This window comes from Akebia trifoliata, chromosome 3 (genome assembly GCF_017979445.1).
Source record: "Akebia trifoliata isolate Shusen 1 chromosome 3, ASM1797944v1, whole genome shotgun sequence".
Taxonomy (NCBI): Eukaryota; Viridiplantae; Streptophyta; class Magnoliopsida; order Ranunculales; family Lardizabalaceae; genus Akebia; species Akebia trifoliata.
The window spans coordinates 36874240-36935187 of record NC_141377.1 but is presented as its reverse complement, the minus strand read 5'-3'; the positions used below and the strand labels follow the sequence as shown (position 1 = coordinate 36935187).

Genomic DNA, 60948 nt, shown 5'->3' with positions numbered 1-60948 from the left:
ACTCCCTCTGTGAAATTTCAAGAATACCCTTTTTTTAAAAGTGCAGTCAAACAAAGAATGTACTCTGGTCTTTAGTAAAAAAAATAAAAAGTTGAGAGAACTTCCAATCCTACTCTTGAAAGGTAGGAATCTTTAAGTACATATATGGAACTTTTCTATTATTTCATTTTAAAAATATACATCTACCCTTATTTTATGAGTTATTTACAAATGAACCAATGTCAACTTTTTATCTACCATTTCACCTTTACACATGGTACTCCCCTACTCACTATCCTAAAAGTACTTTTGTTATCTCACCTCTATTTACTAAAAAATAAAGATAAAAAATGCTTTTAAGGTTTCATTTCACAAATTTCACTTTTACCCTGAGAAAAATGAAAAATTTAAAAAGAAATAATTTAAAACTTATGTATTTTTTATTTGGTTTTAGGGTTGGACCACTTTATCCCTAATTTTTTTTCAATTTTTTATTATAAATAGCCATATTTTCTAGGAGTAATTCACATCTCTTAACCCCAAACTTTACCAAAATCCTTTATCAACTCCTTCAACCATTTCTCAACCTTTAAGCTTTTAAACAAAAAAATCATCACTCATCTCTTACCTTAAACACTTAGTCAAAACTTTCAACATCGAGCTTTTGACTTTAGACAACCTCATTCAAGACTATCGAGGGACAAATGGGTTAGGATGTAGTTTATTTTTAAGCTTGTATCTTATTTTTTAATTCCTTTTTATTTTTCTTTTTTTAGAAACCTTTGGGATGTAATAGAGAACTTTCCTTCATCCCGAGTAGGTTGAACTTCAATTTTGGGCATGGAATACTTGAGGCGATTTGACTGAAAAGATGGAGTTGAAGTCTTTCTTAACCCATTAATTTTTTATGCATCATCGTGTACACTTTGCACATACACCATACATGTTTGACCATGATGAAGAAATCTACAACTCTCATGATAAGGTTGGAGAACAAAATTTTTAGCTAAGCATGCATGGTTCAAGGTTATGGATCTAAAGAAATTCCATCAATGAAATTTCTCTAAAATCTTAAACCAACATTTTAACTCATGTAAAATGTGACGACTCCATGGGATATCCTCTTCCATAGGATATTCCATATGTTAATACTAACTTTAAATCCTCTTTAAAAAAGGTACATATCCACCATGTTCACACACTCACTTCATGCATCTTATGCATTTATATTATTTTGTTAACTATTCAAAATGACTGAGTTTAAAAATGTAACCACCCTAGGCGGAGAGAATGAGTGCTTAACACTTTTTCCATTCTTTAATCGAATTCTCTTACCTAGATCTTAGGCAGATTATATTTTTTTCATGAATGAGAGTCATTATAATGCCATAAAAATGATTTTTTCTAAAAATTTGATTCGGGTGCTCATTCACACCAATTTTAAAAAAAGAATGGCGGGTACTCCAAACAATGAGCATTGGGGTTCAAAGATGAACATCTCAGGTCTACATAAACTTAAAAGATGAAATATAACTTAATTTTTTTTTTTTCAAATTCTTAAAATCTTGTCCTCCAGATCCCTATGATAATAGATCATGTTTTTAATGCCATAATACGTGGTCATGACCCTTAGTAAGGTTGAAATCTTACTAAATTAGTGACTCGTCAAAATTTCACACTAATCCATTTAAAATATTATTTTTTTTTTTAAATCGTCGGGAACATGTTTACTTGAGTTTCTTTCTTAGTTTCACTTGTGATTTATTATTATTAGATAAACAACATGCAAACTGAACCCATAACATAATCAAAATATCAAACAAATATCTGAAAGTTAATCTTATTAAAGATTTCTATCACGTGATAAAAAAAATTCCTATTCAAGGTATGTAAAATAATTTTTATTGTGAGAAAGAGACTGCTAAGTTGTGTCTCGCGCTACTCATGTCTCGCACTACTCAATACTCCCGAAGTGTTAATAAGGGCATCCTGATAACTATCTACAAAAGACGGTTGAGGGCTTTTTTTGTTTTTTACAAAATTTCTTGGACGCTCTCAAAGAAAGACAACCAATTTTACACCTTTGGATGCACCTAAAGATCCACACACTGCAAAAGGATGACAAGGGAAGGATCCCTAGGAAAGATTCAGATCCTCTGATTCCTCGAGTTGAGTCAAATCCATCTCGTTCAGACACTTCAAGGCCACGTGTCGCATTCATTGATACCCTCATCACTTTCGCCAAGTCAAAGGGATTGAATCTACATTTTATAGTGAAATCCTCACTCAGTACGCTCCGATTCCGATCTGACTTATCCGAGTGAAAAGGGACCGAAAAGGGCGCCACACGAGGCTCTGGAGCGGAGATTTTAGTAGAACAAACAAGCCAAAGAGAGTGAACGAGTGGGGTTTCAGACTTCAGAGACAAATATACCTTCGCTGCAACTCGTCCAGATACAATCGGTAACCACCAAATTCCTAACCCTAATTTTTTTTAAATTGGTTTTCGCTCATCTCTGAAATTTTTGCTGTCGATTTTCTCTCGTTCGTTGTTTTTGTTGATTCAGATTTGGTTTTTAAGCTCGAGCTTTGTTTCTTCTAGGTTTTCAAGGTTTTGTTGATTTATTTAAATTTTTTGGTTGGGTTTTATTTCTGGATGTAATCAATCTCTGTGATTTGATGTTTTTTCTTGATTTTGTTCCTGATTGTTGTGTGGTTTTGCTTTTGGGGATATCAGATGGATCGGTACCAAAGAGTGGAGAAGCCGAGGGCTGAAACGCCAATTAATGAGAACGAGATGCGAATAACCGCTCAAGGGCGGATGAGAAACTACATTTCTTACGCCATTAGTCTGCTCCAGGTTCTTTTTTTTTTTTTGGTTCCTATCTCATTATATTGACTTCTGTTTCTCCACACTATCTATTTTCAGACAAAAGAAGTAATTTTAGATGCAAGCTCCCTTCACGTTATTCGAAGGAGATTCATTGGATCAGTATTTTAGATTTGTTATACATGTTAGATTTGAGAAGTGGACATGATTTATTACATTACCACATTGTGGATGGTTTGGTGTGTGTGGTATAGGTCTTGGTTTGTCGTTTGTCTTATATTTGCTTCTTGTTTTTTTTTTCTTTCAAAGATTTAACTATGATTTTCTGGAAGAATTTTTAATAGAAGGAAAGTTGGTGGAAGAAAAGGAAGATTTAGACAAAGAACTTTTTATTAGAGAAATTATATTTTTCTTAGCATCAAGCATGGTGTAACAGAGGGGGATTTAATTTGAATTGTTTTCATCTAAACCACGTAAGAGCAATATTTGTGAGGAAGAAATATTTGTTTGATCTAATATTTGGGAATACTTGATAAAACATGGAAATGTTAGTTATAATGTTATATATTCTCTGGTACTAATTCATCTTCTAAGTTTATCAAACAAAAAAGAAGAAGAAGGGAGAATTACTAAAAAATGGTTAATTTTTTAACTAATTATAAAGTTTTTATTGGGACAGTGACCGGAAAGACCTATTTTTTGAAAATATATACCAGAAAGTCCCTTCTAAAGACATATGGATTCATTAGTACCCAATTTATCAAGCATTAGTCTAAAAAAAGATTTTTGAAGTGACAATACCATAATTACTCTTTCAATGATTTTTGAAGTTTAAAGAAACATGTTTATTTGAGAATATTTGAGCCACTCCTATGTTTTATAATTAATGACATGCCCCTTAACTATGGTCATCTCTTATAAGTCAATAAAAAAAAATTGTTTTTCTTTATGAAATTAGTAATCTTTAAATCACATAGATGATGATGATGATGACTCCAACAATGATGATGATGGAGATGAGTATGATCATCATCAAACTGATTTGGTTTACGTACATTAGATTTATTAAAATATTTAAGTAATTAAAACATAATTTTAAAACTCGACTTGAATGTTCTTCGAATTGATTCAACTCAAAAATTAGCAAGCTGACACAAATGAATCAAATAAAATTATTTTGAATTTATGAGTAGTTTTTAATAAATAAAATATTTATTTTTTATTTTTCATAGAAATATTAATAACTAAATAATTGGTCAAGTTTTTTATTTGACTCCCTAAATTTTTAGATCAAACACTTTGTAAAGTTATTAAAAGGGTATTACAGGTATTTTTCTTAAAAAAATCTTCAAAAGATCCTTGAGAGACTAATATTTTATTAAGTGGGACTTAAATCGTCTGTATCCTTTACTAGGAGACCATTCGGTACATATTCTCAATAAAAAGTCCTCCATTTTTTATTTTAATTTTAGAAATCACGAAAACCAATTTAACGCGTTGGACTTTCCAACGTTTTTAGAAATTGCTGGACTGTCAAGTGTTTTGCTCTTCCTAAGTCTCATGGGCTAGTTTATGTGAATTGTAGAATAACACTTTCCTCACAAAATAACTAAGATTTGAAATCTTACTAATAGTCGTTGAACTCAGTTGGATTGTTAAATTGCCAATTCAATTAAAAAATCTCAGATCCAAAATATATATATATATATATATATATATATATATATATATATATATATATATATATGTTTTTGGGCTTGATCCAAGGTTTTTGAAGAAGGACGGTTACTGAACTTCCACCGAATTCTCAACTTTAAAAGTAAAATTCTTCTACATCCCTATGGAATCAGATCAATGTTTTTGGATGCCACAAGGTGAACTCATTGACCTTAGTAAGATTGAAATCTTATAAGTTAGTAAGGCTAGCCGTACGTTTTCTAATGCTCGATATGAAATAAGCCTAAATCGCTGGACAATCCAACGATTTGAAAACACGATGGACAGTTCAGTGTATTATATCGTTTTCGGTAATTTCTTAAAAAATATTACTTTTTTAATAATTAATTAAAAAATCAACTCTTTTTAGTAATTTTCCTCCCCAAAATCTTCTTCTTAAGTTTAATTAATTAATGTAACATGCCTAGAGAGGCTGTAGGATGTTTTTTTTCTTTCTTCTTTCGTTTTGAATAAATACAACTGCTGGTTTTCACATAGTAATAATTACCCTTTCACACCCCCATCTGCCACAAACGTGGTAAGTTCTTGCTCCTTCAGCCTCTGATTGCGTCATCAATGACTAATCTCATGGTACAACAGTTCACTTATTTCTCATTAATGTTACTCTTTTGGGTATATTTATTAGTGTCTATTTCCATTTAGTCTACTATACGATGGCTGTGAGTAAAATTAGAATATCATTTTTATCTCATTAATTTTTCTTTATTTGTAGGAGAAAGGATCCAACGAAATTGTCCTTAAAGCCATGGGACGAGCTATCAACAAGACTGTGATGATTGCTGAATTAATTAAGGTGATTTACTGGTGAAATGTGTTCACGATACCCTGATTGCTATTCCAGTGTTTTAGTTTGTGTTGTCTATTATAGTGTTGTCCCACACCATCACGATACTTTGATATCTTCCTTGAAGAATAACTCCTTTCTTGTTATACGTATATTGAATTGGATCTCCCTTTTCAGAGAAGGATTGTTGGTCTTCATCAGAACACATCGATTGGATCTGCTGATATAACCGACATGTGGGAGCCACTAGAAGAAGGCCTTCTTCCGTAAGGCTAGAGATTAGATTTTGTGCTTTATGCACACATTGGTAAAATTGTGTGGCTGACTAGTTTCTTTTTTCCCATTTGCAGCCTGGAAACTACCCGCCATGTTTCAATGATCACAATTACATTGTCTAAGAATGAGCTGGATATGTCTTCCACTGGGTAAATTGGTTACTGGAATTTCTATTTTATTTTAGATGCAATCTTTTTTTTTCTTCTCCTTTTCCTAATGGTTGATATGGCTTATAGATTTATGATGTAAATTTTGTGGTTATTTTTCATTGACAAATGTTAACATCTTATTATATATTTAGAGGGTACCACACAAGTATTTTTTTTTGCTGAATCACATTGCTATTTACTTAAAATATGTAGTTAGAGCATTAAGTTTTGACATATTTCCACAAACTATACTGAATTATTTTGATTCCACAAGATCCCAAAAAGATACATTAGTGGCATGTTTCCATATACACATTTTAAAGATTTTTGCTTTGTGAAATTTATAAAAGTCAATCTATAATAACTAACTTAGCTGTTAGATACATAGCACTGGGCAGGGAGAGCAATGGAGAACTAAAGAGTGGTGGTAGAACGAAAAGTTTTTGATTTTGAAAAGGTTAAGAGAACCCATGTGGATCTGTTTTTATTACAAAAATGGGAATTGGTTGGATTTAGGGTTCTTGTTCTTTTATCAGCGACGAGGGTCGATCAGAGCTTTGTCTGATTCTGTTTCCAACGTGTTAGTGCTTGTCTTCATGATAGGATTCAGGGGTGCTACTTCAGTGATGCTTCTGGATTGCATTTTATATTTATAACTATATCATCACATTTAGATATAATATATAAGTAGTTTAGTTATAATTATAATTCATAAGTGCCATGGATTTTTCTATCTTCCCAAATATTTATTTGCATTAAATGCATATAGTTTCACAGAAGGTAGCGTGACCATTTGACGGGCAACCTTTTTTTTTGGCACGTGGGTATCCAGACTTATTCCAACTAATGCCATGGACACGCCCGCCACCACTTCCAGCACCTGCCTTGTGTACTTGGCCTTTTAAAGCACCGGGGTGGCGGCCGACAAGTGGTGAAGTGATTCGAACTCGTGACCTCTGCTTCCTGAGGCATGATCCTGGCCATCTCACCAACCCCTTGTTGGTTATTTGACGGGCAACCTTTCACAAAAGTATTTGATGTTTTACTTTCCCAAAAGAGCTACCCCTGCCTATGATCATAGCAATGCCCTTTAATGGTGAACCTTGCATTGAAGGATGTGATTTTTTTATTTTCTAATGGACTTACCCCACCTGCGCTTAAGTTAGTAGGACTGTTTAATGAAGTATCTAGCACATAAAGATTTGATGTGGAACTTACTGAATGACTTAACCTCACCCATGATCCGGTTAGGATGGCCATTTAATGGGGTGGCTTGCACAAAAGGATCTGATAGCAAACTCCTTGAAGGACTAACTGCCACCTGTGACCAAGTTAGCATGACCAACTAAAGGGGAACCTTGCACATGAGAGCTTGATGTTTGACAATAGCTTGCTGAGAGCATTGTGGTAATTGAGTAGGGGTTCGACTTGTGCGAGCCCAACCTGAGCCCTATGGACTCAACCCAATTTGAATTGGGCTTGGGATGACATATTTCTAGCTTGGTTGGGTTTGTATTGAGTTTTTATAGCCCAACTAATGTTCTGCTGGGGCTAGGACTTGGGCCTTGACCAATCCTTGTTGTCACTACGTACATGATATATAATACATTTCACATTTTTTAGTATTTTGATTTTTTGTTTTTACAAAACCCTTATTACCTATTTAGACCCATTTAACAATATTATGCAATGCAAAATGATTGGGTTGGGATTACTAGTAGCATATATTAATTTCTATGAATAATGTTGATCATATTGAGCGAAACATACATAGTGAAACTTGCAACCAATCTAACCCAATAAAATTTGACTCAATCTTGGGTTGAGTAGTGACTATCTCGGCTTGGGCATCGCAAGTCAGGTGTTAGGTTGTGCTGGGTTTGTGTTGGTTGTTTTTAAGGTTTTAGATTGTAGCCTAGTATAGGATGGGTTCAACAGTACTTTCCTGGGTTTGCTATCCCTCTTGCATGGATAAATATCAACAGCTCCCTCTCCTGCTTCCTCTTACCTGGGGAAGTTGTCAATTGCCCTTTGTTACAATCAACACCTCATTGCTTGGGGTAAGGGGTCAACAATCTCCCCCCTCCCAACAAAGGATCGATAACCCCTTTGCATTGGATGGGATGCTTTGAGTTCCCCTCATAGGTGGGTCCCCTCTTTGCATGAAGTAAGGTGTTATGCTTGTAAGCTCCTTTGCCAGCTGTGAAGAACATTTCCAATACACTGATGCAGTTCCACCCCGCTTTCAATCGACCTCCTTTGAGCTTTGCATACTTCTTTCCTTTACATTCAGATTGCTTAACCAAGTCAGCCTTGTCTTCAAAAGTAATTCATTTGGAAGAAGTGCATTTTGGTAAGCGAAGATGGCCTACTCATTGAATGGCCCATTTGATGATGACGCTATGTTTGAGAATCTCTTCGTGAAGTTCTTATTGTTTTTATTGGAACTTGCATTAAAGGAGGGTTTTGGCGCTTCTTTTGATTGCACACACACTGTGTCAAAAAGAAGTCATCCAGTTGCCCCAAGCTCGCAATATTTCCTTGTCAAAATAGGGTGATCTCATGAAGATTGTTGGTGAGCAATCAACACTTGATACCTTCATGCGGAGCGGTCATTTGCTTGCAGTGCAACTGGTGTTTCAGAGCGTTGGTTGATCCGTTGAACATTACAAACTTGAGAATTTGAAGATCTTAAAAGTAGCTCTACTGTAGTGATAGCTGGGAGCCCATACCCTCCTTGTAGATAGTCTATCAAACTGAGAATTCCCATGTGGGCTAAATCATCTTTCTGATGTTTAGCCAAGTTGCAGAAATTGGCTTTCCGTTGTTTGGGATATTCTGCTGCTTGAGGCGAGCCATCTTGACTGAAGTAATTGATTGACCTGGGCTGCGTAGCTGACTTGACCTTTATGGTCAGCCTGGGTAGTCTGACTGAACCCCCGCCCCACTTTCTAATCTATGGTTAGTTCTCCACTTGCACGTGTCGGATTGGGGTTTGCTACCTCTGGCACCTCAGGAAAGTGCTCTCCTTGTTCATCAGGTTGATCTCTGTTGTTGCCCTCCAGTGGGCTTAGCAATCATAATACCCCTCTCTTTGGTGCTGTAGGCTTCTAGGAGAACTCCTATACAGGCTGGTTTTCCACAACGTTATTGTCCTATTCTCGGTTCTCCCATTGCAAGTTATCCATTTCTTGGGCTTTCTGTTGTTATGTCTTTTGCATTTCCTCTAGTTGCCTTGCATGGAAGGCAATCTGGTCCAGATTGGTGTGCCTCTTTGTCACTGAGATGCTTGTGACTTGTAGTTCTTGTCACCTTCTCTTCTGGTTCGAATTTTGGATGACTTTTACTGCTTATTCCTACTGATGATGCTAGAAAAATGTTGGTGGATTGAAGAGATCCATTACCTTGGAGATCTTGTAAGGATTGTTTGTTGACATTGAAAATCACCTGATGGTTTTGGATAGCTATGATATGTTAATGGTTGGTGTTTTTTGCAAATCATTATTTCCTATTAAAGAATGCTAATGTTTTTTAATGGATTTCTGTCATTGATGTGGGTGTCTGCACACTTTGGGAAGTGTTCCCTATGTGCAACAGGGCTGAGGGGCATAAGCAGACTCGAACTCACGATGTAGGCATTTAGCCCCATTGTCCGTTATCATCTACGCTACCCGCTCGTGGGTTGATACCTGGTGCTTCTGGAGAGCTATGACATCTTAGTGGCATGCATTTTTGGCAAATCTCTACCGTTGTTTAATTAAGAATGCAAACTTTATTTAATGAGCTTCTATAGAGTTGGAAATAGTATAGCACATCTGAGCTACTGTTTCCTTGACCCTACTTTCATTCTTTTAATTTATGATGATTCTTAATTCTATTTAAACTTCTTGTATCAAGAGGAAGAGAATTGCGTTAATAACTCAAAAAGCTTTTGTTGATTAAGGATTTGGATTTGGGGAATGAATGGTTCATTTTTCCATCATGTACTTTATGAAATGACTGTCTGTTATGCTTTCATTAGTTCTCTTTCTTGTCTGTAATTGTGTCTGATGGATTCTACCTACCATTATGCAGATATCAGTCGCCTATTCCAGTTGACCAAGTTAAACCGTGGGTCGAAATTGATTATGAAGGAGGTAAAGCATTAGTTTCATGGTGTCTTTTGAATATTTGTTTCCCATGTTTTTTTGATAGGTATGTGTTTGTTTCCCAAATACGTTGATACCTTTCTACTGTGATCTCATGAAATTCAGAGGGCTTTCCTGGAATGCGAGGTAGGGGGCGTGGTGGTCGAGGAAGGGGTAGGGGTCGAGGTAATACTCTTCTTCAAAATAATGCTTGAATCCTTCTTGTTGACTTACTGAAATTGCTAACCTTTTAGTAATGATTTGAAATTCTTTGCAAAACATTTAATAATGTTTTGAAATTCTTTGTAGTGTTGCAAAGTTTAGGAGAATAAATATAGACTAACTCATTGAAAAACGACCAGATTGGTGAATGTTGAAACAAAATTCAAATCTCTTTTACTCATTATGAAATCTTTTAAAGTTTAACTTCTATAATATAAATTACTACCGCATTCACATGTGTTGAGATAAAACACATTAAAAGCACAACAGAAAAAATGCTTTGTTGGGTCTTCTTGTAGGAATTCAATGACTAGATTTTGTTGATCCTTTTGTTATTTTGCAGAAACTCACAATAAAACTAATTTTTAGATGGCTTTAAATTTCACAAAACTACCTTCATCCCAAGAACGCAATTCTTTATTTTTTATTTTGGGGACAAACAGGTGGTGATTTCATCGTGGAATGAAAAAAAGCATGGTGAGGCTTTGACCTCTCTAACTGCGTATAAGATCATGCTTTGACTCTTTCTTTTTCTTTTTAGAGCATTGTACTTTAGTTTATACTATTTTTACCATTCTAGTGAGTAGAACTTCATTAACTAGTTATCTACATGTTTGAAAAGAGAACAATAAACTGGTATCCCTTTTACGCTCCAGATTTTTTAATAGCCACTAAATTTACCCACTTTGGCATGTTGCCAATTTTGTATTTGCTGTCTTGTTCCCTGCCATGTAGTGCACTCTTATGTGAGTGATGCAGCTATATTGTCTCATGTTCCAGGAAATGTCAATGGGGTTGGACAGTACAATGGAGATGAAGGTTGGGATGGTGGACGTGGGTATGGTGGCAGAGGTAGAGGCCGTGGAAGAGGCCGGGTTTTCCGTGGGCGTGGAAGAGATTTTAATGGTGGAGATGGGCAACAAGAATCAGGTGATTACAATGACTATGGTGGGTCAGAAGTGCCTCGGATCCAAGGCGGCCGTGGTAAGCTCATATAGTCTTTTCCCACTAAAAATGCTAAAAGCTTGCTTACTCAAATAGGTGCTTTTTGGTAAAAATTTTCCAGTTTAACCTTCATCTCTTATGAAAACATAATAAATTAATGTTATTTTTATCTCTTCTATTTCAAATATTATTCTACCACTACATTGACATGACTTCAACTCCGTGCTCCCCAGATATCCTCTCCTGAACCCCTTACTAAAGAAATGTGTAAAAGTTTACGTCCTACTCCCATATTCTCTTTGGTTTAAGAACAGCATTTTCATCAACTATTTTTCTCTTACGAAAATCTCATAATCACATCTTTTAATCCATAGTTTGTTTTACTCTGTTAATTATTTTTGTGTAGCTATATAATTTATAATTTGAATTGCCGATAATACCATAAACAATGTGATTTATTATGGCTAACAATGAAGTTCGAAAAAATTTAAATAAAAAATGAAAGTTATTCTATATATTTCTTAATTGCAATTGTAGTAGCGAGCATCTCGTGCTTTTGAAATCAAGCAAGAGACCCAATATCAATGCGGGATGCAAATCAAGCCAATAGTCACATGTCTCGTAAAGGAATGTCTTATTTTCATGGGTCAAAACTTATCCTGTTAAGTAGATTTTTGTCTTCTTTGAAAGGTTATTCAATTACCTTTACAACAAATCAAGGATTTTGTGAATCCGATGTGCTTTGAGAAAGTTATGGCCAAAATATGGGTAGGGTATCTATTTGTGGTGCGATCTGTATATTAGAGGCAGGAATTTCAAAGTACAAGTCATGTTAAGATCAGGTTTGGAGTCTCAAATAGGAGAGCCTATTACCTATGTATTGGTTATTGTATATTTGTATTTGATTTCTCAGTTTTATAGAATATGATTTACAGATTTCTTTTGGGTAGTCTATTGATTGGTGCTCTCCTCTTCTTGGTGTGATTTGAATTTCCAAGAGATTGGGGTGAAGCCATCCTTCTTGGTGGGATTCTGGTGGGATTCCACGTATATTCTTCTATTTCTCTCTTAAGACACCTTTTATAGTTCTTCTTCACCTAATTAACTTTTCCTCCCCTCTTCCTGAAACTTAGGTTGTCCTATGTGAAATATTTATTAAGTAATAGTCGCTAGAAGTTGTTCATGAATACATCCTTAAGAAACATCATCATGTACTCATGAATTTGTGGGATTGCCACATCCTCTGCAAAATGAATTCTGAAGCAACCTTCAGTTCCATCGTATTGAATGCAGTTACTCACCATGATTTCCTATGCAAAATGATTTCACTTTGTCGATTAATTATTCGTGTCACACAGTTTTCATTTAAATTATTTGAAGTACTTTCATGCTAGTTGCACCTTTTTATTTTTGCTATTATAACTCCCTACTATTTCATTCACCTTTTTATTAATAGTGGCTTCTTCCCATACCTGAAAATCTTACATCATATCACATGTCATCTCTGAATGAGTGGTCAATCTAGAATTCAGATGGGAAAATGTGTCCAATGCCACTCATTTCACAGATAATTGGGTGTTTTTTTAGCCAATTTCAGTGTCCTCGTGGGATTTGATCTGCAAATACATTTTATGGCTTTTCTGCTGTGACATCTGGAAAATTATGTTAAACTGATACAGGAGTCAGAAGTCTGGCATGCATGCAAGCATTTTAGCGAAGCCTATAGATAGAATTCATGCAATAAGCATAATATTTTAGATATTGCAGTGGGATTTCTTATGATCATATGGAATGCATATCATCATCTATTGCAAATATTGCTAAATGGACGATTGATTTGAAAAAGGTGGACAAACCTCATCATATATAGTAAATACATGTTAATCTGAAAAATAGCATGGAAAGAAGCAAAGAGTGCCACACCAGTATTTAGTAAGGAAAACCTATCTTTGATATTCTTTGGGGGGGGGGGGAGGAACTATTATTATTTTTACTTAAAAAAGAGTAGAGATTTGAAAATTAATGTTGTGGAGTTGTGCAGGCCGTGGGCGAGGAAGGGGAAGAGGCCGTGGGCGTGGTCGGGATCATAGATCAGATGGGTGGGTTCACGCAGCTGCTTGAGCCCTTTCCTATAGAAGTCTTGTCTGCATATTGTGTTTGGTCTGAAAGAATGGATTTAAAACTGCTATATTCCTTGGCACTGTAAGTTGGTTATTATTAGTAGTTGGCCGGCTGCTGTGATGATCATGCCTGGCCACTCTGTTTTTGTAGCTAGGTTTGTAGGATTATTTTCTAATTTATTTGGTTGAAAAAGTTCATGGTGTCTGTTCTCTATACCCAGCAAATACTGTATAATGTTATCCCATGTTTTTCTTTATTTCTGTATGAATAATAATAATAGAGCAGAGCAGTACATTCTTTCCTTCTTAAATTCTGATTACTCCTCTTTCAACTCATGCTGGAGACTAACACTGCGTTTGGATAGAGCTTCTTGACGACTTCTGCTCTTGCGGGGAGCTAGCAAACGTTTGGATAGATTTTTGCTTTGGCGTGGAGAGGTTTTTGCTCTTGCGGGGAGAGGTTTTTTGCTCTTTGTGGAGAAGCTTCAAAGACCTGTTCTTCCGCGGAGAGATTTTTTGCTCTTGCGGGGAGTGATTGAGCTTTTGCTCTTGCACGGAGAGGTGTATCCACACAGGCCCTAACTATCTCAGGCGCTCCTTGTTTGCACCACAAAAACCCGTGAATGTGCAACTTTGCATTTTCGGTGATCTACAGTTACGGGTTTCTATGGTGTTTTGCAGGTGGAATTCAAAAAGTCCGTCAAAACTTTCCAGGTGGTTGGTTGTCAACTTTCTGCAAATCTGCTTTTCACTTAAATTTTTGGTAGTGTTGGAGGAGAAAAGGTGCTAACTTGCAAAGTTAAAAGTCCATGCCAAGACTTGGGTTCATACCCTGCATTCACCCACTCATTGCTGACCATTAATCTCTTGCCTAGGCAAAAAAAAAGAAGAAAATCTACTAGAACTGCCTTGATGGCATTTTAATAGTAAGTTCGATACAAACGTCACAAAATGATTGCCATTCAATACCAAGAACAGTCGAATGCATGCGCTCCCCTTTGGACCTACGATGGGAGGGAGGGGAGGGGGGAGTTGGCCTGTTTGATTTCTCAATTGAATTTTGAGCGTGCTTAGGGCTTAAAACTCTAATTAAAAAATCTCGAGTCAAATTAAAATCCAATCAATCGAGTTATGCAGTAATATTTAGTAATTTGTTTTCCAGAGAAGGGCCGAGTTGGTTTGATCCTTTATGGAATGGTCTCCTATCGTGGCCTGGTCCATTAAAAGCCCTACCATGCTTCATGGTCACCAAGGAAAAATATTAGTTTGATGGCCTATAACAAGTGAATCAACTAAATTATCTACAAGTAGTTATTTTCTAGTTTGATGGGATTAGAGGTTTTGTGTCAACAATACTTATCCCTCTCATTATAATATAATAATAGTAAAGGATATTTATTCGAATTGATTTGATGTCATTTAGGTCTATCCATTCCATTTCCATATTGACCACATCCCATCATTTATATTCTTAATCAAATCAAATACTAAATCAACCCTATTGAATACGTTGAGAGTCAATGGAAGACGCCTCTTGCTCAACATGCCAAGTGACTCTTCGTCGACTTCATTAACCCATGATATTCATACCATGTTTTGTTAGGTTTATAAAATGAAATGTTTGATTAATGATTTAAATAACTTAGAATTGAATAACCAAGATAATTATAGGAAGATCATGAGATCTACTAATTTAAATCATTGATTAATTTGAGTGTTTGTGTTGTAGGGTGAACATAAACTGGTTAATAGATTCAAAAAGATTTGGCATTAAAAGTTTAATATTGTGGCACCTATGATGATGTCTTATTTTATGGTGGATTAGTAGATATTCAGTCTTAAAATCTTATTTTTATATGAATGTATTTAATTTAGAGTAAACTCTCAAATAATTACAAAAGTTTTCGAAAATTCTAAAGTGTTGTTAACGTTGACAAAATTATCATGTATTGTTAACAATTTGATAACATTTTGTCAGTTTTATGTGGTAGTTGTCTCAATGCATGTAACACTTTCGATATTTCTGAAAATTTTGATAATTATTTGGGAATGTATCATTTAATTTACAAAAAATTAATTATTTTCCATCCAAAGACCCAACCTGAATGATTTGGTCGAGTTAGTGAAAGCTTGGCTGACATTTACAATAAGTCATCTAGCTCCGAGTCATCTTGATCTAGGACGAGTTTCTAAACCTTTCAAGGGTCACTCCAAAGAGGATTTCAAATCTAGGGGTGGCAATCTCAACACAACTCGTGAACACGACTAGAAAACAATATGAAGTTAGTGGGTTTGGGTCAAGCCGAATTGGATTTGGGTCATAATAGTGTCAATTCGTCTAACATGATTATTAAATGGGTTAGGTTTGGGTTTTAAGCGTTGACCCGTTAAATTATTCTCTCATTAATGTACAATTTTAAATATATAATCAATTATTTAAGAATTTTTTAAATTACTCATTTTTTTTTCTATAATTTTTTAGAATTTTTTCATAATTCTTTTTTTTTTTAATATCAAATTCTATAAAATATAAATGATCCTTTAAGATATTTTTAAATTAATAAATGGTTAAGCTTTAGTTTGTGAAAGAAAAAACACTTTTCTTAATAAGTTATTTATTTATATTTATATTTTTCATTAAAATCTAGAGGTATGTAGTGTTTGATTCCTAATATTGATAAAATGACCCTAGTAAGATTTAAGATCTTACCCAGTATGTCAATTATATCTCATGTGATAATGAAACACAATTTGCTTAACCAATAATAATAATAATAATGAAAAATACTTTCTTTTCTAAGTTAGTAAGAAAAGTTTTTTTTTTTACCACATGACCTTTATGATTTTAAAAAACATGATCTGATGCCTCATGATTGTAAAAAACAAAATTCTACAAACTTTGAAAATAAGAATTCCAAAGAAAATTATTTTTCACCATTGAACTTAGTTTATGATAAAAAAAGAACTCATTTTTTCAATAAATATTAGAATTTTTTAAATAGGTTATAAATGGGTAGGGTTTGCTAAATTTTCATAATACCCTTACCTCAACCCTTGTTAGCAATTCAGAATGCAACAAAAATCCGATTCGTGAAAAATTCGAGTTATATTCGATTTTAAATTGCAAAAATTCAGTCAAAAATTCAATAAATGAAAAAATATGTAGCTTATGCTTCATACGTGTATTATCCGTTTCATTTCAAAGTTCAAAAATAAAAAACCCAGCCATATGATAGTGATGGGGATGATGAAATTGGTGATGGTGGTGATAATGAGGACATTAAGGTTATTGTTCTATTAATTTTTAAAAGAAGATCAAGGTCAAGGGATAAATCATCAATTTGAAAAATTAAGGTGTAATCTCAAATAAATGTAGATGGTCATGTTATTATTTTTTTATAAATAAAAATGACATTTGTCAGTTAAGTGTGAATTCTTCCAAAATTTTGAAGCATGATAGTTTTAAAATTGACTTGTGTCACATAGTACAACTAACAAGTTTACATTTTGCAACATACAACAAGTTATAAGAGCATTTTTTTTCCCACCAAGATCTATAAAAATCCATAAAATTCATTAAAATTGTGTTTTATTCTTTTCAAACTTAAAATCTATGAATTATTCAGAATAATTTGATAATTCGGAGAATAATAATTTCATGAAAAAAAATAAAAAATTCGTGAATTTTTCAATAATTAAACGGGAGACTAAGGTGTTGTTTGTTAAACTGAAAAAAATAAGTGCTGAATAGCATTAAACGCTGAAACTTATAAGCGCTGAATTTAAGTATTGAAAAAGTTATTTGTTTAGATGTTGAATCATGTTTGTTAAACATTGCTGAAGTTGTAAATTGTTTTTGTTACCCTTACAATCATATTATACATTGTTTGCATGTTTCAAATGCCTATTTCTTATCAAACACAATAAAATATATTATTTTTTATAAAATTAAAATACAATTTATTTTTAAATAATAAATAATACTCAAATCTTCAATTTATAAATAATAATTTCTATTTATAAAAGCCCACAAATTTCAAATTAAAAATAATAATGTCATACAAGTTACCAAAATTTGAAATCAACATTAAAAGAACTTAATTTTGGATGAATAATTTTCGATGGAAATAAAATATGTATAATTATAAAAGCACCCTATGAATTAATAAGGGCAACCCATACCATAGCCAATTTTTTTTGTTTTATATAGGTTAAAGTTTTTTGAATGAGCAAATTTTTAGTGAGGATGGTCTATATGGTCTAGAGATCATTCTCACAAAAAATCAATCCATTTTGAAACTTCTAACTCGACAAAAATAGTTTTCAAAAAAAGAAAAAAAGACGATTTACGATTCTTGAACTTGTTTTAATAGAGTTAGAAGTTTCAGGATGCGCTGATTTTTTGTGAAGGTGATCTCCTCATTGTAGAGATCATCATCATCAAAAATCAATTTATTCAAAAACTTTTAACCCATATAAGACAAAATAATTTAGCCATGGTGTGGGTTTATTAATTTGTGGGGTGCTTATATACTAATGAGGAGATCATTCTTATCAAAAATTAATTCATTCCAAAATTTTTAACCTATATAAGACAAAATAATTTAGTAATGGTTTGTGTTTATTAATTTTTAGGGTGCTTATATACTTGTCCATGAGATATAAGAGGTAATATCATTTTAAGAATAAAGGCATACTTGTCCATGTAAAAAAAAACGAAGTGCTTACCGCTTCAGCATTAAAATAGTGCTGAATTTTTTTCACTTATTTTCAACAATAAGCGCTAAAAATATAAAGTAAACAAACGCGCTATTTTGACAAAAAGTACTGAATTTAATTTTTTTAACAATAAACACTGAAAAATAGCACAAACAAACACTGCTGAATAAAAATGACCTCAACACGAACACAAACATGACCCGATGACCGACCCATTGCCACTCCTACCCAAATCATTAAAGCACAGTTCTTTCTACTAACGGTTGTCGACTAACTATAAAAGCTAACGTTATCTCATACAAACGGTATTTGTCCACGTGGCATTTGAATTGAAAGAAAAAGAAAATATTCGTTTGGGGAATTGAGACAACCGCTCCATTCAAATTCAAAAAAATTCAAACTGTGGGGGAAGACGAAGAACCAAATCTCTCTCTCTCTCTCTCTCTCAATGTAGGGGAATACTTCAAATCCTCTCTCATTTGCTATTTTTTTGTCTGAATTTGTCTGATTTTTCAATTGTTTCTGAAGAAATCTTCAGTAGATCTGAGTTTCAGTGATGGAATTTCACACAATGAAGAGGAAATCTCTTCAGGCTTTGTGCAAGAAACACAATCTCCCTGCAAATAAAACCAATTTGGAGATGGCAGATCTCCTTAGTTCGCTTCTCAAGGTACTCCAAATAACAAACCCTCTTCTCTCACCCTCCTCGTTTTTCTTTCTATATTTTTTTTGTGTGGCTTTTTGTGTTTTTTTTTTTTTGTTTCAGATCACAATTCACAAATAGATATATTAATTTTCTTGTTGCTATTTATTTAATTAAACAGGCGGACGAAAACCCTTCAAAGGGTTCGGATGAAATAGAGACAATAAATGAGTCTAAGATCACGAGAAAGCAATTGAAGAGAGTAACGTTCTGTTTGGAGGACGAAAAGGTTGAATTTGTTGATCAGGAGAAAAACCCAGATGGAAAAAGATCCAGAAGAAGGTCTATGACGATACCCAATTTGGAAAAACCTGACCTGAATCGTAAAGAAACGGGGGCTTCTGAAGTCTCCGACAATGGTCGGGAGAAAACAATTCGAATGACAAGGTGCCGTGCAGCAAAACCAATTGATGGGGAGTTGGGCATCGTAGGTGCACCTACCGCTGAAAAGATGAAGTCTTGTCTTGTTAATAATTCAATTGATGATGTTGAAGTTTCTGAAAAAGCTGATGCAGTAGAAATCGCAACGAGACGATCAAGACGCAATGCTCCTAAACTCGAAGAACCTCCGATGAAATCTGGGCGTGAAGTTTCTAAGCGTAAATCAATTGCTCCTACCAACGGGGCAATGGAAACTAATGAGACAATTGGTAGAAATAAGTTAGGAAGCAACCGGGGGCGGAAATTTTGGAAGAAGTGATTTCTGTAGCTGAAGCTGAAATTATGGTTCAAGAAGATAGTGAAAGGGTTTGTCAAGTTAAAGAGAAAAATCTGAGAAGATCTAGACGAAATGCTTCTAAAGGAGAATCAACTTCCCCCAATAAGGAGATGGGAATTGATGAACCTCTTGGGAAGAAATTGAAAGATCTTGCTCTAGAAGAACATCCTTTGAGGAGATCAAGGCGAAATGCTAGTAAAGATGAAACCAATGCATCCACTATTGGAATGGTGGGTAGTGGTGAAGCTGTCAACATTACCAAGGCATATAAAAGGCAATGTGAGCCGATTCTAGAAAATGAAGGTTTTACAATGAAGAATGTATCTGTATCTGAACTTCCGAGGAGATCTAGAAGGAATGCTTATAGAGATGAACCCATTGTGCCTAACACTGGGTTGGTAGGATTTGACAAGATGGTGCAAAGGAAAGAGCCAGGTACAAATTTGAAGAACCTAGTTGTGGAAGAAGATGTTTCCGCACCCACAACTAGAAAAGGTGAAAAATTCCTACCTCAGCTTCCCCGAAGATCTAGAAGGAACGCTTCAAGAGGTGAACCCATTGTGCCAAATGCTGGTATGGTGGGACCTGATGAGATGGTTCGAGGGAAGGAGTCATGCAAACGTTTGAAGGACCCAGTTGTGGAAGAAGATAATGAAATGGGTGAAACATTTTCAGTTGTGAACAAAGAGACTAGTGTAAATAAAAGTTCAGATGAATTTAAACCCCGTGTTCGGAAGTACTCTCGTGGAAGAAAACGACAAAAAGCTGTGAGCAAGAAAGTTGAAGAAAAATTAGACATTCCAGGTGGCTCTTATGAACCAGTTCTGAGCTGCATTAAAGAGGTTCCTGATGAGGTGGAATCTGGAAGTAGAGTTCGTATGAAAAAGCGAAGTATACCTCTGATGGTGGATCGATCGATAACTACTAGCATAAGAGAAATTAAAGGCCCATTGGAGGTGGAAATGCTGGAAATTGTGGTTCCGGTGGAAGTTAATGATGTGGTTCCCATCGAGCATTCTCATTATCTAGGTAAGTCAAATTCTTAATTCTCTCCTATTTTTTTCACTGTTTTGTTTGTTTGTTTTTAATGCTAAGCATCCTAATCTTTTGAGTTACTATTCACTATCGCTGAAGTTACGATTTAATTTTGAGAATGGTGATAACGTTGGCATATTACATAACAGATAAAGGGATTTACGATGGCAAAGAATTCTCTGAAGATAATAGGTCTGCCAAAACAGTACAAGAGCCCGTTGCCAATGATGATGAGGTCTTTGAAGAAAATGGAGTCTCAAGTGACATATGTGAAGGTGCTTTGGTGGAAAACAAAGAAATGTGTGTACTAGCATTTTCCGATGGAAGTGGAATCACTCAGAGAATTTTGGAGAAGAGTGATAACAAGGGCACTGAACAAATTCACGAGACCACGGATATTTTGCAAATTGCTTCAGAAGACCACCATGTTGGTGTATCAGTGAAGAGGAGTATTGAAGAAGTTGCGGTAGGAGAGAATATAGTGACTTCAGAAGAGTCTGGGAACGAAAATTCCGAAGAACTTGTGGATGAGAAAGAAAATATAGTGAAATCTTACTCTAAGTCAGATGAGTTGGTGGAAGTCACTCCTATGAATCAAGAAGAAATTTCAGAGCTATGCCATGTAATCAGTGTTGATGCTTTGGTTGAAGAAAATTCTGTTGTGCAACAAACCCATGAAACCAGTCAAGTAGATCCCTTTCCTTTTAGGGATATGCATCCTCTTTCACCCATTGAAGTGCAATCAGCCAAAGGTGAGTATCAAAAATAGCAATCATGGTATTAAATTTTGTCATATTTCCACAAAATATACAGAAATATTTCCATTTCTACAAAAGTTAACTGAGAGTTTCTTTATGTATATATTTTGGTGGAAATCACTATTCATTTCACGAAATATTTCGATGAATAGTGTGTTTCGACCAAAACAATCGTATGCTAGCTATAAAAATGTAAAATTTCGATGGATAGTAGTAAACTTTAACCGAAATATCCATATTCATGTTCTAATTAGTTAAGCCATGTTAGTAACTTATTCCTACATATTTAAAAGATAAAAAATATACTACAATGTGAGAATGCTTTTATTTATTTATTTATTTTTATATTGATTATAGTAATGTGCTGTTGTATTAAAGTATTAGTAGTTATGTTACATTATTCTAATTTCTGTATATAGTTGTTTTAGGTGTCGGACGCTTAGATACTCATGCCAATGTCTAACAAAATATTATCAATTTTCATTTCTATAATTCATATAACTGCTTATGGGTCTTGTTAAGGGCACATGTTAAAGTGCAATAAATACACTTTGGAAGTTGGAATCTGTGGGTATTTGGTAAAAAAATATGTTTTCAAGGCATTTTCAGTACAAAATCCAATTTCCAAAGTGTATTTATTGCACTTTAACGTGTGCCCTTAGGGCACACACTAACAAAATCCACTGTTAATTATAATTTGATGACTTATGAGGGTGTTTACATGTATGTTTCATCATTTCCTACGTTTTCAATGAATGCTTCCTCAACATTTCTATTATTTTATAATATTTTCATCATTGGTTGAAATATTTTCACGACATATTTCCATTTCCAAGATGATTGAAATAGACAGTGAAATTGAAATTTAATACCTTGGTAGCCATACAATCCTCTTAGAAGAACACTCAAGACTATTTATGGGGCTCACAATGAAACTTTTATAGGTTTTGTTCCAAGATTTGTGGAAGAAGAGTCTTGTGTGAATGCTGAAGATTTAAGGTTTAACCACAAGGAGTCTCAGGAAGTTGCAAGAGGAAAAAAATAATGGAACGAGCCTTGGAAGAATTAGAAGAAGCTTCAATTGGAACGGAAACCATTCAATCTGTTCATGGAAATCTTGTTTTTGGGGACTTCGAAGAAAACATTGGAGTAACGTCACATTTTGCTTTGGTGCCTGACTTCAAAGATGGTGGAGAAGTTTTGGAAGTGAATGAGCAAGATGATGTAAAAGACAAGAATTTAGAGGTCATGGAAGAGAGATGTGAATGCATCTATAGTGAAATATTTGTAGAAGGGGAGGAGAAAGTAATGTTATTCAATGGCGAGTCGTCTGATGAAATCAAAGAAAGGAAAGAGATTACAGAATCTTTAGTAGAGGAATTTGGCAGGGAGAATGGTGAAGAATCTCCTTCTTTGATTCCCAAAGAGTCCCCAAAATTTCACCCAACTAGTAAAATGAGTGAAGATCACAGTGCACCTGTATCACTAGGTAGCTCTTAACCATTTGAAAGGACTATTTTTCCCTGCTTGTTTTCATTTTTGAGCTCTACTAATACTAAATTATATTATCTTAGCAGATTATGGTCCGAGTAATTTGGAGGATGAAGCAAATGAGGGAGAAGATGCAAGTTATTTGCAACAAGTAATTGCCGAGGAGCTCGCTGATCTGATAAAGGATGCATTTTTGGACGTGAATGGCTGTGTTAATGCAGCTTTAGAAGAGCAGATATGCAAAGATGACAAACTTTCAGATGAGAGCACAACCATGGAAGCAAATTTTGATTTCAAGAGATGTGAAAATCTAGCTGAGAAAGTAGAAAATGAAGGGACTTCACCTCAAATTTCTTTAGTGGAACCTATTGACCATGAAGATTGCGATGACAAGGTTGTAGAGGAGAATTTTGTACTTCTGCCTTAAGGGATCCTCTATCTGACTTCGCCATAGTTGCCGAGGAGACTTCAAAAAGACAAACCACGAAGAAAATTTTAGTTATTTAGATGCTAAAGACATCGAGGAAGGAAATGCCACCATCAATAAACGGGCTGAAACGGTAGAGTTTCTAGAGGAAACTATTGAAGGCGTTCCTCACAAAGTTATTCTTCATCTCAAAGATCTATTGTCAATTCAGAAATCAAATCATCTTGGTAAGTAAAATTATATCTTTTATGACCTTCGGATAACTTAGCAGTACTTATGAAGTTACAATTTACTAGTAAGTATTGACAATGGTGGTTATGTTGGCAGATCACCCAACAGACAAAGAGATTTCAGTAAACCAGGGCATGCTTCAGAGAGATGGTTGCCTATCCAATATGGAGTTCGGAGATTACAATGGTAGTGCCTCCAAGAGGGAAGCAGTAGAATTTGCTGAGGCTGGTGGACCTTCCAAAACAATGGACAAGTCCGCCCTTGATCATGTAATGGTATGTAAAGAAAATGGAGCCTCAAATGGAAGTTTTGAAGTTGGTTTGGAGAAACTTGAGGAAATGCGTGTGCTTGAATCTGATGGAAATGGAATCTCCCAGTCCATTTTAGAGGACAGAGATATCAATGATGAGAAAGAAAATGCAGAGGAATATCTATCTAAAGCCGAAGATATGTTGGTGGATGTCCCACCTCAGAAGCCGGAAGTCCCTTCAGAGCCACACCGAACCTTAGCGATAAGTTCTGAATTTGACGAAGAGGCTGTGGAGATTATAGAGAGAGTGGATGTAATTGTTTGCTCAAAAGCTACTGAAGTAAACGTAAATGAGAAAGAAAACACTGGGAGTGATGACTTTGAATTTTGCAGATCTGTTGAAGAAGTTTCAGTCTTGCAAGATATCGGTCAAGTTGATTCCCTTTCTTTTAAAGATATCGGTGCTCTGTCATTTGTTGAAGTCCAAGCCTCCCAAGGTGAGTATCAAAAGTTGCCAGTTTTAGATTTCAAACATTTTGGTGAAGTTTCTGAAGCAAAGAGGCAGGATGATCTAATAGTAAAGAACGTTGAGATCAACGAAGATAAATGTGAATTAAAATGTAGTGAACAAGTAACAGAGGAGTTGGACAGAGGATGTGCAGAGACGATGAAAAAGAAACTCGATGTTAAGGTTTCCGCTGCAGTAAAAGAAATGGAAGAAAATAAAAAAGCCTTCATGGAGAAATTTTGTGTGGAAGATGGTGAAAAAGCTGCTTCCGTGTCACATGGTAATCTTTTATTCATTTGGAACAAATATCTCTTCACATGTTTCATGGTTTCCTCTTCTCCTGATACTAAATTATTTTCTCTTTCATTGCAGTTGATAATTCAAGTTATGTAGTGGAGGAAGCAAATGAATCAAATATGGAAGAAAACTGTGTAATTAAGGGTTTTGTTGAAGAGGAAAATGATGGGTCTTTGCCAGTAGTTGTTTCAAAGGAGATTGACGATCACAAGGATGGTGCAGTTTCAGTGGTAAATTGTCATGTTTATGGTGTTTTAGATGAAGACATCTGTAAAGATGAAAAGCTTGCAAAGGAGAAAGCAGAGGTGGAAGTAAGTCTTGATTGTGATAGTGGGAAAGGTAAAGTCATGGACAAGGCTGATAATAGAGACTACAAAGACAAGGTTAGAGAAGCAAATTCAAATGGAGAAGCAATTGAAGAACAATTTGGTTATGTGGATGCAAACGATGTCATAGATGAAGCATATTCATTGCGTTCATCAGAATTGTCTCCAGAGAATGGTGAAGAATCTAATGATGGAGCTCTGGAGAAGAAATCGGAAATTGTAAGTCAGAAAGCGCAAGTTGCAAAGGCAAAAGAAAATGTTGAGACATTGCAGCAATTATTGCTCGAAGAGCTAGGCGATCATGATGATCACATGGTGGAGAAAGTTGTTGAGGTTAATGGGAGTAAACATGACCTCATATGTGAAGATTATGAAGCTGAGAAGGCCAACCCATATGTAGAAATTAACAGCTTGACAGAAACAAAAATTCTTGCTGAGGTTTCTCCTTTAAAAACTGAAATGGGTTCAAACCGCTTTGCTGTTTCATGGGCCAACGCGTATTTGTGTGAAGGTTGGTGAATACCTCTTATTTAAGCCTTTTCAAATAGAATTTTATAATTATTGAGAAAACTTGTATGAAGAAAGGTTTCTTTTTTGCTGAAGAGCTTGGTGAACATGATGATAACATGGTGGAGAAAGTTGCTGAGGCTAATGGGAGTGGTGATACTGTTCTACATGAGCCCATATGTGAAGATTTTGAAGGTAAGAATGATAAACGATATGTAGAAATTAACAATTTGACACAAATTAAATTTTTTTCACAGGAGAATGCATCTTTGTATGAAGGTTGGTAAATGCCTCTTCTTTAAACCTTTTCCAACAGAACGTTATAATTATTGAGAAAACTTATATGAAGAAAGTCTCGTTTTTTTTTTTCAGAAGAGCTAGGCAACCGTGATGATAACATGGTGGAGAACGTAACCGAGGCTAATGGGAGGGATGATACTGATTTACGTGAGCTCATATGTGAAGATTTTGAAGCTGAGAAGGTCAGCCCATATGAAAATTTTGCAGAGATTCCTTCAATAACTGAAATGGTATCAAACCAATTTTTCGTTTCACAGGTGAATGCGTCTGTGTATCAAGGTTGGTGAAATGGATTGTATTTAAGCCTTTTAAATAGATGTTGCGTTGTACATGCCCTTTCTAAAAATCTTTTTTTTTGTTTTTTTGGACTAAAAGGAGATGGAGAGTCTAAATTTGATACAGTAGCTTATGAGTTCAGCTGTTCGGAGATCACTTTACTTTCTGGAGATTATATAGGAAAGGAAGATGAGTCTTTAGTCCCATAGTAAGAAGAATGACACCGAAGGTGCTGAAACAGAACAGACGAGAGAGGTTGGGTCAAAAAAGATGTTGCGTTGTACATGCCCTTTCTAAAAATCTTTTTTTTTTTTTTTTGGACTAAAAGGAGATGGAGAGTCTAAATTTGATACAGTAGCTTATGAGTTCAGCTGTTCGGAGATCACTTTACTTTCTGGAGATTATATAGGAAAGGAAGATGAGTCTTTGGTCCATAGTAAGAAGAATGACACCGAAGGTGCTGAAACAGAACAGACGAGAGAGGTTGGGTCAAAAACTGCTCAAATATTCCTCATGGTCAACATTATATATTTATATTGGATTGATTCAAAATGTGGTAAAGCTGCTTCCATGTCACATGGTAAATTTTCTTAATTTAGAAGGAATATCTATCCACTTGTTTAATCATTTTCTCTTCTCCTGATACTAAATCATTTTCTCTTCATTGCAGTTGATAATTCAAGTTTTGAAGTGGAGGAAGCACATGAACCAAACATGGAAGAAAACCATGTCATTAAGGGTATTATTGAAGAGGAAAATGCAGAGTATTCGCTGTTAGTTGTTTCAAAGGAGTTCGATGATCACAAGGACGGTGCAGTTGCAGTAGTGAAAGTGGAGGAAGCAAATGAACCAAACATGGAAGAAAACCATGTCATTAAGAGTATTGTTGAAGAGGAAAATGCAGAGTATTTGCCATTAATTGTTTCAAAGGATTCGATGATCACAGGATGGTGCAGTTGCAGTAGTGAATTGTCATGTTTATGGTGTTTTAGATGAAGAGGGCATCTGTAAAGATGAAAAGCTTTCAAAGGAGAAAGCAGCTGTGGAAGTAATTCTTGATTGCGATTGTAGTAAGTATGTAGTCATGGACAAGGTTGATAATGGAGATTACAAGGACAAAGTTATAGAAGATAATTCAAATGAAGGACAATTTGGTTACGTGGATGCAAATGATGTTGTAGATGAAGCAAATTCATTTCAATCATCTCCTGATAAACTTGATGATTGTGCGGATAACGAGGAATTGGGTGAAGACTCTAATGGTTCTTCTACTGTTTTAGAAAAGGCCATCTGTGGAGATGATAAAGCTTTGGATCAGAAATCTGATGAACAGGAAGCAGAAGTTGCAAAGGTGGAAGAAAATGTGGGACATTGCAGCAATTAGCTTCAGAAGATCTAGGTGACCATGATGATCAGTTGGTGGAGAAAGTTGCCAAGGCTAATAATGGGAGTGATGATGCTGTTGTTCTACATGAGCTCATATGTGAAGATTATGAAGAGAAGGCCAACCCATATGTAGAAATTAACAACTTGTCAGAAATAAACAATTTCTCAGATGTTTCGCCTTCAAAAACTGAAATGGGTTCAAGCCACTCTGCTGCTTCACAGCCAAACACATCTGTGTATGAAGGTTGGTGAATGCCTCTTATTTAAGTTTTTTTAAAATATAATGATATAATTCTTGAGAAAAGTTTTAAGAAGAAAAGGTTTCTTCTTGGTTTTTTGCAGAAGAGCTACATGACCATGATGATAACATGGTGGGGAAAGTAGCTGAGGCTAATGGGAGTGAGGATTCTGTTCCACATGAGCCTATATGTCAAGATTTTGAAGCTGAGAAGGAAATCCCATATGCAAATTTTGCAGAGGTTTCTCCTTCAAAAGCTAAAATTGTTTCAAACCACTTTGCAGTTGCATGGGTGAATGAGTCTTTGTATCAAGGTTGGTTAATGCATCATATTTAAGCCTTTTCGAATATATAAGTCAAATAACATAAGCCCTTTCTATAACCTCCATTTTTTCTTTGGGAGAAATAGGAGACGGAGAGTCTGAATTTGATACAGTAGCTAACGAGTTCAGCCTTTCGGAGATAAATTCACTCTCTGGAGTTAATAGTAGAGAGGAAGACGAGTCTTTGGTCCATATAGAGAAAAATGATTCAAAACCAGAACAGATGAGTGAAGTTGAGTTAGAAGATGCTTTCACAGATATCAACTGGAAGAAAGATTCCTCACACCCTTCCATTGATCGAGCTGTTTATAGAGGTATGCACCAAAATCAATTCTTCATGATCTAATATTATATTAGATAGATTTGAAATGTGGATAATTAACTCTAAAAGCCTAACACCACTGGGTCACGTTGAATTGTTTTGTAGGCAATGATCTCGAATTCCATGGTTTAGATGGTAATACAGGTTTATTTCTCCTGCCTGTTGATCTGTTCGAGGATAGAGGTATTTAATGAACATCATTAATCATATCCATTCTGTTCAACCACATTTATGGTTTTTTTTCATTGAAAAAGTGATAACCAAGTAACTAAGACAATCACTAATGACATGATCCTGTTTTACTGTCTGTGAAGGCAATGGACTCCAAATAAATTCTGTTTTATCAGACAACGATAGTCCCAAAACCAATTCGTTAGACGAACAAGAAGACGGGAATAAATTGAGTTCTCAGAGTATTCCCTTAATTGTTGAAGAGGAGGCCGAAGGACACCAGCCAACATCAGAATTGATTGGAAAGAAAGATGTGGAAGCTAACATGGACGAGATCAGCAATCTATTTACGAATTTGCATCTTTCTTCGGCTCTAAAGAGGACATGTTTTAGAACCACCATGACTCCAAAGACATCGAAGAAGTTATTTGAATGCTCGAAACATGTAAGAATTCTAGCACACGAGACGAAAGAGAACACGCTTAGTGTGAAGAGGGAGCAATCAGCTAATCATCAGGCGGGGAAAGCAGTGGCTAAAAGGCATGCGCTACAGGATTTGCAGAACAGTACAAAGAAAAATGAACGAGTTCAGATCTTGAACAATTAATTGAAGAATTGTTGGGAGAAGCTCCCATGCATAACTCATGCAATTGCATTTATGATTATAAATTTTAACTGACACGTGTTTGTTTGTGACATTTAATCTGGTTATGGACTGCAGTTTTTGTTGAATTCATGGTATTTCAGCCGATACCCAGATATTTGGGATGAAGCTTTGATGAAAGTGATGATCTAATTTATTGTATTGCTAATGGTTTATTGGAATGCTATTTTAATTTTTTCTTGAAGCATTTGTTTTGTCATTTTAACTTTCAGGTAATGCCCCACATCGTTGTTCGTATAGTGTCGATTGAGGAGTTGGTGAGTCACAAGAATGAGTTTGTTTTATGACAAATGGGTCGGGCAAGTGTTTGTTTCTGTAGGATGAACCTGAAAGCCAACCTTACTGTATTTCAATTCAAGTTGGAACTTCTCATAGGATAGTCTACTCTATCCTTGTTTAGGAAACATTTAGGAAAAGTACGAACACCCATAAATACTGACTAGTTGCACACCACCTATAACCAATTGCACTGCACTTAAAACAATTTGTAGACACTCCATTTCGTCTGGATCTAACCCAAGAGCTTTGAAAATCTTGCAGAAAAAGAGTTACGCCTGAATGTCTTTTCCAAAAAGGCTCAAAGGTCCATCAAGAAGAGACCTAAGGCCTCAATGGCCTTTCAAAAAATTGGAATTTATAGTCTGATCATGCCTGTGGGTAACGCAGGGACAATACATTTTTGCCTTGTCCTTAGCTCACCCATGGCCCTCAGTCACCCAAGGACAGGTATAATTTTGCCTTGTCCCTTACTCACCCAAGGACAAACAATTGGGCTGTTATGATTGAAAACTGTGCACTTGAGTGCTCCATGGAATTTACACCTAAATTCCTCTTAATCCTCTATTTTCCAAGAGAGCTCAAGATAATTATTCATTTTTAACCTCATATTAACACATGATTAGCATTTCCTAGGGGATTTTCATGTAATTGGTGTAACTTCTCTTACCTTTGACTCATGGTCCCTTCAAATGGCAATTACCTTCCTATCCCTACTTTGTTGAGATTCAATCTTAAGGTAATTGACCATTAAGACAATCATCTTGTGCTTAATTCAAGGTTATTCTTTAAGAGTTTTATGCAATTTGGTCAAGTTCAAGGGAATTTTCTAGAACCTAAGAGTAATTACTTTTCTACTCTCAAGTTTGTTAAGATTCAATCTAAGGCAATTAATTATAAATGACACATACTCTTAAAAATATTATATGCCATTGCTCCAAATTTTTTTTATAGGACCTTGAATCCATTTACACTTTATTATTTGATCATCATGATTAGTAAGACTTAGAGATGTGAGAATGATTATTAATGACACTTTGATTATGGGTAAACAATGTCATCTATAGATGTTTATTTGACATTACGTTAAACTTGTGGAACTTGGACCTTTACATCTCCAAGAATCTCACAAATGCGTATAAATAGAGGATCTCTTCAAGACAAAAAGAGGAGGCAAGTTTTTGAGTCCCCAAATTCTATCAAATTCTCTTTTTAAAGTCTTCTAAAAACTCCCAAAGTTCTATCCAACTATCTACTCAAATATTTTGAAAACTTAGAATAAGAAGAAAAAGAAGAAAAAGGTGGGAATAAACTTTAATTTTCTGTTTTTGCTAATACCTCCAATCCATTTTCTACCCCCTCACTATAATCTCTTTATTTGTCATTTTCAAGTTTTATTTCCTTGTAATGTAGTGTAGTTTAAGTTCTTATAGCAAGTTTGAATTGAGAGTTAATCCCCTTTGTGGGAGGGTCCCTACCAACTATAAGTCCACTTTTACTTAAGTTTCTTTGGAAGTCTAGCAATCATGTAGTTAAATTCCTATAGAAAATTTGGGTTGAAAGTTAATCCCCTTTGTGGGAGGATCTTTACCAATTTATAAGTCCTTTAAATCCATAATAAGTTCTCTAGAGAACATTTAATTTTTTGCAATTGTCTTTAATTCTTCACTTTACAAGTTCATTTAAATTCCAAGCAAGTGGTGTAGTTTACTTTCAATGGCTAGGGAGTTAGAAAGTAATCCCTCCATATGAGGCCTTTTTCCTGTTAAGTCCATATTAAGTTCTTTAGGGAACATTTTAGCCTCCCATGCTTTGGCTCATTTCATTTAGTTTACTTGCATGCTTGTCGTGAAAGCACTTTGAATGACAAAGGGGCAAGAGAGTAATCCATCCATGTGAGGTAATCTCCCTCTCTAATACCATAATAAATTCCGTAAGGAACCCTTCCATGCATACACCTTTGCACACATCACATATTTCTTCTATTCAAAAAATACAATAGTCAAAGAGTATTATCCTCATGGATTAACATTCACAACTCAAAGCATACAAAAAATAGTCCCATATGGACACATTTAAAACACATTTGCTCACAATCGCTTTTATATCATCTCATGCACACATGCATCTTCTAGTTTCTAATTCAAAAAACTCTTAAAAAAATAGTTTTAGTTTTCATTTGTGGTCAATACATGGTAACTATTAACTTGATGGGTGAGATGAAGGGCCTGACACTTTTCTTGTCTCACAACCGAACTTTCTTATCCTAACCTTCAGGTTAGACCAGATTTGAGTCACCAACTCATTGAAAATTGATTTTCAAAACTGTTTTTATGGTGGCCATTTACATCTTAAACTCTTTGAATGGTGGCGACTCCCAAGTTCATTGTAGATGAGATTTAGACTCATAAACTCGCACAAAACATATTTATACAATTCTCCTTGAACTCCATTTCTATGATTGCACACCAAAAAAAATAAAGAAAAATGTTGAACTTCTTTTTCCTTATTTTTTCAATCATACTTACAAAATTATGTTAAAAAATTTGTGTAAAGAAGACTTAGCTAGTTTTTTATCAGGTTCCTTAAGGGATTGAGACATGTTTCCATCAAAGAAAACCATTTTAACTCAATCAATTAATTAATAAATAGTTAAATATTTTAAAATAAAGAGAACACGAATAGAACTAGGAAGACGAGCAAGCAGGTTATCCAAATGAAGTGCAATTTGTAGGTTAAGAGATATTATATAAAGCAGAAAAACAAGTGTTTTTCTTAAGATTGGAGTGTGATCAGCCATTAATGATGTGCAATTAGTCTGGCCCTTATCCAAAATGAGATGTAAAATGCATAATAAATCTTATTCGATTTCATGTTCATCATTGAGATATGCAAAATAAGATGACTTAAAAAAAAAAATCTATTTTGTAAAAGTTGTGATAATAGAATTACAGATTATACTTGGATAAAGGTAGGGCAAAATATCAAAACAGACATGCTTGTGAAAATAATTACGATTTGATTTTGATTTGATTTTTTGAAGTTTTAACTTTCCTGCCAACCTACAACAAATTATCATATAATTTCTATAAAATTATAAAAAAGATATATAAAATCATAATTATATAAACAACTTAAAGTGCATTTTATATTAAAATATTATTTTGAAATAAGTATAAATTTAATTTTTTGGCTTGTTAAAGTCAAATCATGAATCGTCAACTTGATCTGATTTAATGGACATCCAAATTAAGTCAAGTTCTACCACTACGGGTTTGCTCCATTAACATCTCAGCTTATTCATAGAAAAAAGGAAAAATTACTTAAAGGACCTTGGTGGAGGGATTTTTTTAAAAATAATCCCTAAGTTTTGGGCAATCTCTTAATAGTCCATTTAGTAAACTTTTCTTTTCTTAATAATCCTGGACTCCATCTCAATTGTGTTTCGGAGACTCCAATCCATCGGAAAGGATTTAAAAAGGAAGAATAAGTTATTTTTATGGGTATTTCAAACATTTTGATGCATGCAAAAAATTAGGATTTTATTTTCACTTCCCCCCCTCCCCCCTAGTTTTTGGAAGAAAATCGATCAAGAATGGTTCTTTTGGATTAAAATCATCTAAACAAGTCATTATCTCAAGTTTTTAGTCGATTTTTCTATGTATTTTAGTTGAAAAACTCAAAAATTAAAAATGGGTGGATTTTACCAATTTGGAGTTCATCACTTTTTATTTTGACAAATTTACCAAAATGGTACAAATTTTGAACTTATTTACCAAAATGATACAATGTACGTCTTATTTTTGAAAACGGTAATTTATCATATTCGAAAATATTTTATTTAACTAAAACGGTAAAAACAATATTGTTAGAAAGATCCTTTTTGACATGATATCAAAATGTATTTTATATAATATCAGAATGATATTTTTAACATAAGATCAAAATGTATTTTATAAAATGTCAAAAGAATCTTTCTGACATTACTGTTTTTACCATTTTCAAAAATAAGATATACTTTGTACAGTTTTGGTAAATAATTTAAAAAACATGTATTGTTTTGATAAATTTTCCTTTTATTTAAAAAATGGGGAATTCGACAATAAATAAAACGCGTTGAGTTCAACAATAAATAAAAGGTGGTGAACTCGACAGTAAATAAAAAAGTGGTGAGTTCGTCAGTAATGAGGGACCATTAAGAAATAAATTTTTTTTCTAAATATCCTATCAAGTTACTGTACAAAACATAAGGACTATTTTAAAAATAAATCCCTCCACCAGGGTCCTTTAAGTAATTTTCTCTAAAAAAATTAAGAAGCTTGTAATTGAGCGAAAACATTTCATATGTCCAGAAGGTAAACAAACATGGGGGGTTGAATTAAAAGTGCTTAAAAAATTCATTTCTCATGAAAAAATTTCATTGTTTGATTTAAGGGTGTCAATGAGTACCCATTTTACCGAAATCAAATATGAATTAGAACTAAAAACCTCGGTTCTGGTTTCATTTTTATTGAAACTAATTAGAACCAAGTCTAAAATGGAACCGAATCGATAGGAACCAGAACCGTTAAGTTCTATCCAATGGGTACTCGGAACTGATCTATTTTGTCATTTATTTTTATAATATAGATGATTTAAATTATTCTTTTATTTCAAAATAATACATGTTATATAAAATTCTTCAATTTTTCATATAGATTATCGATCAAAGCTTAAAATGAGTTATCTCTTCCAAAAATTTATTACTTTTTAACTAAGATAAATTTTTGTTCTTGAAAAAAATCATTAATTTATTTCTTTAGTATAATGAAGTATGATTAAGTTAATTATTTTATAGATACTATGTTAACTTTTTGAAAGAAAAAAAGTTTTATAATGATTTGAAATACATTTTTTCTCATTCAATTCTTGAGAATCAAAACCGATGGATGCCGTGTTTTTTTGCGGTTTCGATTCTGATTCCATTTATTTTGAAATTGGACCAAGAACCGACAAGAATCGAAACTGAAATAAATATAATGGTCATGGTTCTAAGTTCCTTAGGAACCTAACTGGACCGACCCATTGACACCCCTACCCTTAGTTTGATTGACATTTTTCATGGAAAATTATTTTCAATAATCCAATAAAAATCCTGCACAAGCAGGATTCTGTTTTCCAACCACGACTATAGGGAAATGAAATTCCCATTCAGGGTCACGTATGTCTTTCTCTCTCTCTCTTTCTCTTCTTTCTTCAGGTCCTCATTAAAATACCATTTAATGAGATGATATTTTAATAATTTGCCTTGGGGAGGGTATTTTGAATAAAAATAGAATATCATTGTTAAATCATCACGACCCTGACTTTTGGTCAACGGACAGACCAAGTCTTATATTTGTTGGATGATATGGGCAATGGGATAAAAGTCTTACATTGTTCACGTTGCACGCCCAGGATATTTAAAACTATGCTCTCAAGTCAATAGATATATAGTTAATAATACAATTGAAACTTCAAAACATGATTTTAAAAATTCATTTGAGAATGAGATGATTCACTTGAGTAAGCTCGGTGCCAAGGTATCAAGATCCTAGTCCCAAATAAAAATCCAGACATAAACTTCTATAATATATAATAAAATAAGATCATTATCCTCTTTTTATGTTCACATACAAAGAGGGTGGATTAACTCTCATCATGAATTTTAAGGATAATTTTTAACTTTATTACCTTTTCTTTTTTGTCCTTTTCAAGAATATCGCTCAAAGTCTTTTTTCTTCTACCCCTATACAAGAATACCTCTTAAATTTCATATGTTGCATTTCCTCTTCTCATCCTTCTCTAATAGTGTAATGATTTTCTGACGCCCCTCTCTAACACATGCCCTCATCACAGAACCATAGATCAGTTGCCTCGAGATACACACAATCATAAATCTTTTTCTTGTTTATCCCAAGGTAACGGATCTACGATTCTGTGATGAGGGCGTAGGGGGGCATGTGTCAGAGGGGGCGTCATATTATCACTACTCTTTCCAATACTACCCCCTTGTCTTTCCTCTTCTACCCTTTTACCCAAAAGAGGATGTTCATGCTTTTGTGGAGGGGGTGAACTCTACTATATATGTAGAGAGAGAGAAAAAGAGAGAGAAATTAAGATTTTACCAAGAAAATATTCCCAATCTTACTTGGACCACCCTAAGTTGAGTGAAAAGCTGGCCCAAAAATTGAAAGAGGATAGTATTAAAGAATAAGTAAAATAAACATTAGGTTTTATGAAGAAGAAATAAGAAATAAAATCCAATCCTTGGGATCATAAGTCCTAAGCTATTTGATTATGTTCAAGCTTGAAATTTTAAAAGTACTATTCTTTTCGGTCCAAATAGTCCCCAACTACCCTAAAAAACCATTTCTTAACACAAGATCAAGTCAGCTTCCACTAGCTGAAAACAAACTTGTACATGAAAGGAAATCATGACTGAAACTCATGAAGAATATAACTCCAAAAATAAATACTTTGAAACTCATAAAATTAATTGTGGGTGAAAATTACTATAGTTGGATGATATAAAAAAAGCTGTTTGGATTGATGGGTTTCGCTAATCTTATGTTTACCTGTTCAACAATGGCCTTATTTAGCCAAAGTTGCTGCCTAATGAAGACAGTTGACTCGACGAATTAGTGATCAGTCCCTGTGAGAGAACCTATATAAGCTACTTATTAACTATCACATACGAAATTATTGTTACTATTAACAAAAAGGTGGCATGTGCAATGCACATGTATTTAAAGGGATTATTTGTAATTTGAAATATTGATTAAAAGATGATTTTAAAGATTATATTATAAAAATGATATTTTTGTAATTTTAAAAGTTAACAAATGTGATTTTAGGGACAAGCGATTGCATTTTTCTTGATTTTTGACCAAAATGTCTTTGATTATATTAATTTTAAGAAAAATACTGAAGTGACCTCAATAAAATGCCTCATATCCCATATCTTGATGTGAAAGTGTGTAGGAACATAGATACTTTTCATTGAGAGATGAGTTAAAAAGCATATATGGTTCCTATGCACTTTCACGTTAGGCTGTGCAATATGAGGTACAATATCTTGAGGTCACTCCAGCACAACTCAAATTTTAAAGGTTAAGATGGGGGTATTTTGGAAATCCAAATGTTGGTGTCGAACCACTTCTACTCGGCCTGCTCTCATTATAATAGTAAAGATAAAATGATGAGAAATTGATCAAAATCAATGAAAAACAAGTCAGAAGACTCATCCATATGGTGTTTTAAATTTTCTTTTTCTTCCACTCTTTGCAACATGAAGAATTCTTGCTTTACGATTAAGACATAAATAAATCATAGAACAGATTATCTAGTTTTTCAACTAAAACCCAAAACCAAATTTTCGGGTTTTCTTAACATGCATTTTTCCAAAGGGTATTAGAGTGTTCTAATACCCACTTGACAATGAGTAGCACTAGCCTGACTAATTTAGTAAGGAAAAAAGGCCTTATTAAGGGTCATCCACTGTTAAAAACATCAAGTTCTATAACAAATCTTGAGGTTTTGTTTTGCTGTGTACGAGCCTTAGTAAGGCCTTTTTTCCTTACTAAGTTAGTCAGGAAAGTATTTTTGTTCGACATTGATGTATGGTAAAATTCATTTTCAATATTTAATTGTAACTTTGTGATGAATTTATATAGGTGACTTTCTTGTTGTAAAAAAGAACATCAAATGTGTTTAAAGTGCAATAAAAGGGTAATATTACTTGATTAATCAAACGGGCACAATTTGGGATTATGGCCGGGCCCATGATCTTCTGGTAGATACTAAATCGTATAAATAGCTTAAGAGAAAACGTTTTCAAGGGAAAATGAATGATCTTGTATCGGATTGTAGCTATGAAAATAGCTAAACGAGACTTTGATACTTAGTTTTGGTGTTTAGGTAATTGTGAGAGAATAACATCAAGAGATCACAAACTTATGGAAATGACGGATTCTTATCAATCTTGGAACCTTTACATATACCTCTTATGTCATTGTTGCATGAGGCAAGTAAAGGCAAGTTGGTCGGATGAAATGAATTGCCAGCAAGGGAGAACATTGGGTAGGTTTCGGAATTGATTCATGCATGAGGTTAGGTCAATGTATTGTAGTAGTATAAATGTGTATTATCCTACGAACAATCATTGTATAGATATTTGCTACTATATCCTGATGCAGCAAAGCTAGGTGATGCTATTATAGCGAGTAGGGGGAAGGGTCTACTTCTGCTCCATTGGAATCCGGTTTTGGTGACAGGTCTTTCAATTGTTGATATGGACCCCATTAATGGGTCTCTTCATATATCTAGTTCCATGGTACATAAGCTACGATTATCCTCTGCTCTCAATCCAAATCAACATGCTTATTCACTTGACTCTTACATGAAAAATTGCATTTTCACAAAAAAAAAAAAACCCGTTTTTCCGTCGATTACTCCATTGTGATCGTACAAAACCTTAGATGATTGATAGGTTGGATTATAGGAAATATTAGTGTTCATTATATAAGGCCTCATCAATTGATGAGAATCATCAAAGCACCCCTTTGTTTGGGTGATCAAAGCCACGAGAGAGACTCAGAGAAATGGTTATGTGAAGAAGGATTCGCGGAGAGGACCAAAAACTAAATTGTCTTACAATAAAGGGTTGGGCACCACAGTGGTGGGAGGATTTTTTACTCACCGGGTTGGAATTGAACATTGAAAGATTTTCAACTCCCGTGCAAGGTTTCTTACTAATACATATAAGAATTAAATTTAAAAATAATATTCTTTCCCCTCTCAATAATCCCTAAACGCTGTAAAAATTAATTCTAAACACATGAAGACAGCTCCTACTGAGCTGAAAACAAGATTGAACATATAAGGAAACTATGACTGAAACTGTTATGAATTAAGAATGTAACTTCAAAAAATAAATAGTTTGAAAATCATCAAATAGGGGGAAAAAAACACAATAAAGATGCTGTTGGGATTGATGGGCTTCACAAATCTTATGTTGACCTGTTCAACAATGGCCTTATTTAGCCAAAGTTGCTACCTACAAACAGCAAATGAAGAGAAATCATGAACTCTTTCAATGAGTGAGTCCATATAAGAGAACCCTGCTCTTTTTTTTTTTTTATTTTTAAGGTAAACAAACAAAAATCTTATAAATGAAGAAATTATACAAGTAAAATAGGATCTAACTCCTTAAAATTACAAAACAAGAATAACTGAAATCCTTTCAAAATCTCCCACAAACAATAAAGCTATTTATTGACTATGAAGAAACCTTAATATTACTATTAAAATGATGATAAGAATTCATCAAAATCAATTAAAAACAACTCAGGACACTCATCATTCTCTCTTTCTTTCACTCTTTGTCAGCAAGAAGAAGACCAAACTTTATGATGAAGACATAAAAATATATGGAAAAAAAAAAAAACTAATTATATCTAGATTTTCAACTAAACCCAAAACCAAACTTTGGGTGTATTTCCTAAACATGTAATGTAATTGTCTAGCTTCAATGGATGGGCCTAGTCGTCTTATAGATATTAGCCAGGGATTGATACCTCCTTCTCTTCGGACGAAACGACGACGACGATTCATCTTTCTTACAAAATATATCTTCATCGTTGTTGTTGCTGTCTTCGCTGCCGTCTCCACTTAGCTGAACAAGCTGTTTAGCTGCAATAATGTCTATCTCAGTTAGATCACCATGGGTTTTTAGTGCTTCTTCCATTAAATTCTCTCTCTCTTTCTCTCTGTTCTTTTGGATTTTTCGGGGTTCAATGGGTGATGGTTTATTCAGCTTTATAGGCTTGACGTAAAGCGTGTTTTAAGGGGACGTGCCATGGGAGAAGACGAGAAATTACTTGGTGGGTGAGACGAAGTAGGGACGAAGAAAACGAGTGGGTAGAATTCTTATTCTGTACAATCAGTAGTAACTTAGTAAAAGAGCCGTACTACATTAACATCCCACAACACTTTCTATAGTCCCGTGTGCAGAGAATCATCACAACTTTCGGACTGTTTTTTTTTCGCGCTCACGTCACGGGGGAAAAAATTTCTTGTTCATCCCTTGTGGCATTAAAAAACATGATTCGGTGCCACTAGGTTGTAGAGGATAAAATTCCATCAACTTTTAAAAAAATGAAATTTTTTTATTTATTGAATTTTAATTTTAAGTTTGGATATTTGATAATCATTCATTTTCAATTGAATCGTGATAATCTAAGTACCCTACATGGCACTCTTAATAGATTTTCTTGACATGATAAGTTCAAGAGCCGCAGATCTGTATGTCTTGAGACACACAACGACATTTCCCTTATGAAAATGTATCCTGAGGTAACCGTGTATCTCAAGGAGTACAATTCTGCGGCTCTCGAACTTATCACATCAGGAGAGTCGATTGAGTATGCCACGTGAGGTAGTTAGATTATCAAGACTCTTTTTAATTTCATGGATCATGCTCTATATATATAGGGAAGCGTTCAAAGGCCTTAAATAGAGCCAAACATTTTTCAAAATAGGAGTTACAAGATTCAGAATGATTTTTTGTGAGGATGATATCTACAGCTCATTCCAAAACTTCTAACTATAGTTTACAAGTTGAAGAATTGTAGACTGATCGATTTTTGTAAATCACTTTTGATAAGGTTAAAACTTTCAGAATTGACTGATTTTTAATGAGGATGATATCCTCATCATAGAGTTCATTATCACAAAAAATCAGTCGATTATGAAACCTCTAACTCATACATTAAAAAAATGTTTGGCTATCTTTAGAGCCACCAAACCCCACCTTATATATACTTTGAATATGAGTTATTATTATTATAAAATCTAAAAGGTTGTGTTAAATTGACAATGTGATAATCTACGGGGGCTCAATGACTCATTCTAAGATTTTAAATCTTAAAATTAAAATTTGCATGTAGAGGAAGCGCATGAAGGAGAGAGAAAATTTCTCTACATTGATGATTTCATTTGCACCACATGTCAAATGGCTGTTGGGCTGTGAGTGAGAAATCATTCCAACTTTTATCTTGAGGAAGAGCATCTATGGGCCGGCAGTGTTGTAGGAAGTCAGTGTAGCATTTTTGTTAATAAAAATAAGAACAGAGTTCTAATCATGATTCAAGAAAATTATTGAATCCAATGGCTTTGAAATTACCAATCACACTGATTTTGATGAGCGGAATCACAAATAGGCCAATACAATCAACATACAAAGGTTTGACCCACGTTTGATGCGTTGACGCGTGTTTGATGAATGTTACCCTATCCTGGATGGTCATTGGTCATGGACTGAATGAATGAAAATGCAACATGTGGCCTTTAATTAACTTGAGACTAACCGTGGTTAACAAGATAAATCATAATAGTCAACCTTGTTACCTCACTGTAACTAATTCCTAAAAGATACTTTTCACTGTGGTTTTACTTCCGTGTGAAAAACAAAGAGTAGGGTTAGGCTTACTAATTTAGAAAGATTTTAAATCTTACTTATTTCGTTGAGATCAACTTGTAGCATCCTAAAACATGATCAAATGTAAGTTAAAATTCTATGAACTTAAAAAAAATAATACAAAGTTACTTTTCTTCGTTTAAATTTAAATTTTAAGTGGTCATCCAATTTCAAAACTTTGGATTAACTCTTATTTGAATGAATGAAAAAAAATGTGATCTTTGTTGTCTAATAGAACAAACACTAATACTTTAATTAAGTTGGTCAAGATCAATTTTTTATATCAAATTACTTTTTTGATTACTCAAAACATCTCTTTTTAGTCGAGGAAAAAAATAAGTATTTTGCTCTATTTTTTCACAAAATAGTGAAGGATATTCCATTAGTAATGTCATAAGGGGTAGAGGGGATCTGTATTTGTTGTTCAGATCTGTAATGTATTTAACCATACAGTAAACAAAATCAGGGATACGGATCCGTATAGGTCTGTAACGTATTTGTTTAGTAAACTAGTGAAGGATATTCCATTAGTAATGCTAAAAGGGGTGGAGGAGATCCGCATTTGTAGTGGAAAGTTTGGAAAAACATGAAGTAATGTATTTAACCAAAAAATCAATTATGCTTCTACGGAAGTATTTACTTGTTAAGGCATCTCAAGTATAAAAGTGAGGATCTCATATAGTAAACAAAATTAGTGACAAGCTAAATATGAAATGTACGAAATACAATAAATATCACGAAGGCAGATGTAGTAGGGGTCGCGAACAAGATGGTACACAACTTGGTTTTTGAAGATTTGGTAATATATATAATCAAAAGTATGGAGACTTGGTTGAGAAAAAGATAAGTATTATTGCGATAGGTATCATAGGGATATGTATTTGAGATATGCATAAAATCTTAACTGATGGATTTTACGTTTACACTATTAGGATCTTGTGTCATTTCTTGAGTCAATAGAACATATATATCACAATGTGAAAAAGCCCATATTTAATGGCCTAAGGCCGTCGAAGTTCATGAAATTTAATAGACCAACCCATCAATATTTTTACTATGGATTTTTTTTTTACGAGACGAAACCGTCAAATTAATGGAGGATGGGAGAAATTCGATGGCTCTAAGCCATCAAATATGGGGAACATAAAAAATTTCAATGACCCTAGACCATCAAAATTTGATTTTTAAAATTTGTGAGCCTTGACCCATAGAATTTTATAGTTTTCACATAGTGTATATATATATATATATATATTTGATGATAAAATTTAACTAGCTCATCTATTGACTACTTCCCTCAATAGTGGTAGCGGTAAATGATTACTACCCTGACACATAATGTGGCTATTTATCACATTATTCAATGGTTGGCTAAAAATGTTAGAATTGATTAGGTTAAATTGTTTCATTCTAAATTTTAGGTTATACACATACTTTTAAATATCAGAAAAGCATCTCATCTCATTTACGAATAGTACTAAAATTATTCATATTAGTAATATAGTTATCTCAAACAGGACAAAAGTGTTTTTGTAGATATATGAATTAAGAAAAAAAAGAAAAGAAAAGAAAAATCAAGTGATCTCCTCTGAATAATCGAGAGGTATTTCAAGATGCCTAGAATGAGAAGACAAATGATTTTTGTTGATCTTCTCTAAAGGTGGAATTGAAGTTTTTGTTGAAGAATTTTGTTTTTTCTCTTGAAGAAAACTTGAGAGTTTACTTTTCTCTAGAGAAAGAATTTCTGTATTCTAAAGAAAAATGATCTATGATCCTTCCAAATGATTTAGGCTTTGATATTTATAGAGTTCGAATAAGAATCTATTTTCAATTATACCCTTAACTTAATGTATTTTTTTATATATATAATTTGTCTAAATCTTGTTTGGTTATTGGAATAACCCATTTTGGTGGATTTTTTACTCAACCATGGGTTAAATAGCTTATTGAGTGTATGGGTCAATACTTAATATGGATGAGTGGACCACTTAGATTTGTTTTACTATGGGTTAAATTGCTTATTGGGTGTATGGGTCTAATACTTAATGTAGATCACATAAACTCTTTTGACTATTAATTTTATCTAAGAAAATCCAACCTAGGCTACAGGGGGTCCAGTCATAGTCAATGGGCCAATTTAGATGTGTGGACCCGCTTAAGTCTTCTAGGGACTTTCTTGCAATTTATTCAAGGTGTGGGGGTCTTCATAAAATTTGGATGCTTACATTGACAAACGATACAGATATAACTTTGACGAGTTGTGATTTTTAAAATTGTGGTTATATCCCACCCAAAAATTTGCCAACTAAATGACTAATCGATCAAACTCCTATCGAGGAGTTATACTTCAATGAGATGGGGATAGGGCTATAGATGGATCGGATCTAAAACTGATCCGATAAGTATTGGATCAGTCTCTTAACGGGGTCGAGTTTTGATCAGATCTCAGTATCAAGATTCAAATCGTAACCAATAACAATCAAATCGGACCAAACCCGATTTGAGGTTCAAAATCTAAATAAACTTCATAAATTCAAATAAAATTATATAATTTTAACGTTTTATAAATTCGGGTTTTTATTTGATCAAGACATGGTCAATCAAAAATGATATCAGATCGAAACCTTGTCGGATCAGATTCCATCGAAATCTAAATCATTGATGTAGACCTAAAGTTATCAGATCGAAACCCTGTCGGATCACATTTCGTTTTTGATTTCGATACTACAAGAAAGGATGAGTACAAGGTTCAATGTAGTTGTGTTGTAGCCTAGAAAACTACAAGAATACTACATTTGAAAACATAAAACGAAATATGCATTTGGATTTTTCTTGATCTTACCATAACTAATATTGCAAAGATTTGCGAGTATTAGAGTTTAACAAGAGTACCAAGTGTAAAATTTCACAAACCCTTAAAACATTTGATCATCTTTGACTAAAAACATTCTAAAATTTGGAAGTTATTTTTTATTTAATAACAAATATAATAATTCTTGGAAAGGTTGGGTTCCGTTGACTCAAGAAATAAAAGAAGATCTTGATCGTGTAAGTACAAAATCCCAACTGTTGGAGGTCGTACTTGCATGGTTGGGGTCTTGTGTTTTTTCTTGAATCAATTTTTTAATACATAGAAACGGGCCTGATATTGGATATATACGTTTATACATGACAATATATTATTAATGTTTTATTGTCTACAAATAAAATTTCATGGGAAAATTTAGAAATCATACCATATGAGAAATGTTAATCAAAACTATAATGAGAAAAAATAAAAAATAAAAAATTAAGATCAAAATTGTTGTGCTAGAAATATGAAGAATGCATCTTCATATTTCACATATATGCGTTACTGAAAGAGATCCTTGATTCAACTTATCCAATAAAGATCTCATCCATTCTTCAACCTTTAATATTATCCACCCTTAAGGCCTTCAACAAAATTTCTGAATCTGATTCAATTAATCATAATTAATGTATCTTTTACCTTAACTCAATTGTCCCAAATTTCCTAAAAATCAATCCTTAACACAATGAAGACAGCCTACACTAACTGAAAAAAAATGAATACATAAAATAAAATGATGACTAGAATTGATGAATACAACTAAAAAAACAACTAATTTGAAACTCATCGAATAGGAAAAAAAATAAGATAAAAAAATCACTCATCGAAGAATAGTTGTTAGGATTGACGGTTTCACAAGTTGTCTTATGTTGACTTGTTCAACAATAAGAGATAGATTCATGAACTTTAAGGAGTGAGTTCATATGATCGGATGAATATAAGTTATTAATTACAACTAAAATAATGATAAATTCAACAAAATAAATGACAAAACAAGATATAAGACACATCAATCTCTCTTTCCTTGCGAGAACAAGAATACTAGCTTTATTAATAATACATTAATATCTCTTGAAAAACAATTTGAAGGCTTATTCCAAGAAATCGAGGAACAAATAATCTTTCTAATTTTTCAACTAAAACCCAAAATCAAACATTGGGCTTCCTCAACATATCGTCTTCTTTCAATGGCACAGTTGTCTCGTAAATACTAGCCAAGGAACAAGACCTCATGTTCTTTAGCCGAAACGATAACTTCTCGTCTCTACTAAGCTCTATCAGTTATTGTGCCATAACGATATCAATCTCTGTTAAACCATTATAGGTTTTTCTTAGACTTTGTAGTACTTCCATTAAAACAAAGTAGATTTTCAGGAAGATTTAGATTTTCTGTCTCTCTCTTCCTTGGATATATTTCAAAAATCTCTTGGGTTTGATAGTTTAGTTAGACTTTATAGATTTGATGTAGGGAGTGTTTAAAGGGTAAATGTTGAATTATGATTTTGTACTCTCAGTAGTAATTAAATAAAATAAGAATAGGGATGAAATCTATATTAGATTACTCTCACCTAAGATAGATAATGATCAGAATCATACCTTTAGCAAATGATCTACTAATTTGAATCACATAGAACTCTCCAATTGGGGATGATCTACAGATAGAAATGTGGGCCCAAAAGAGTGGGCCACATGGCATGTTTAATGGAGTGAAATAAACTTTTCTCTAATAATTTTCAATACAACCAATATAAAACTACTTGGCGAAAGTTAGTTAGTAGGATTGGTGCATGTTAAATAAATATTAAAATGTATCTTGGATTTCCACATTTGACAATAAGAAAGTTAAGTGAATGTAAATCTTAGATGTTAAAATTAAATGTCCCCAAGAAACGTTAAATGAGTTGGTGAAAACTACTATAGTGCTATCTCTATCTCATTTTTTGATATCTTACAATTAGTTGTTAAGGATATTAAAAAAAAATTAGCTTAAAAGAAATATAAATTTGAAAAAAAAAAAACAAAAAAGGTCATGAATGAAAATCTTTTTAAAGATACAATGGATCAATATTTACTACAAATAAGATTGGTAATCAGACATGTTAGCCCAATAACTTGTAGCCACCCAACCCTAAAAACAAGAAGTAAAGCCTTGATATTTAACATTCAAGTAGGGCTCCTCATAATTCTTAATATGAAATAAGGAAGCAACAAAAAGAACAAAAACAGAAATTGCACTTGAAAAAAAAAGGATTTACGTGGTTTGGAAGTATACCTACGTCCACCAATTAGAACAAGAACAATTACTCTTTTTTTGTTTTCATTACTATTTTGTTTTTTCACAGTTTTCATTTTGATGTTCAATATGATGATAGTGAAGAGTTTGAACACGTAGTTTGAGGTTTAGAGATTCAATGAAAATGGTTGTTTTAATAAGTGGAAAAGAAGGAGCAACAACATCTTAGTTCAACAAGGCCTGATTAGAGCGTTGAAAGGGAATTCCTGTAAAAATGTTGAACTAAAACAACAATTAAATTTGTGTTACTTTAGCAAGCGCAATCAAGAGCTTTGGTGACTAGGTATCAACTAAAATTGAAAGGTAGTAATTTAGATGGGTGTGATCGTCAACCGACATCAAGTGTGTTGGGTCATACTGACTAATCACATTTAACTCATCCAACATTTTGATTGTCAATGCAATGTATGCCATCATTTGAATCAAAATGTAATGTCTACTAAACAAGAATCTTAAGGTAAGATAATCCTAGACTTTGCACTATTATTTGACTTTCTTTTGGATTTAAAAGTGAGCTAGTCTCCTAAACCCATTTAAAATATCCTTGACTTCAGCTTGAATGACTAGTTCTTACCTTAGAACATATCAAATTTTACCTTCCCATCCACACATTGTCTTCAATTTAGGAATCCAATTGGTCTTCATGAAACGTGCCTAGGACATCTCAATCGACTTTCTCTTACTTATCGTCAATTAGAATTATTCATATATATTTGAATACAATAATTTTTTATTTTATTTTTCATATTCTTTCACCTCATTTATCTCAATTCTCAACATTATTTCTACTATATTCAAAATTAAGGTTTTACCAAGAAAACATTCCCAACTTGGGCCACCCAAAGTTGAGTCAAAGTCTTGCCCAAAAGTTGAAAAATGGTAGTATTAAAGAATAAGTAACCGTTGAGTGCCCGTACATCGGAAGATAACTCGCATATTTTCTCCAAGTGCCCATTCAACAGTAGTCTATGGAGAACCATTTTCAGCAAGTTCGGCATTAGAAAACTTCAGTTGGGCTTGGTAGAAGAAGAAGCTCTCGCAATTCTCCGTCTTAAATTTCCTTGATCTATTATCAGGGATATTCAAGCCTTCAGTCTTTCAGCTCTTATCAATCACGTTTGGTGTTAAAGGAACTCTTCTACTGATTTTATCCTTGGAAAAATCACAGAGGAAATCAGATTCTTCTGTGATGGGGAAAGAAATCAAAGACGATTTTGCACATTGCTAATGCTCCTTTTATGTAAGCGTGGAATTGTAACTTCATTTGGAAGCTTAAGCCTACAAAGAGTATCTTCTGGTCATGCCCATACATTCATCTTCTCAAATTAAATACTAATAGATCTCTCTCTTCCATTGATGGTGGATTCAGTTTCAGAGGGAGAAACCATGATGGTTCTCTCATCTTTGTTGGAGCGTCTGGTTCAGATTTATCAGACATCATTGCCTTTGAAATGACGACCATTCTTGAAACTTTGAAATGTGCGAATCTAAAAGGCTTCCTTCGTATTCTAGTGAGTTCTGACTCACTATATTTGATCAATTGCATTAGCTGTAAATCCAAGCCTTCTTGGAAATATTGGGATCTAGTCAGAGAAATTCAGGATCTTTAATCTTCTTTTTTTTCTTGCTTTTTTGAATACTATTGGAGACAGTCAAACCGAGCTGCAGATTTCCTAGCCCATTTGCGGGCGATAGATAGACATTTTATTTTGATTGAGGATATTTCTTCCATTCCTCAATAGTTGTCGAGAATTTTGTATGATTACTTATCTTGTAATTATTCCAGTTAATTAAAAAAAAATACGGGGGATGGGGGACCCTTTCAACCTCAGCTTGCCGATAAAAAAAAAGAATAAGTAAAATAAATATCTTTTATTTATTGAGAAAAAATAATAAATAAAATTCAATCCTCGGGATCATAAGTGCTAGACAACTTTGATTATGTTCAGGTTTGAAGTTTTAAAACCCTTATTTTTTTCACTTAGCTACTCTTACCTGAAAATTTTCATTTTCCAAAAAAATAAGTAAATAATCCCGTCAATTTCAACTTTGCTGTCATACAAAACCTTAGATGATTGCTAGGTTGAATTAGGAAATATTAGTGTTCACTAGATAAGGTCTCATCAATTGATGAGAATCATAAAAACACTCATTTGTTTGGGTGATCGAGGCATGAGAAAGACTTAGAGAAATGGTTATGTGAAGGACGATTTGAGGAGAGGACCAAAAACTAAATTGTCTTACTATAAAGGGTTGGGCGCCACATTGGTGGGAGTATTTTTTACTCACACTAGGGTTGAATTTCATCATTGGAAGATTTTCAACTCCCATGCATGGTTTCCTACTAAATGTTTTATAAATTATTGGTCATTTTCCATTTTCATTTCGTACATCTTATATTTCTCACAAAACAAAATGCATTTTTGTTCTTTTTAAAAAATAAAAAAAATAATTTTTTTACAATTAAGCTTTAGAATATGCATAGCTTACATAAATCCAAAATCCTAGTACCAAATAAACTATCGTAACTTAATATTTTTAGGGGGAAAAAAAATAAAATTCTACCCAAGAAAACATTCTCAAATCTTATATGGGTCACCCCCCAAGTTGTGTGATAGGATGGCCCAAAATTTGAAAGTGGATACAATTAATAAATCTATAGGTAAAATAAACATCAAGGTATAGAAAAATAAGAGTAAAATTTAACAATGATATTCTTTTTTTGCTGTCAATAGTTCCCAAATGCCATGGAAATCAATCCTAAACCCATGAAAACAACTCCTACTAGACAATACTGAACAAAAAAGGAAACAATGACTAAAATTGAAGAATATAACTCGAAAAATAATACTTTGAAACTTATAAAATAAGGGGGGGAACTCATCAAAGAAGCTGTTGGGGTTGATGGGTTTCACAAGTCTTATATTGACCTGTTCAACAATGGCCTAATTTAGACAAAGTTGTTACTTGCAACTGCAAATGTAAAGAAATCATGAACTCAATGAATAAGTTACTCCATGTGTGAGAAGCTTTTTCTTTTTGCTAAGCAAGCATAAATTTTATAAATGAAGAGGTTATATAATTAGAAAAGGTCTAACTTTCTAAAATTACAAAACGAGAATACTTGAAAACCCTTCAAAATTTCCCACAAAAAATAAATCTATTTATTGAATATAGACAAACAATAATATTACTATTAAAATGATGATGAGGAAGTGATCAAATCAATGAAAAACAAGTTAGAACACTAATCAATCTGTCTCTTTTTCACTCGAAGAAAATCATACTTCATGATGAAGAAATCAAAATATCTTAAGGAAAAAAAAAAATTAAAGACTAATTCCTAGAAAATCAAAGAGCAGACTATCTTCAACTAAATGCAAAACCAAACTTTGGGTCTATTTGTAGACACCCTATATTTGCATTTGCCCGATTTGACAATGCATCATCTAGTTGTGTTGGTTCCTAATGATGGGTGCAGAGTATGCAAAGAACTCAAAAGCTAGAAAGTCCATTTCCCACTTTTTTTTTTGTTTATACTCCTTTCATCTCTCTTACTCGTTACGCTCGATATAGAAAATTACGTACGTTTAGGTTTGATACACATTTTGGTAACCTAAATACCTCGAAAAGTTAGAAAAATATGATTTCGAGACTTAGAAATAATCACGTTGCAACTGAAAGAATTCGTTCATCCAAAATTTGCAAAAATTGATAAAATGACGAAAATAACTCTCGTGGGTCCTGTACTTCCGAAAAGTAATTTCATTACTCTGTGAATATGATTTTGAGTCCAATGGGACTCAAAATTGATGAAAACGGAGATGTTTGTGAAGAATTGTAAAAATAATCAAAATACCCTTGGACAACAACTTTTAAAAACCTTGATTGTGAGGAAGATCGTGACCGAAAATAAATTTTTGACAATGATCACATGCATCGAGAAAATCATGAAATTTCTTTTTTCGGAGAAGCGAATTTTTTTACATAAAATGACGATTTCCGCCACATGGAATTATATCCATTGCCCTAGTAAAATGACGATTTTTATTATATGGATTAGCACCTACAATTTGTGATGAGATAATTTGAATTTTAAATTGCGAACTTGGATACCAGATTTCTGTTGATAATATTTTTTGTTACTCATTACACCCCCAATTTCAAAAGAAAAAAAAAATCAAATCAAAATCAAGGAAGGGTGTCAATAATATTCAGATCAAGAAAGTCAACAAATCAAACAAATCGCCAATCGATCCATTAAATAATTTTTTAATCAAATGTGAACAACCAATTCAAAATTTTTAGAGTAAAAACAATTACCAAATCGATGTGACGTGCGATCAAATCGCAAAAATCATTTGTTAAGGCATTGATGTTAAATTGATCTGATCGACAAATTTAACCAACCCTAAGCTATGGGAGTGTCATAAGTCGTGAAGCGCGGGATCACACCCCCTTCTCTTTTCTTACAGAATCTCACACGTGGTGAAATTTGGGTTGGCCAATAAAATCGAAAAAAGAGAGAAAATCTAAAAAGAATGAAGAAATAGAAAGTAGAAGTAAAAAAGAAAGGAAATTAATACCTTATAAAAGCGTCCCACGTCCTCCTCATCCTGTCTTCTCTCCTCACGGTCTAGCTGGTTGTTCTCTCTTCAATTATTCTTGTCAAACGAAAAATAATAAGGAAAAAAAAAAAAAAAACATAAGAAGAAGAAGAAGAAACGAACTCTCAAGAACGTCTCCCTTTCCTTCTTCTTCAAACACCTTCAACCAGCAATGTCTCCATTTTTTTTTTCCTTTTCTCCAAATTCCTCCACAGCAGCAACGAATTTACTTTCTCCACTGCCTTTTCTAATCTCCTCCACAGTAGTAACGAGCTCACCTTTGCTTTCTATGACACCTTCCACATCAGCAACGAACTTATCTACCCATCTTCTTTAACGTCTCGTGTTATGTCGAGTTGTATTGGAAGGAATCTCACTCAGAGGTAAGTTTAGTTTTACTTTTACTTATATTTTTTTTCCTTCTTCTCTTCATGTTCTATTCTCTGTTTTATTTAGTTATGACTATTTTCCATTCATTGATGCTGTCCATTTTTCTTGAATCATAATCATCATGTAACTTATAATAGAGTGAAGTTTTTTTTTTTTTTTCTTTCTTTTTTTTTTTTTGTTTTGTTTTTTGTTTTTTGTTTTTTTATACTACTAAGATTAGGGATTATATTATTTTTTTAAGAAATTCATGAACATCATGCTTAAGTTGATTTCTATATGATGAAATTGAGATTGTTCGGATTTTTTTTTTCTTGGTGACTAGAGTAATTATGTAGACACCCCATTTTCGCATTTGTCTAATTCGACAATTAGTCTATCAGTTGTTGTGGATTCCTAATGATGAGCACAAAGAATTCGAAGGCTAATAAGTAGTTTTCCTTATTTCTCTTATTTGTAATCCTTACTTGTTACACTTTGACATAGAAATTCACTCACGCTTAGGTTCGCTACACATTTCGATAACTTAAATACATTATGATGTTAGAAAAATGCGACATTAAAACTTAGAAATAATCACATTGGGATTGAAAGAAACTTCACGCTAAAATTCGTAAAAAATAACAAAAATCAACAAAATGACAAAAATACCCCTAATAAATCTCGGACCTTCGAAAAAACTTGAAAGTACATCCATTGAATTCAGAATATGATTTCGAGACTAATGGGACCAAAGTCGACGAAAACAGGAAAATTTCTGAATGATCACAAAAATGATTGAAATGCCACTCACTATCCGACTTTGACTTAGAGACTTTCATTCTTTAAAAAATGTGATAAAAAAATATATCATTAACGGATATACATACATTAGAAATCTAAAAAAAATTCCACGTGAAAGGATGAAAAACAAATCGAAAATTTTAATCTTAATTAAACGACCAAAATCAAAATTAAATTCGATCAACCAATCAAATTAAAATTAAAATTTAATCAACCAATCGATATTCAAATTAAAATTCAATCAATCAATTGATATTCAAATTCAAATTCAATCAAAATCCAATTCAAATTCAAATTAAAAATTAATTGACTTATTAAAATTTAAAGTCTAATTTCATCAAAATCAAATTAAAAATTTTAATCAACTAATAAATTCGAAATTAAAACTCACTCAACTAATCGATTAAAATTGAAATTCTAAATCAAATTACAAATTCAAATCAAAAGTTATCAACTAATAAAATTCAAACTTAAAATTCAACAGACAAAACTAAATCAAACTAAAATTCAATTGACCAATCACAATTCATTGAAGAGGGATCATCAACGAGGTGAGTAGCGTGGGATCATCCCCATTATTTTAAAATGAATCGTGAGAAAGAAAAAAAAATCGTGAAAACAAAAAATAGAATTTTTTTTCAAAACAAAACAGAAAAATAAAGAGAATTAGAAAAAAATAAAATAAAATAAAATATAAAAACGTTAAAAGAAAGAAAAAATAATTAGAAACCAAATTTTGTTAGAAAAAGGACGTCTCTTCTCTTCTTTCCAAGGCCCCTACGTCTCTGCTATCTCATCTTCTTCTCTCCAGCTCTCCCTTTCTCCTACGTTGAAGAGGACAGACCTTCTTTGCTCCAGCTCTCCCTCTCTCCCAGGTTCTATCCTGGACGGACTCTTGGACAGACTCCTCGACGCTCTCAAACCCCTCTCTCCCACGTTCTCTTTTAGACTCTCTCTCCTCTCACAAAGGGTCGGACAGCAGCAAAGAAAAAGAAAAAAAAAAAGAGGAAGAAAGAAGGAGGAGAACATACCTGGTGAACTCCCGTCGGCAACTCAACCTTTCACCGAGACCTCTATCTTCCTCTCCGTTTTCATCTAAAGCCCCCACAGCACAGCCCTCACCCGTTTTCATTTTCTCCTATTGAACGCCCCACAGCTCAGCCATCTTCCATCTCTGTCTTCTTCTAAACCCCCCCACAGCACAGCCCTCTCCCGTTTTCATTTTCTCCTCTTGAACGCCCCACAGTACAGCCATCTTCAATCTCTGCCTTCTTCTCCAACTCGTCCCAACAGCAACGCATGTCTCTTTTCCTTTGTTTCTCTCACAGCCAGCAGCCACAACAGTAGCCACAGCAATGCTGCTTTGTTTTTCCTTCTTTCCTCATATAGCCAGCAGCCACATCGGCCAACACAGCAACTACTCACAAGTTTTTCGAGTTGTATCTGAAAGAACGAATCAACTGCCCTTTCATCCAAGAGGTATGTTTATTTTCGTTTTTTTTTTCTTCTTCACTTTCTCTCGTTGTTCTGAATGGCAAATTGTTTTTATTCTTTTTGTTAGTAGGCTTAGAAAAATATTACTGTTTTTTTTTTTGTTTTTGTGATAGCTTCATGACCATCATGCTTAAATTGATTTTTATGTTGAATTTGTTATGATTTGAGAATTATTCCACGTGATAAGGCATTTTTCGACTTGATAAATATGCATGCTTTCGAATGATGACTGTTTTAGAAAATCAAAAGTTTAGCATGTATGCTTGTTTGGTTAATTTAGAAATTGGAGGCACAAAAGGTTTTTTGATTTTGAAATTTACATGTATTCCTATTTTGTTAGTTTTGAATTTGATAGTTTGTCATACATTTGTAATTTTCTAATTTGGAAACTAACATTCATAAATTTTCTATTTTGGAAAATTCATGTTCATAAGTTAATATTTTGAAAATTTTATATTTGGAGCTTTCTAATATGGAAATTTCATAATTTTCTACTTGAGAAAATTCATATCCATTAATTTCTAATCTAAGAATTATTATTATTTTTCCAATTTAGGAGTTTCGTGTTTTTCTATTTAGAAATTCCATGTTGATTTAGTATTTGTGAATTTGGAAATTTCGTGTTCTTTTGAAACCTTCTATTTTAGGAAATTCCGATTTTGCAAATTTCTAATTCGGGACTTATCATATTAGTAATTTTCTATTTTGGAGATTTATTTTTATAAATTTTTAATTTGGGAATTCATCATATATTCTTAAATTTCAAAGTTAGGAAAATTTTAATTTCTAATTTAGAAACTTCATAAGTTGCTAATTTAGCGATTTCACATTCCTAATTTTCTAATTTGGAAAATTTTCATTGTTGTTGATTTAGAAAATATTTGCACATGTGGATTGCTAATTGACTTTAAATCATGGGATATAATTAAGGCTACTTTACAATTTTTTCTTTTTTGTGCGAAATTCAAGGAATAATTTAAATATTTGAAGAATTTTAGCCGTAAGATTTGTTTAGCAAATCCGATCTAACTTGACGATGATTGGATCCTAGTTTGACTTTGGTCTTTGTATGTTGACTATAGGATAGTTTTGGATCGTAGTAGAGATCGATCATCTCGATTGGGCAGGTTTGGTGCCTAACACCTTCCAAAACCCGTAATATGATCCCTTACCTATTTCTCTTATTCGTTGACCGTATCGATCATCTCGATCCCTAACACCTTCCAAAACCCGTAATATGGTTGACCGATTCCATTTTTGGTCCATAAAGGCGACTCCTACTTTTAAAAAAAATTCCAATTTACCAATCGTGCCCTTTTTTCACTATTTAGTGAAAAAGGGGCGAAGCGACTACAAATTCGAATGACCTTATCAATTATTTATGTTTTAGGAATAAATAATGTTTAATTCAATAAAATCCTAGCATGTGATACATTGTGTAATGATTTGAGAATTATTCCGTGTGATGATTTGAGAATTATTACATGTGATAACGTATTCGTTAAATTAGTAAACACATTGCTACTTTGAGCCTTATGTCAAGTCATAAGGTTATTATTTGAAAAGTTGGGAAACCCTAAAATTTCTACAATCAAAACTTTATGAGGCTCTTTCGTAAAACCAATTTTCGTGAACTGAAAGAGATCCTTGATTCAACTTATCCAATAAAGATCTCATCCATTCTTCAACCTTCAATATGATCCACCCTTAAGGTTTTCAACACAATTTCTGAATCTGATTCAATTAATCATAATTAATGTATCTTTTACCTTATCTCAATTGTCCAAAATTTCCTAAAAATCAATCCTTAACACAATGAAGATAGCTTGCACTAGCTGGAAAAAAAATGTATACACAAAAGAAAATTATGACTAGAATTGAAGAATATAACTAAAAAAATAACTAATTTGAAACTCATCGAATAGGAACAAAAAGAACTTTAAGGAGTGAGTTCGTATGATCGGCTAGCAGTATAAGTTATTAATTACGACTAAAATGATGATGAATTCAACAAAATCAATGACAAACAAGTTATAAGACACATCAATCTCTCTTTCCTTGCAAGAAGAAGAATATTTGCTTTATTAATAATACATCAATATCTCTTGAAAAACAACTTGAAGGCTTATTCCAAGAAATCAAGGAACAAACGATCTTTCTAGTTTTTCAACTAAAACCCAAAATCAAACATTGGGCTTCCTTAACATATCATCCTCTTTCAATGGCACAGTTGTCTCGTAAATACTAGCCAAGGAACGAGACTTCTTGTTCTTCCGCCGAAACGTTAACTTCTCGTCTCTACTAAGCTCTATTAGTTGTTGCGCCGCAACGATATCAATCTCCGTTAAACCACTGTAGGTTTTTCTTAGATTTTGTAGTACTTCTTCCATTAAAACACAGTAGATTTTTAGGAAGATTTAGATCTCTGTATCTCTCTCTTCTTTGGATATATTTCAAAGATGTCTTGGGTTTGATAATTTAGATAGAATTTATAGACTTGATGTAGGAAGTGTTTTAAGGGTAACTGTTGAATTATGATTTTGTACTCTCAGTAGTAACTTAATAAAATAAGAGTAGGGTTGGAATCCATATTAGATTACTCTCACCTAAGATAGATATTAATCACAATCATACCTTTAGCAAATAATCTACTAATTTGGATCACATAGTACTCTCAAATTGGGGACGATCCACTAATAGAAATGTGGGCCCAAAAGAATGTGCCACATGGAATGTTTAATGGTGTGGAACAAACTTTTCTCCTATTATTTTCAATGCAACCAATATAAAACTACTTGGTGCACGTTACACAAATATTAAAATGTATCTAGGATTTCCAAATTTGACAAAGAGAAAATTAAGTGAATGTAAATCTTAGATGTTAAAATTAAATGTACAAAATTAAATTTCTTTAAAACTTAATGATGGGTGACAATTAATTTCATGACGCGCAAGCTAACTGTTCCCCAAGAAACGCTAAATGAGTAGGTGAAAACTGCTATAGTGTTATCTCTATCTCATTTTTTGATATCTTACAATTAATTGTTAAGGATATTATAAAAAATTTAGCTTAGAAGAAATATAAATATAAATTTGAAAAAAAGTATAGTTATGAATGAAAATCTTTTGAAAGATACAATGGATCAATATTTACTTCAAATGAATCACTTCTTTGTTGATCTTCTCTTTCTTACTTGTGATCGTGACAAGTTTGTTGGTGGTGGTAGACAAGACTTTTTTAGTTTTGAAGGACTTGTCATTCTTCTTTTCCTGTCTTTGAGACTCGCTTGGTTGTGGTGTCTTATGCACAGTTATACTCTGCTCCATGACGTGGGTACGAGTAGCTAGCTCTTTGAAAGTGCGTAACTTAATTGCTTTCAAGATGTAAAGGAGTTTCCAATGCATATCTTGAATACACATCTTGATGGCCGAAGATTGAGAGAGTCAATCCATGCAGTTGAAGGATAGATTTCTCCAACACTCGATGACCGGCTCATCCTTCCTTTATTTGACTGTAGCAAGCTCTACCATACATATCGTTCTTCTAATGCTATAGAAGTGGCCAAGGAATATTCTTTTAAATTGATCCCAACTATCTATTGAGTTGGGTTCCAAATCGGTGTACTGATTGAATGCATTGCCGTGAAGGGAGTGAACGAATTATTTCACCTTGACATCGCGAAATGTACTGACGTTGCTACAAGTTTCAATGCAGTGGGCAACATACTATTTTGGATTGCCTTTTCCTTCAAATTGTTTGATTTTTAACTGTTGATATTCCGTCGAAAGACGCTTTTGTTCAATGCGTTGAGTGCAGGGTTTGGAGTAGACTAATAAAGACTGTGACATGCCCCTATACTGAGTACCAATGGTGTCAGTGATCATCGCTTGAAATTGTTGGACAAAAAACGAGGTGACATACCTTTGTGGTGAGTCTCAAGTAGAATTTCGCAAACCAGAATAATGTCTTCATTGCTCTTCTTCACGCGGAGTCATGTACATTTTAAGAGTGAATTCTGGAAGATGCGAGGGTCCAACATTTGATTCATTCTCCCTGTCTTTCTACTCCAAACAACTGACAATGGTTGTAATTTGGATGTCTTTGTCTTCCATCACCTTTGTCAACTTGTTGATGGTGTCTGACATTTGGGCAACTTGTTCCTCCATTGTTAATGCTTCAACTGTCATCACTACTCTCATAGGAGTGTGAGTTTACGATGGAGAAGTGATTGATAGAGATCTAGACTATCCCCTTGCTTGACTTCGAATCGGATCAAGAATCCGACAAGTCGTCTTCTACAACGTTTGCCTACGATGTCTTCGTTATGAGTACCATTTTTGTGGCACGTTTCTTGGAGTGCTGTTGGAGAGGTTTCACCAGTTTGAAAACACCAATTTTCATTATAGTTCACGTTATATGATGATCGTGACTAATAATCTAAGTAGATTCAAAGGTGGAGGAAATGATTTTCTTACCTTTCTCAATAGTAACAAATGTGATAGCATTGACGTTGCGAGATGCCATTGATGCTTAGATTGATGTGTTTATAGTTGACTAGAAGATGAGAAGTTGAGATAGTCCTATCGGGTATGCGAGAAATTTGTTGACAACAAATTTCAACAAATTTACCTCAAGATTTATGAAATAAGATTGCAAATGATTTTATTTATTTTGATGAAAATGAGAGTACAAATCTCAGTGTCTTCCTCTGATTAACAGTCAAGTATAAAATAGTGATGTATGTAGCTTTTCTTTTATCTGGACTTCGTGTCTGATCGATTGAGAGGTTGCTTTGACGATGACTTTTATGTGTGCTTGATCTTCTGTAAAGGCTTTTGTAGATTTTCTTCTTTCTGGGTTTCGCATTTTATCAATTGAGAACGTTTTCTTGACTTTCGAAAAAAGACTTTATGCTTGATCTTCTCTTTAATCGGAGTCCAGATCTTTGAAGAACTTTGCTTTGTCTCTGGAAGATTGCTTAAGAGCTTCTTCTCTTATAGTATGAGAGCTTCTATCGTCTAAGAGAAAGTGATCCAGATTCCCCCTAATTGAGAGAGGCTCTTATATTTATGGACTTAAAGATAATTTAACTTTCCAATTATACCCCAGCTTAAAGAGACTTGATTGATTTGTTTAAAGGCTAAATTTGTTCAAATCCAATTTTAAAGATTCCATGGATTATTATTAGGCCCAACTCATTTATTTGGATGTAGGGCCCAATACTTAATATGTGGATCACTTGAATTTGTTGGATCATGGGCTTTATCGACGAAAACCCAAACTCTATGAGGCTTGTTTAAATTTTGATGCTTACAAATACAATGATAATGAAGAGTTCAAACACGTAGTTCGAGGTTAAGAGATTCAATGAAAATGGTAGTTTTAATAAGTGGAAATGAAGGGGAAATATCTTAGTTCAATAAGGCTTAATTAGAGCGTTGAAAGGTAATTCCTGTAAAAATGTTGAACTAAAACAACAATTAAATGAGTGTTACTTTAGCAATGGCAATCAAGAGCTTTGGTGACTTGGTATCAACTAAAATTGAAAGGTAGTAATTTAGATGGGTGTGATCGTCAACTGGCATCAAGTGTGTTGGGTCATATTGACTAATCATGTTCAACACGTCCAACGTTTTGATCGTCAACACAGTGTATGTTATCATTTAAATCAAAATGTCATATCTACTAAACAAGAATCTCAAGGCAAGATAATCCTAGACTTTGCACTATTATTTGACTTTCTTTTGGATTTAAAAGTGAGCTAGTATCCTAAACCCATTTAAAATTTCCTTGACTTTAGCTCGAATGACTAGTTCTTACTTTAGAAAATATCAAATTTTACCTTCCCATCTACACATTGTCTTCGATTTAGGAATCCAACCGGTCTTCATGAAATGTGCCTAGGACATCTCAATTGACTTTCTCTTAATTATCGTCAATTAGAATTATTCATATATATTTGAATACAATAATTTCTAATTTTATTTTTTGTAGTCTTTCACCTCATATATCTCAATTCTCAACATTGTTTCTACTTGGACCAAAATTAAGGTTTTACCAAGAAAACATTCTCAATTTTACTTGGACCACCCCAAGATGAGTTGAAGGCTTGCCCAAAAGTTGAAAGATGGTAGTATTAAAGAATAAGTAACCATTGAGTGCCCACTCATAGGGAGAAACCATGATGGTTCTCTCATTGTCATAATGTTCCGGAAGGTAACTCGCTTATTTTCTTTAAGTGCCTGTTCAACAGTTGTCTATGGAGAACCATTTTCAGCATGTTCGGCATTAGAAAATTTTAGTTGGGCTTGGTTGAAGAAGAAGCTCTTGCAATTCTCTATCTTAAATTTCCTAGGTCTATTATCAGGGATATTCTAGCCTTAGTCTTTCGGCTCTCATCGATCACGTTTGGTGTTAAAGGAATAAGAGAAACTTTGATGATTCTAACTCTTCCACTGATTTTATTCTTGGAAAAATCTAGAGGAAATCAGATTCTTCTTTGATGGGGGAGGAAATCAAAGATGATTTTTCAAAATGCTTGTGCTCCTTTTATGTAAGCATGGAATTGTAATTTCATTTGAAAGCTTAAGCCTACAAAGAGAATCTTCTGGTCATGCCCAGACATTCATCTTCTCATATTAAATACTGATAGATCTCTCTCTTCCATTGATGGTGGATTCGATTTCAGAGGGAGAAACCATGATGGTTCTCTCATCTTTATTGAAGCGTCTAGTTCAGATTTATCAGACATCATTTCCTTTGAAATAACGACCATTCTTGAAGCTTTGAAATGTTCGAATCTAAAAGGCTTCCTTCGGATTCTAGTGAGTTCTAACTCACTATATTCGATCAATTGCATTAAGTGTAAATCCAAGCCTACTTGAAAATATTGGGACCTAGTCAGAGAAATTCAAGATCTCTCTTCTTTTTTTTTCTTGCATCTTTGAATACCATTGGAGAGAGAGTCAAACCGAGCTGTAGATTTCCTAGCCCGTTTGAGGGTGATAGGTAGATATTTTATTTTGATTGAGGATATTTCTTCCATTCCTCAAGAGTTGTCGAGAATTTTGCATGAGTACTTACCTTGTAATTATTCTAGTTAATTAAATAAAATGTGTGTGGGGGGGGGGGGGGGTCCTTTCATCCCCAGCTTAATGATAAAATAAAAAGAATAAGTAAATAAATATCTTTTTTCTTATTGAGAAGAAATAATAAATAAAATTCAATCCCAGGGATTAGAAGTCATAGACAATTTTGATTATGCTCAGGTTTGAAGTTTTAAAATGATTAATTTTTTTTTCACTTAACTACTCTTACCTGAAAATTTGCATTTTTCAAAAATAAAAATAAATAATCCCATCAATTTCACCACCACAGTCGTACAAAACCTTAGATGATTGCTAGGTCGGATAAGGAAATATTAGTGTTCACTAAATAAGGTCTCATCAAGTGATGAGAATCATCAAAACGCCCATTTGTTTGGGTGATCAGAGGCATGAGAAAGACTCAGAGAAATGGTTATATTAAGGATGATTCAAGGAGATGACCAAAAACTAAATTGTCTTACAATAGAGGTTGGGCGCTACATTGGTGGGAGTATTTTTTTCTCACACTAGGGTTGGATTTCAATGTTGGAAGATTTTCAACTCCGATGCAAGGTTTCCTACTAAATGTTTTATAAATTATTGGTCATTTTTCATTTTCATTTCTTACATCTTATATTTCTCACAAAACAAAATACATTTTTGTTCTTTTAAAAAAATAAAAAATAACTTTTTTTACAATTAATTGGGTTGTCATTATCATCCAATTACTGTGAGCCATTTTAGTTGTAAAAATTGGGATTCAACACAATGTGAAAAGACAAAAAACAAAACATAAAAGGACCACCACCAACAACATTATTGGTCGTTTGCAAATAGAAAATATATGAATAAAAG

At 33.6% G+C, this 60948-nt stretch overlaps 4 protein-coding genes across 6 annotated transcripts; all 4 read left to right on the top strand.

Moving 5' to 3' along the window:
• Window positions 1-2274: 2274 nt before the first annotated feature.
• Window positions 2275-13480, top strand: LOC147406702 (uncharacterized). 3 transcript variants are annotated; one of them, XM_086434865.1, is made up of 10 exons: window positions 2275-2442; window positions 2547-2590; window positions 2717-2839; window positions 5259-5339; window positions 5508-5596; window positions 5681-5755; window positions 9830-9891; window positions 10009-10068; window positions 10864-11088; window positions 13091-13480. In XM_086434865.1, the coding sequence occupies exons 3-10, from the start codon at window positions 2717-2719 to the stop codon at window positions 13168-13170; spliced, it is 795 nt and encodes a 264-aa protein (XP_086290991.1). In that variant the 5' UTR covers window positions 2275-2442; window positions 2547-2590; the 3' UTR covers window positions 13171-13480. The 3 variants fall into 3 exon arrangements, with proteins under 3 accessions (XP_086290991.1, XP_086290990.1, XP_086290992.1); XM_086434864.1 differs by lacking the exon at window positions 2547-2590 and having other exon boundaries at window positions 2276-2442; XM_086434866.1 differs by lacking the exon at window positions 2547-2590 and having other exon boundaries at window positions 2277-2442; window positions 10885-11088.
• A 4785-nt stretch (window positions 13481-18265) lies between these two features.
• On the top strand, window positions 18266-24017 carry LOC147406701 (uncharacterized). The gene is made up of 6 exons (XM_086434863.1): window positions 18266-18558; window positions 18713-20338; window positions 20494-21096; window positions 22047-22591; window positions 22680-23247; window positions 23348-24017. Exons 2-4 carry the CDS (start codon window positions 19315-19317, stop codon window positions 22145-22147), a joined length of 1728 nt encoding a protein of 575 aa, XP_086290989.1. The 5' UTR covers window positions 18266-18558; window positions 18713-19314; the 3' UTR covers window positions 22148-22591; window positions 22680-23247; window positions 23348-24017.
• LOC147406700 (uncharacterized) lies at window positions 23329-25977 on the top strand. The gene is made up of 6 exons (XM_086432561.1): window positions 23329-24289; window positions 24382-25143; window positions 25236-25334; window positions 25512-25621; window positions 25697-25718; window positions 25815-25977. Exons 1-6 carry the CDS (start codon window positions 23329-23331, stop codon window positions 25922-25924), a joined length of 2064 nt encoding a protein of 687 aa, XP_086288687.1. The 3' UTR covers window positions 25925-25977.
• Window positions 25978-27210: 1233 nt separating this feature from the next.
• On the top strand, window positions 27211-28960 carry LOC147406699 (uncharacterized). The gene is made up of 5 exons (XM_086434862.1): window positions 27211-27345; window positions 27444-27653; window positions 27749-27976; window positions 28090-28167; window positions 28299-28960. The coding sequence occupies exons 1-5, from the start codon at window positions 27294-27296 to the stop codon at window positions 28760-28762; spliced, it is 1032 nt and encodes a 343-aa protein (XP_086290988.1). The 5' UTR covers window positions 27211-27293; the 3' UTR covers window positions 28763-28960.
• The last annotated feature ends 31988 nt before the right edge of the window (window positions 28961-60948 follow it).

What these genes read in the sequence shown, in the direction of transcription:
- LOC147406702 (XM_086434865.1), top strand. Translation starts at nt 2,717, where the DNA reads ATGGATCGGTACCAAAGAGTGGAGAAGCCGAGGGCTGAAACGCCAATT. An exon ending in CTAGAAGAAGGCCTTCTTCC is followed by an intron (nt 5,597 to 5,680) that starts GTAAGGCTAGAG and finishes TCCCATTTGCAG; the next exon opens with CCTGGAAACTACCCGCCATG. An exon ending in CGAAATTGATTATGAAGGAG is followed by an intron (nt 9,892 to 10,008) that starts GTAAAGCATTAG and finishes CATGAAATTCAG; the next exon opens with AGGGCTTTCCTGGAATGCGA.
- LOC147406699 (XM_086434862.1), top strand. Translation starts at nt 27,294, where the DNA reads ATGGGTTCAAGCCACTCTGCTGCTTCACAGCCAAACACATCTGTGTAT. An exon ending in GAATGAGTCTTTGTATCAAG is followed by an intron (nt 27,654 to 27,748) that starts GTTGGTTAATGC and finishes TGGGAGAAATAG; the next exon opens with GAGACGGAGAGTCTGAATTT. An exon ending in TGATCTGTTCGAGGATAGAG is followed by an intron (nt 28,168 to 28,298) that starts GTATTTAATGAA and finishes CTGTCTGTGAAG; the next exon opens with GCAATGGACTCCAAATAAAT.
- LOC147406700 (XM_086432561.1), top strand. Translation starts at nt 23,329, where the DNA reads ATGGTGGTTATGTTGGCAGATCACCCAACAGACAAAGAGATTTCAGTA. An exon ending in AAGATTTTGAAGCTGAGAAG is followed by an intron (nt 25,622 to 25,696) that starts GTCAGCCCATAT and finishes TTCGTTTCACAG; the next exon opens with GTGAATGCGTCTGTGTATCA. An exon ending in GAATGCGTCTGTGTATCAAG is followed by an intron (nt 25,719 to 25,814) that starts GTTGGTGAAATG and finishes TTGGACTAAAAG; the next exon opens with GAGATGGAGAGTCTAAATTT.
- LOC147406701 (XM_086434863.1), top strand. Translation starts at nt 19,315, where the DNA reads ATGGTTCAAGAAGATAGTGAAAGGGTTTGTCAAGTTAAAGAGAAAAAT. An exon ending in CGAGCATTCTCATTATCTAG is followed by an intron (nt 20,339 to 20,493) that starts GTAAGTCAAATT and finishes ATTACATAACAG; the next exon opens with ATAAAGGGATTTACGATGGC. An exon ending in TGAAGTGCAATCAGCCAAAG is followed by an intron (nt 21,097 to 22,046) that starts GTGAGTATCAAA and finishes AAACTTTTATAG; the next exon opens with GTTTTGTTCCAAGATTTGTG.